Genomic DNA, 71585 nt, shown 5'->3' on the forward strand with positions numbered 1-71585 from the left:
CATTTTTCACCAGCTCTTGCTCTTAATTTTGAAAAGAATATATTGACACAACAGTTGTGTAGCAATGTGTTAGGTGTGTGTGTACGCGTGAACTAATAAGGTCCTACAGTACATATTTTTGGACACAAGTAAAAGGCCCTCCCCTTCTCCCTAGTATAAAAAAAGAAAAATCAAAAAACAAAACAACTCAAAACCCCCAAAACCCTGTGCTATGGCTACATTATGGCTACATTACACTGGTGGTCAGTAAGCACTCACACTCTTCCTCTGTGCGGTACAACTGAGGCTGTGAACCTCTTAGGGCTGTGTAAACCTTAAAGTGGAGTAAGGAAAAAACTGACAAACAAAACAAACCAAGCAAACAAAAAACTCTATTCCCAAAACCAACAGCCAAAAAAAAAAAAAAAAAATCAGAAAAATATAGTTTTCTTCCAAGTGAATAAAAATAGCTCCATCACGTTGACCCATCCTTCCTGACTTTTTGTTGCTGGTTATGCCCCCAACCCTGCCCTGGATCCCTGTTTTGCCTCCATGGGGCAGCCCGCAGGCAAAGCCGGCACAGGGCAGAGCTGCAGAGGAGCCTCCCCACCCGCCCTGGGCTGGGTACAATAAATAAAGACATAAAGACTTTTAGGTGAAAGTGAGCACTGGGGAGACCTTTGGCCTTTTGCTACATGCATTGCTGTTGGTTTTGGGTTGGTATTTTTTTGGATAATGCTTGTGGTGTGTCTGTGTGCGTTGCTGCGTGGCAGCGCTGCGGAGGCAGCCCGGGGGTGCGTGAGCGGCAGCCTGCCCCGGGGCACCCCCATTCCCAGGGCTCCCCGAGCCTGCTGTGGATCCCGGTCAGGCACCCCACCGCTTCCTTGCTCATGGTCCTTCTAGACAACCAGCATGTGCCGTGGTTCAAGGTCATCTGCAAAAGGTGCCGCTGCGGGAGGCAGCCGGCACCGGGCTAGTAGAGGTCAGCGCTGTTCCTGTGGGGTGGCCGGGTTTTGCCTGGCTCCTCACGGGCCGGGGGCCGCCGACCACCGCGGCCGCCCTCGGGTCGGCAGAGCCCGTCCTCGCTGCCGGCAGGCAGGCTGTCCAGTGTGCTCTCCTTACTGCCGGCGGCCTGTGCCTGGCCCCCGCGGCGGCGGCGGGGACAGGCGCCAGGGCAGCGGGCCAGGCAACCAGGGCGAGCTTCAGCTGTGCAGGCGTACATGCCAGCAGGCACGGCCAGCACCATGGCGCAGACGATGACGATGATGTGGATGAGCTTCTCACGCTGCTCCAGCTGGCTGACGTCACTGCCCGTGACAAAGACGACGCACTGGCCCTTGCGGGGTGCCTGGTTGCGCACGGCCACGCAGACCTCGTACTTGGTGGCAGGCAAGAGGTCAGTCACCGAGTAGGTGTTGACACCAGGGCCGATGTAGATGGCATCCTTCTGGGCGGCATCATAGCGTCCCACCAGGAGTGTGTACCAGATCTCACCTGGCTCCGCTGCCGCCGCCGCAAACCACTCTAGGGTGATGCCGTAGACCGTCTGCTTGGCAATGCGCACTTCTACGTGGGCACCCGGCTCAGCAGGCCCAATGGGGGCCCAGCCTGGGTCAGGGGTGGATGCCCAGGGGGCCCCCACCCAGAGGGTGATGGCCACCGAGGTGTTGCCCAAGAAGTTGGCGGCTGTGCAGGTGTAGTTGCCAGCGTCCACTGGCCGCGCTGCTGGGATCAGCAGCTCTGAGCGGACGGTCTCCTCGCTGATGGGCTCCGTGGACACTGTGGGCAGAGGGGAGTTGTGTGAGCAGGTTGGGGGGGGCAAGCAGGCAAGGAGTCTTTGGTGTAGCCCCAAGACCACTTCGGTGTGGGATGGGGGCCAGGCAGGTCCTGCCTTGCCCAGGGAAAGAGGAAGAGGGGCACAGGAGCGTGCCGAATCCCATAGAGCTCATCAGCAAAGGGTTCTCTGGGACAAAAGGCAATAGAAGCACCGGGACACCCAAGCACAGGACAGGGAGTACATCCAGTCATAGGGAGGCTGCTGCAGGCAGAGGCCAAGCCACCCATGTGCTATCTGCCACCAGCGTGCTCAGGTCAGGGCAAGCCACTGAGATGCAGGAGGCATAGCTGCAATTTGGACCCACACTTCATCCTCCATTAGGACTGAGTATGGAAAACTTCAGTCTCAAGAGGCTGGGGCCAAAAAGAGGCGTGTGGAGGCAGGGAGCATTGGGCTGGACACGAGCTGCAGCTTTAAGAACAGTATGAAGCACCCTGTCGCCTGCCCAAATAGGGGTGCATAGCTGTGGTCAGGAAAAGCTTGTACGTAATTAATTCAGCATGTGTTTGTGGGAAGATGCGCAAGTGCTGCTACAATGCTGCAATTAAAGCAAATATCAGTCCAGGATTAAGGGCTAATGCTATCTTATTTGGCTAGCTGGCTTATTAGGAACACACATAACCTGTGTGGTGCCCGTGTGCGTTATTAGCTTACCTGATGAAAATAGCAACTTGCTTTATTGAAGGCTCTTAGTAAAAATAAATGTAATGGAGGGCGTGTAAGAGCTGAGCTGGATGGGGAGGAAGAGGAAAAGGCCTCATATTATGGGACTCTCAATAAAGAATAAAAATAAGCAAGGCTTATGGAGGGCATGGTTGCAGAACATGAATGGACACCGAGAGACAAGAGGGCTGCAGGGTTCTGTGGTGTGTGTGGGTATTTCTTAAGAAAATATATGGGACTAGTGTAGAAACATACAAGTGTGTGTGTGCGTGTGCACGCTCCTACAAACACATGTACATACAAATATAGTGTGCACATATATATACACATACATATAGCATATAATATATATTGTAAATATATATGCATGTCTAGATAAGTACGTGTTTATTATATATGTATGGCTGATGTATTATTAATGGTTCTTATATCATGTGTCATGATGAAAGAGCTACTACTAAAAAGCCACACATAAAATAATTGTGTAAAAATGAGGCCGTGCTCCTTTCATCTTTGACTGATATCCTGCATGAAGCAGCTCCTCTCATGCCATTCAGACGTGCTTAGACACATAGGATGATTAAGATTATTTGGATTATTGCCACCACAATAACTGTGATGATCTAAAGGGGCTGAGAGCTGTTGTAGTGACTGTTTTGGCCTGAAGACCTACATTAGTAGAATAACAGAATGTAATTTTTTTAATAAAAAAAAAAAAGAAGAAAAATCTCTGCTTACCATTAAACGGCCTTAGAAGTTTGAGTGCATAGGTCCACCAGACAGCCGGGGAAGGACTGGCTTGCACAAAGCAGGTCAGGGTGACATTTAGCCCTACTGGGACTGTCAGGTTGGTGTCAAGGGCCGAAGTCAGGGGCTTCATGCAGCTGTTGAGCTCCACTTCATGAAAAAACTTCCCTGCCCTGAATTTCGGGCTTGAGCAAGTTAAATAGGAATTCATCAGAATAATAGGTGGGCCAACCGACTTGATAAACTGGACAAATCCCCGCAGGCGGCAGTCGCAAATCCAGGGGTTGTCATGAAGGGCCAAGACGGCGTTGGAAATAGCTTCTATCTGTCCCTCCGCCCTCTGGCTTCTCTGATAGACGGGCCAGCTATAGAAGACATCCCTGGATATGACAGTAAGCTGATTTGAGGATAGATCTAAATAGGTCAGGTTGGGCAGATAGCGGAGTGCATGTTCTGGAAGGACATCCAACCGGTTGTGCTTCAGATCCAGGATTTTCAGAGCTGGAGTGTCTTGAAATGCTGTCCATGGCACCGAACTTAATTTGTTCCCTTGCAAGCGCAGCTCCTTCAGTGCCGGCAGATATTCCAGGCTCTTGATGTGCATCACCGTGATGTTGTTAAAATTGAGCCAGAGATACTCCAAGGCACTAACGTTCTCAAAAGACCCGCGAGGCAATTCTGTTAGGTGAGAATTTTCTATTCTAATTTTCCGCATGTCCTGAGGGATGTTTGCAGGGATCTGCCTCAGCAGTGCAGACATGCAGAGCAAACTCCTAAGGAGGAAACCAGAAAATTCTCCAGGTCACACACCACATTCGTAATTAACGAACCCGGTCCCTATTCGTGTCTACAAGCACTTGAATAATTATAAGGCATTATATATAGTGCATGCATAAGCCATACATCTATCCTTCAGTTTGGGTTTACACCCGTTTTCCCAAAAGGCTACAATTAAGTCATAAAAATTGCTACATATGCAACTACATATCTCAGAGAAATAAGAGAAATCTCATTCTGTGCTCAAGCTATTACTATTCAAGACTTAGAAGAGGCATACCATGCAGCCATCTGTTTGGTTTTGGTGCTCGCAACATCAGCAAATATATATTGGGAATCTCCGAACTGCTTCGCTGGTGCTACAACTAGTGTAACTAGCATTCTTACCTTCCAAAGCTGTCTTGAGAACAAGAGCATCCTGTGACACAAGATGAAACAGATGGGTTTATCTTGTGGAAGGCTAGAAGAAGAAGAAAAATATGACAAATAGGGTCCATATTCTCCTTTAAGAAAGCACTGTGCAGGGTGTGCACCAAACATGCCAACAGCCTCCAAGAAGCAAATCCTATTAGCTGTAATCTTCCTTGACGCAGAAATAAATCCTGCTGGGGACCCGACCCTAAAGAAGACATGTAGTATGGTTCAGAGTCTGTGTCAAAGTGCTAAAAATCACCCCTGGGACCACTCTTGGCATTTATTCTGTATCTGCGGGGATTTTGACAGACACATTTGTTTGGTTGGCAACATGAAGATGGAGCCAAAAGTACTTCTGTTCCCAAGTCCTTGCAAGTAGTTAACCAGGCTTGGTTACTCTTTTTTTTTTTTTTTTTTTTTTTTTTTTTTAATTTCAAGGGGATCGGTCTTAATCTCCTGTATTTTAATGACATTTATCAAAGCGGAAAACCACAGTAAGGGCCAGACTTCACAGCCATAATCTGGCAGTGCATCTTGCAGGCCCAAAACGTGCCCACAGCTCTGTGCAGGGTGTACAATTGCACATGCTGAGCGAGAAACCTACTCCCCAAACTTAGTTACTCTCTCACAGAAATGTTAAGTATGGTGGTTTTTTTTCCTCTGAAACAACTTCCCCCCACCCCCCCAGCCCCATCTCTATTCTTATGTGCTAGTAATGGAAACAGCAACATAGCTGTAGCCAGTCTGTGGGCTGCTCTGAGAAAAGAATACCTTTCGAGTTAATCTCTATTGTATAAATATAAAATGTCAGTGCAATTTCAATATTTTAAATTCTCTGTCTTACTCTGGAAGACATGGGCTGATTGCCTTTCAGTCAGCTTGAAAAATTCAGCCTAAATAATTCCATGAGAAGGAATTTGGAATAACCAGATTTTAATTTATTTTTTTTTAAATCCAATATAGCAGTTTTCGGTTATGATTTCCAAGCAGTGCTGCGTTCTCCTGGGGCCATCTAGTGTATATGGGCTTCATTACAGCCCACAGAAGGCAGCATGCCGCTAGAAAAGGGCTTAACCTTACCGCCAGTACATGTGAAGCTGGGTCACAAATCAAGATTAGCCTCAACCTACTTAACCTCTAACCTATGGGACCAGGATAGAAAAATATTTATAGTGTGACGGCTTAGAGCTATACATGGGTGCGGGGGCGTGTGCAATAGCATAGCCATTGTAAGCCTACAGAAGATTTAGGATTGATTCTGCATCTTTTAAATCATCATCTGCTTTGATTTCAAGGGGAATTGGCAAAATGAACTGGTGGGGAAACCACTGGGGACTGTTGCAGCACTTCCTGATGGCCTGCCGTGGACAAGCAGCAGGCCATGAGTAGTGGGCCTGTTGGGCTGCTGTTGCTCTCTATGCCCAGCATCTAACCACGACTGTATGAGGTTATTATTTTTTTAAACTGAAATGTACCTTATCTGTCCATGGTGCAGTACTTGATATTTCAACAGCTGCCCTACATTTTAACGTGTCAGTAAGCCGTGAGTGAAGGAGAAAGGCTGCTGGTCTGTAGCACAGCAGATGCAGCAGCTATAGAACCCCCACCTGATCGTGGTGTTGAGCATTAGAAGTGATGGGGCACCTTCCCATGATGGGAGAAATGGTTGAGGTCCACCCAGGTCATTGGCTTGTCCAGTCATGCTGGCCAAGTATTCATGAGGTGATGGAGATGCCCATCAGTGCATGGGGTTCACAAGGGAAATCCACCCAAAAACTGCCCACTTTGTGAGCTGCACACATACCACCAGCGAGGCTGCTAGTTCAGGGGCAGCTCAGTTGTCTCCAGCACCGGGGGGGGTCAGCAGGAGAGATTCAACAAGCCCAACCTTACAAAAACCTCCTTTACCACCTTCACATCCCTCTTCCGTGGCCTGCAGGGTAGGTTTTAAAGTACACGGCAACTATGTCTTCAAAAGTCTTTCATGAAAAGCATCATTTATTAACAAGTTTCTATATAGAGTGAAAACTCTTGGTGGTTCCCCCATGTACATCTTTGGGCACAGTACAGGTGCCTAATAATGCCCAATGTCCTGGGATGCAGCAAGTAAAATTTCATCTAAGCTTCTCTATTAGAAAGAAATACATTAATTTAAATAAATTTGTTGGTTGATTAACAGAAAAAAAAAAAAAGAATTGCAGTTGTTTTCTTTCTCTCATGTGAGGTCTCCTCCCAGTCCTGCCTATCTTCTACAGGACCAGAAAATGGCCTTTTAAAGAGCGGTGTCAGTCAGTACCATGGGCCAATGCTCCGGCTGTTTTCAGGCGGATATTTATTTGCTGTTTGAGAGGCCATTTCTCTAAATATTCCCAAACCCCAACTGTACTCAGAAGATCCTGTATCAACCTGAGAAACTAGCGGTGAATTACTTATCAAAAGTCAGATGAATTAGTAGGCAGAGAGTTTACCCACTTTCTCGGGTGGGGGTGGGAGGGAAGAAAAGAAAGGAAAATAAGGAAAAAAAAAATACCCCAAACAGTGTTAGCTTCAGCCATTATGTTTATGTTTCCTACTGGAGTGGGATTTTGTTGCCTTTTTAATTCAGCCTAGTTTATGCCTGCCTGTAAATTTAATGGTCACTTTTGTGACAGCAGATGTCCACTCAGTTCAGCTGCTCTTTAATGTCATGTGGCATCCTGGCCAAAGCCAAAATGCAGAACAAGCTGTCTAAAACCCAAGCTGTCAAAATAAATCTCCGTAGAGGCATTGTCTGCTAATCTATGGGAAGTGGAGGTTAAGAGACTGTGCTTATTGCCAAAGCAAACGCCGAAAGGACACCCACTGCATGTTTCCAGCAACGGCGAGGGAGTCAAACTCCATCTTGAAACGGACAGGCACACACAGGTCTGTAAGAAATCAAGTCCAGGCTGACGCTTTCCAATTACAGTCCCTCTGCCAGGGCTATCGGCATTAGAAATCCCTGCTGGGGAGGACATACGAGGTGAAGGCTGCAGCTGGGTATTTCAGATACGGTGCATGTAACACCAAATGGTACGGGCTTGAAAAAACAGCTTTGAACGAAGAGGAGGGTGACGTGAAAAGAGGTGATTAAGACTTTGCCTTCACAAGCTTTCAACAACAACAGCAGCTGTACAAACTTGCAGGTCTTTCCTCAATTTTTTTGAGTACCCCAATGCCACTGGCAGGGTCCCCTGGGGCATGGCAGCTCCAGCTCCACCACAGCAAGTCCCACAGAGAGTTGGCAAAGGGGCACCACCTGCCCTCTTTCACCCTTCCAAGGAAAGGAAAGGCTTCGTCTCTTGCTCAGGGCACTTCAGGGCAGGAGCAGAGTCTGTCTCCCACGCCGAAACCAGGGGCCAAGGGCTAACACGCTCCAGTGAGGTGTGACTGCAGCAGCCCCACGTCACCGCCAGCAGCCCCAGCCCTCAGGAAACACGGGCACTGCTCCAAGGCTCGCTGCCACCTCCAAGAAACTCCTGGTCCTGCTCTCTGGGGTGCACACACTTATTTCTCATCAGCTTGAACCTTTACTGGCAATTGCTAAATTATTTCTTTTTAATTTGGATTAACAGGAAAGTAAAATGGGGGTTAATTCTTTTGCTCTGTTTTGGGCAACAATTTGCCTCTTCTATTCATGGACTTTAAAGCTGGCAAAACTCCCACTCAGCCACAGTACTGTAGCACTGACTGTTGATTAAATACGTCCTGAAACTTTTCAGACATTCCCAGAACACTCTGACATTGCGGGACTTTGATGCCAGCTTCTTCAGGAGCTTTTTAACCTTTAGATTTTATTTTACCATTGGAATGCTTTCAAAGTCATTCTTCAATATCCATTCATTTTTGAAAATATCTTGAAAAATCTTTTACTGTCCTTCTTGACATTTTGGGGTTCTTCTTTTTTCCTTCTTTTTTTCACAAATTCATATATATGCACGTGCACATTTTCGTGTCCTACATTTTTTAACCATTTAAAGACATTTTTGTTTATTCTTTCTGAGCACACAGAAACAAATCTGAAAGTTACACTTAGCGCAATTATAGCCTTCCAACATGTTTAAATCACACTGTGGAAATAAGGTGTTTGTCAGCCTGAACATTATTTTTCATTTGTGGAATTTTTATACAAATGTGGCCTTAAAAATATTTCAGAGCCAGCATTAGCCTTTGTCTGGATCTACTCACCAGAGCAGTACACTTTTTAAGACGTTTGGAAAAACACGTTTCAAAGCTTCAACATGTTTTTTACATTTCTTCTTGCACTTCAACTACTTGCAGTACTCCTTTTTAATCACTTGGGGCACATTATTTCATTTATATTCCGCTCACTTCCTTCATTTTGATAGCTGCTTTTCAGCAGATCCTTTTAAGAAAAAGAAATAATAACAATTTTTCAGGGCAGTATTTGGATTGATTTTTAAAACACTATTACCTTCTTTTTGAAACCTTATCCTTAATTTTTCAATTTTACGCTTATCTGATTTCCAAAATAAGTATAAAAAGCTGCTGTGGAAGGAGAAGTTTGACTTTGTTATATATCACATGACGAGCCCATCGAGGAGTGGCTCATACCGCTCTCCCAAGCACTCAGCCCAGGCAGCCAGCGCAACCTCCGGCCTAATGCAAGTGAACAATTATTTTATTGCTAAGTATTAGTGAAGTGATCCAACACTCAGCTGAGAATGAACTTTAAAATGGTTTAATACTAAAGTAGGGAACACTGTACTCCAAGGGATTCCAAAATATATTGTTTGACAGTGCCAAAACATTTGAAATAGACCCCAAAAAGCAACAAATTGGTCAAAACCTGACACAAACAGATTAGTAGCAGTGGAAACGTTTTCCAGGGGAAAAGAAAACCAAGCACAAAAAAGTGTCCAAAAAAATATTTAAAACTCTATTAATGCAGTAATTACAAAAGATATTCAGGTGTTGATTTTGGTTCTTACAGCACATGTTTGTCCAAGGTCTGACTTTAACCAAGTAAGAAATGGCTTCCAGGGATGAATATTCTCCTTGCCTGATCTCTGAGCCAGCTCCATTCACATGTCTTATGACCAGAGAGGGAAGCTTGCCTGAGCTAATCCTGCTGCAACTAGGTGCCTAACACCCCTTCGGTTAAAACAGCAACAACAAAAAAATCCAGTGAGGTATTTATCTGCTTCTTTATATGCCTCATACCACTGAAAATCTGACCCAGAGCCTTGAAAGTCACATTCAGCAGAAAATCAGTTTACTTGTTTCCATCTATTGCCTATCTTGTATGAATCACCACTGCAGGAGAGAGAGGGGCTTGTTTTGGAGCAGCAGCACTGGAGATGGTAAACTGTGATGCCTCACCTATGAGACAGTGAGAAACAGCCATAGGAAATAGAAAAGAAAAAATCATGTTTGTTCTACTTGGGATCACTATTTATTCAAAGTGCAAAAAAATATCCAGTAGAGTCTGTAAAGCTTAACATATCCACAGTGAATGTCACAGGATGACCTCTCCATCCTCCCCTCCCCACAAGCACAGAGCGACAGCGCTGGCCCAGCCGCTGCCTTTTCCATTGCCAACTCACAGACCATGTGTCGAAGCATGCACCCACGGAGCAGGCGAGGGCTGCTCCTCGACAGGGCTGCATGTGGCAAATTACCCAGCTCGTGCCTTCACGCAGCCGAAGGGTAAAATACCTCTCTCTCCTTCCCAGTTAGCTCCTGCAAACCTGACTTACGGGAAAGTCCTTGGGCAGTAGGTCCACTCCGTTCACCACGGGAGAGCTTTAGGACAGCCTTGATTCTTCAGGGATAGCTTATCCATCCAGGGCCATGTCAGGCTGATTTCTGCACGGTGCAGTGATACTGCTGCAGATGTGGGCAGGAATCAGGCTCAACAATACAGCAATCCTTGTAACTCATCCCAAAAACTGCTACTGGAAGAATATTTTTGTTCTACCTTGGAAAGAGACTCTAAAAATCATCCTGGGAAATGCAACTGTATAAATAAGTAATAGATCTATAACATACTACATACTTCATCAATTAACTTGTTGTATTAAAATACATAATTTTGCAAAATGTTATTTGTAAACCTAAAAATCTATGCAGTTCAGTGATAGAAGTAGCATGCCTTCTTTTATACAGGCATTGACAAATTCTCCCAATACTCTTTATCACCAATGTAAGGAATAGAGGGAGTCCTATCAGAAACTATTGTAATGTATACCCTGTTGCTAGAATTTATGTTGAGATCAAATTACTTGCTTTTTCCATCAGGCCAAGTAATCTGACATAACTGAAACCTTCCGTACAAGGAAGACTTGCCAAATCCATACGGGGCTCCATTCGAACTGAATTTTGCTCCAAAAGCAAATTTTGCTAACCCACACTGTATGTACCCGTGCAGAATGTGAGTAGAGATCCTTCCAATGCATTTACAAATACACATTTCAAAACAATTCAGCAAACTTTATCAGTTATCGTTTCAACTTGGCTGGATCCCTCCCATTCAACATTTGGCAGAACATATATAATTTTCTTCATGAAGAATATTTATTACAAAGAGAAAAACATTATATACAGTATTACTACATGAGGGACTGGAGTAGAAAATTACACAGTTGGGAATTGCTTTGTGATAAGCACTCAGATCCAAATTCCAGTGGAGCAGCAGGACTTAAATAACTGATTAGCTCATGCTGGATACGAAAGTACATTTAGATGAATATTAGACAGTTCTTTTCAGGGTTCTTGAACCTGTAAAATGTTTGAAAACCGAAAGTCCGCACTGAGCCTCTGCCACCACTGATGGCATAGTGAAAGTATGGCTGATGTGTGTCTGGCCAGGGGTCTGCCACCACACCACATCCCCCTGCTCTGCGCGGAGCAAGGCATTTTCACAACCAAACCACATGTGCGTGGCTGAGCCTTCTGGTCTTCACCACCAGTTTTGTCAGGAGAGCTGGCAGCAACCGCAGGGCTGGTCTGAGAGATTTTTGCAGAACTGTCTAATGTAGGTTTTTCAGTATGATTACAAAGCACTACAATGCCACATACCATTTGCAGAGTAGGATATTGTATGATTTTTAACTAGCACAGCTGATATAAAACATACTCTACTAATTACAATACAGCTAAAAATTGCCAGCTAGGCCTGATACTGAAAGACCTGAGTGGTACTGTTGTTCAAGAAAATCTTAAGAATAGTGTTTAGGGCCAAAGTGCAATCACAAAACACTCTCTATTATGCATTCTTAGGAGTGGATTGGGTTTTGTCTCTTGATTTCTCTCTCCTTTGCACGTTTCTCTGAATTCAGAGCACAGAGCTGTTATTATGTTGGACATAGTAGAAACGGTTGCTGTACATCTGCGCCTAGTGATCTATTAAGCATCAAGCCGCATGTTTCACGCAAACATGGGGGATGTAAGAGGTGAGACTCAATCTTCACCTTCATAGATATTTATTTAAAATTACTAAACACTCCCCCATTTGTCAACCAAAAGAACATCAAAAGACCTGAGAATAAAATACTTAGCATATTGCAGAGCAGGTACTAAACAACACTGAGCAGAGCATGCTCAGAAATTTTGCTTAATGTCCTCACACTCAGTGTGCACGCTTCATTTTACGAAAATAAAAGTGGTCCAGGAAAATGAGGCAATTATTATAGAAGCTTTTGACTGGGTAAAAAACAGCAAACCCCAGGTGGGATAAGCAACACATTTCTGTAAAGCCTGGGCACCATCTACCCTCTTGCATCCTTCTCCAGAACATGTTGGAGATGGACACATTGACAGGGTGGCCTGCAGTGCTAGAGCACAGTCATTCTTTCCACCATACTTTCCACCCTATGCTTTCCACCTAGCGAGCTGACAATCAGCCTATTTACTATCAGCAAAAGTATTCATTAGGTTGCCCCTCTATCTTTGGTATTGCTTCTGAATCCACACTGGATCGGGCAGACAGCAGCCTGTTCGACTCATCAGGAGTATGTCTAGTCAAGTATTCTCCTTCCACGCCTTTTGCCTTGGCCCCAGGAGACAGGCTTTCAAAGGTGACATAGGACTCCTGAATTTCCTTGGGTTTCCGCACAAAGCATTTTTTGCAGCGCCTTTTCAGTGCTCCGCAGCAGACCACCAGCGTCAGAGGAACAGCAATGACACAGGCCACGCTGATGACAACCACATTGATGAGCTTCTGGGTCCCTCCTGCACTGACAACTTCGTCGGTGGAAAATATGATGCATTGCTCCTTCCTGGGGATCAGCCCTTTCACACAGACACATACGATGTATTTGGTCTTTGGCAGCAGACCATAAATGGTGACCTTTGTCTTCCCTGGCTCCACATTGATCCGACGCATGTCTCTCTCTCCAAAGATGGCATAGAGGACACTGAACACTGTTGTGTTCTTTGCCAGAGGCGCCTTCCAGGCCAGGGTGATACTCTGATCTGTGTCTCCTATCACCCTGACGGACCTCACAATTCGCTCTGGCTCCTGCTGGCCAGTAGGTGGGCTCACCAGCAGGTTTCTGGGGTTGCTATCTTGTGCCACATCTGGGAGAAGGCCCTCTCCGGTGCCCACTCCAGCCTCCAGGGTAGGCACAGTGGAGGTGGTGATAACGTACCTTGCCACTAGCTTGTCATTGTAGGCAGCTGCCTCCATCCCGCTTGCCTTCCCGCTCCATGCACCTTTGGCATTAGAGTTGGGGTCATCCGTGCTTTCTGAGTCCGTGATGATGAGAGATATGAACGCCTCTGTTGCCCCCAGAAAATTCTTTGCTTTGCAGATGTACTCTCCAGAGTCAAGATAAGAGACTACAGGCAGACCCAGAATAGACCAGCTCATCCCATCACTGGAAATCTCTTGGTGAACTGCAAAGAAGGAAAAATGTAAAATAAATAGGCAATAATCAATAGAATTAAGAACATGTTTTGTAAAATATTAAGATTCAATCAACCAAATGTCTGCTTGATACAGTAGAATCATTTCTTTTTGCCACAAAATCAAAGTAAATCCAAGAAAAGGACATTAACTCTAAAATTAAGTTATGTCGGGATTTACACTGCTTCAGACCAAATATATGTGAAGCATTTGATGCTATTTCCTCCCAAGTGATGAACAGTTTGAAAACAAAATAGGAAAGTTTCTTCCATTAAAAAAAAAAAGGCTTAAAAGCTCTCATGTAGGAACAATACTTAAAAGAGTGGAAGGAGGAGGCAGTAACATGACCTAGTTGAACATTAGACACAGTCCTCTGAGCAACAGAAAATACAAACTGGAGATTTTCTTCTAAAAACCACTTATGGACTAGTCTAGAGGATATGAAGAAAAATAGCTGAAAAATAATCTCCCTTTTACTGCTAAATTAGTGCAGGTTTTCATATTGAGCCAAACACAGGGAAGTCTGATAACTTACCACTGAATGGTATGGACACAGCTGAGTGTTGATTTTCTCACTTGGTTTACCAGGAGGCTAAAAGTAGCTCTTTTTTTGGGCTTTTTTCTATTTGTGCAGAAAAAAAGAGCTGAGATCATGCCGAAGGGTAAAGCACCTTCTTCATTGTTTAACCAGCCTCCTTAGGATGAGGACGTACTATCTCTGCCCTCTCCCATTTTAAAGGTCTGAAAGGCAAAGGTAAGACAGGATGCAAACTTCTCCCAAGCCCTCGTGGGGTCAGGATCCAGCCTTGGCAACCAGGGCGTGTTCCAAAGGCAATGAAATACAATGGCAGCAGAAGTTACTTTTTCAGTTTAATTATTTACTGAATGGGTATATTAGAAAACATAAAGCTACCAGTCTTCCTATGGCACTTCCCCATACATACAGACTGTGGGCTGTTTCTCACTCCTTTCAATTCAGAACGCCAACATTTCAAACAGTCGTATTGGCACAGAAGCTGCCATTGCTGAGAAATAATGTATATTTTCAGCCAGCTTTTTATTGAAAGGTGCGAAAGTCTGATTTAATGGGGCAAAAATTTAATCATTCTCAGTTGTAGCTCAAAGTAAATGCAACATATGCTTTCAAGAAAGCATTCTCTCTTCTATTTTTTGTTTTGGTTCTCTTTCAAGTGTAGGAGGGACATTTGCAGCACAACGGGTAGACATTATAATTATGAGGAGCAGCTCTGCTACATCCTGCACATCATGCACAACAGAGCAATGACTTGTACAGATCCCAGAAAAGGATATTTATTACAAGTGGTTCTACTGCTGTGACAGAAAAATGCTCTCCTGTTTCTGTGCACTGAGGAGCGCAGTAACCCTTGGAAGATCAGACTGCACACTTAGCAATTTATCTGCTGAATTTAGACCTTCTGTGAAAGTCAGGGCCAGGCCTGGGAGACAGTAGCGTTCAGGGGAGGTTGGAGGGATGAAAGTTCAGGTCCTGATCTAAAACCTCGAGGGCAAAAAACTAAGCATGACTGCCTTGAGTGCAGCAAAGGTTTCTTCCCTAAATTCCCCAAACATTAAAGGACCAACATTGCAATTTGGCGTCCAATCATTCTTGTGAATGGAAATGAAAACATGATCCGTTACAAAAACAATGGTTGGTTGAAGGCTTCCCCCACAAGAGGGGTGAGCACAGAAGAGGGACTTGGTAAGCGTTTCTCTCACAGAGCATTTTCCCAAGAGACTTTGTCAATCCATCAGAAATGAGCCATTTCTTGGAAGCATTGTCACTGAAGTATTTTATCCTTCAGCAGTTTAGTGGCTCTTTTCTCTTTTAATATATCAGTAATGTTGCATGTTTGCAATCTTTTCTTTCCTTGCCACAGCAGATTCAAATCCCAGTTGAATTCACATCAGACATCTCTCTGCCAGAAATGTTTACTAACTGATTAATAGTACCTTATCATTACTCTCAAAGACCCATAAAATAATTCAGTGGGAAGCCTTTTCAGTGACTGAATAACTAAATAACTAACCTAAAGAAATCTCTTGCTACAGCTGGACATATTTAATTTCTTCAGCTCCAACAGATTTGCAGAAAACCCCTTGGCTCGTCTCACTACCACCACAATTGTTATGAAACAAAGAAAAAACAGCTTTTTACACATGATAGTATACATTTATCTGACGATATTTACATCAACATGTAAGCAATTTTATAGTTTATAGAAAATCACAATGCTATAGTGAATTACACAGTATACTATTGTGAATTACAGTGAATCTCATTTTGCACAACTTTCTTTTTTCGGGTCCTTTATCAGTGATAAGGATCTATTGTCATAGAAGCTTCCATTTGCTGTACAGTCCACAGAAAATAAAGGTGCAGGTCTCCCTCATTCAGTCCCCGTGTACAAGAAAAGCTTAAACCAAACCCACCTGTGCCGTTCAGTTGAGCACCATCAGCCCTTCTCCAGCTGAGCTCAGGAATGGGCACCCCCGTTGTCCCACATCGCAGTAGCACAGTGCTGCCCAGGATGGTCTTTACTTTGGCTACGGATGTATGTACAACAGGGCTTTGACATTTCCTTAGCTCAACTTGGCTGAAGAAGACTCCTGCAAGGCTCCGGGGGGTGAAGCATTTCAGCCTGGGCTCAATGAATGCTATGTTAGGAGACTGGAAATTTAGGAAATGGACCATTTCATAGAGACTGCAGTCACATACCCAGGGATTGTCTTGCAAGCCTGTCAAAATAAATCAGAGCACTAAGTCACTCCAACAGCACCTTTTGTTTCTGCCACTTTTGTTTCTATTTTTCAGCAGAACAAACTGTGATAGGCTCCTAATCTGCTCAGCAAGGATTGCCTGTGCATGGGCAAGGTACGCAGGGGGTGGTGTTTTCCCAACAGACCCTTGCTGCTGTTGGCTGAGCTTGATGGATCCCGTAGTTGCCAGTTAGTAGAAGGGAACAAACATGGCTTGCTAAGGTATCTCAAAATCTAGAGCTGAAATCATATTCTTTAAATTCAAAGCAGGATTATTCATATCATGAAAACATTGCTATTTATGCACGTAAAGAAGCAGAACAAGAAGTTATTATAAGAACATTTGGTTCCAGGATGGAAAAAACAAGTAGCTATGGGGAAGGGTTGTTTTGTTTTGGGATGTGGATTTTTTTGGTATGAAGAGGCTATGCAGTCTCTTTCCTAGACAGGCTAAGAAATTCTTCTCACTGGAGGTTATTAAAATATTAGGCAGATTATCAGGCCAACTGTCAGGCCTGCAATAGGTGAAGATGATCCTACTTGACTGTAAGAGTTCTCTTCCATCCCTGTTATTCTAAGTTTTTTTTCATTATTTTAGTAATCAGTTGTTTATCCTGAAATGCTAATTTATGCTTGATAAGATGAAAGAACGGTGTTAAGGAGTAAATTGAAGAATATACATGTCATGGTATATAAAAGAACATAAATAGACAATAATTATATTAAGAATATACACAGAAAGGGGTATATTGAAGAATGCACTCCTGTTTCAGAGTCCCAGAATGTTTCTCTCTATCTTTTTTCTGTCATCTCAGTGTGTGCTTACTGAATTCAAATTCGGCAAAAATGAGACATTACTCTATTAAAAACAGACCTGTGAAGATGGGACTGAAAAAGCGGAATCGAGCTAGGGCAATGCAGGAACAGAAGTTACTGCATTCTGATTAAATCTGTGTCATCCTACTTACAAATATTCACAATCACCTGTCCTATGGACAGTTCATGGTCTCTAACAACTTCACCCAGCATAATTAGCACTGGGGATATTTATACCACCTAACTCCAGGCATGCACTGAAGCCTAGACCAGGAGCAACAGAAGTCAACAGAAACACGGGTTCAATCAAAAGCCCCTCAGGTCTCAAATAAACTGTTTTAAAGGCTGCTGAAAAATCTCTTTGCTGAGACCATTGCATACCATCCTACCCAGGCTTGGAAGGGGCCTGAAAGTGGTGAACCTTGGTGGGAGGGCATTTCTTACAAATTAATGCATGGAAGTTAAGGGGACTATAAAGAATGAAAGTTCAGAGTTTAGCTTTGTTGTTTTATGGCATTTTTGCTAGCAGATTACTTCTGATTTCATGCACTAGATAAGAATTTATTCCAGATTCCCTGGCAGGTGCCCCAGCCCTAGGTGATGCTGCAGCACCCCTAAAGCCCCAGTGAGCCCTTTTTTCTGCCCTGCATGGCACAGTCCTGTGGGATCACATGGACAATCCTCATGTGCAAAAGCTTGCAGCCTTGGCAGATTATCAGCCAGCAAGCTACTGTTGGAAGTACTTCTTCTTGAAGTAGTCTACAAGCAAGGGCTCTGAAGAGGAGTCGTGATGATGCACTGTAGACAAAGGAAGGGACTGGGCTGATTCTTTATTATTCATGGATTTTTTTTATGCCTCCATGAGAAACAGCCATGGGCAAAGTGAAATGGAAATGTGCAGCTGTGTTCTCCCATTCTGCTCCTGCGAGGGACGTGTGTTTCATATACCTGGTCCCTATGGGTGTCAGCGGGATAGGACCTAGGAGCTGGAGTGCCTATGCATTACTGTATTAATCTTAGCATTATACTCATTTGCCTACATGAATTTTTTAGGATCCTGGCACAAGCAACCTGTGCACAGCTGGCTACGTAAACAGTCAGGTTGGCTACAAGCATCAAGGCATGATCTGTTCTTCTCGACAAAATACTCTCCTAATCTATATTGAATGGAATAACATTTTTACATCTAACGACCCTAGAAATTAAATAAAGAAAAGAGTATGATCTAGGCAGTGTCTTCTCATGCCGCAAATGAAATGGGCAATCCCAAACAGCCAGCTTTGGCTTAAAGAACTTGATACCACATCTGGCAAAACAAGATGACAAAACACCTGCTCCTCTCCTGATGCTAGTGAAACCTTAAACAACATCTGCTAAGGACACTAAAAGCTTTGCAGGTGGTAATTTGAATCTTTTTAAAGTCTTATGTCTTTTTCCACTGCAATCCGGTTTTAAAAACTTTACCACCCTAAATTTATCCGCAGAACAAAGAGCAGCGGGCACTTTCCAGAGCAAGGGAAAACTTGCAATGTCTCTGATGAGATTATCAGCAAGTGCCTGAACTCACATCCATGGCTGTCAAGGCAGTACATGCAGATACACAAAACCCCACAGATCAAACAGTCAGTGGAGCTGGGTCAGCTCATCGCAAGTGAAGACAGCAGATGGCAACAACTCTGAACCATCATCAACCTGCTGTGGATTTGAACCAGTGCACGATGGCTAAAAGGCTGAGTAGTAATCCCCTGAACTAGTAAATGTGCTCGAAACCTCATCTGGGGATACTGCAACTGAGAGGATTCAAGACAGTCATCTGTAATATGCCTTCTGACAACAAAATGGACAAATGCCCAAAAGCCGTACTTCTGAGGAGCCCAGAATTGTCACCAAAATGTGGATTCTTGTAACCTTATAGCTGCCCTTGAAGGCAGCACTATCTTGGTGACTTTGGGGAGACTAGGATTTAACTCTGGGTGAACAGATAAACAAGGCTCTGGAAAAACAAAAACTCGCAGTGCTGACCCAGATTTTATGCTCAGTGATGACTTTATTCCTCTTTAATTTGGACCTAATAAATATCCATCTTTTTCATTTAATGCTGCTTAAAATGGATCAATTCCATAGTAACTGTTATTAGAAAACAGAACATGAATGCTGTGGAGCTCTAATCATATTTATATTTCTGTCAAAAATAGCAGTGTCAATAAATAAAAAGGGCTTGAGAAAGAGTGATTGGTTTTGTGTTAAAAGATTCGAGCAAGTGATGAAGTTTATGGTGTAATAAGCTGGGTGTGGGGAGCCTGAGGTGAGTTTGTTAATATGTAAACAAATTTCCACATTTTATATGGGGTATTAAATTGTACACAGCAGTGTACTTGCTGTGGTAACCACAGTGGGTGAAAATGCTGCAATAAGATGCGGAGCTCTTGACGTTTGTGTCCCCTCTGAAAAATGACAGGAGCTTCTCTTACCTAGGATGATCTTGGAGTTATCGTTGGGGAAGTAAGGGACAGACTGGAGGTTGGCCCAGGTGGCAATAAGAGCCTGAGGAAGAGTCATCAGCTTATTGCTAGACAGGTCCAGGTATGTGATATTCCTGACATAACGAGCAGCATCTGGAGGGATTGAGGTAAGTTCGTTGTTGTGTAAATCCAGAAGCCTTAGCTGTGGCATGTCAGCCAAGGTTTCCCAGGGGAATGATATTAAGTCGTTCCCATCCAGCCTCAGCTCCTGCAAGCGACGGAGGCCCTTGAAGGTGATCCCACTGAGGGTGGCCAGGGAATTATAGGGCATCCAGAGGTACTCCAGGTTGTGGAGGCCATGGAAAGCCTCTCCTGGCACCCTGCGGATGGCTGTCTTTTCTATGCGAAGCTTGGACGTATCTACAGGAATGTTCACAGGAGTGAGGGTCATCTCCGGGTCATTACACAGCACTGTCCTGGGGGGAAACACAAACACAGATGTGACTTTCTTGTATTTTGAAAAGGTTTTGAAACTTTCTTTTAATGCAAGATTTTTATCTGATTTTCTTTTTTCACAAGCTTTCTTGTTGTTTCTTACTTGCTGCTGATCTCTACATCATCACCATAAGTAAGTACATCAATTTGCGGTAACTCATATGTATCTTTTGACTGCAGAGATTGCATCTTGTGCCTCTCCTGGAGTGGTGTGAGTCTGAGTCTGGCCCATACAGTGTTCCTGCTTTTTTTTTCTTTCCGTTTTTTTTAGAGTGCTTATGATAGACAGCAGTGACAATATTCATGCACAACAGAGGATTCTAGTGCATGTTAAAACTAAAGGATCCATAAATTGAACAATAAAAGGCATACGAAAAGAAGCCTTACTGACGTGTGGATGGCAGGAAGTAATATAGACTCAATACGGCACAGGATCTTTCATTCATGAAATGAGGATAAAAAAGTCAGCTAAGAACTCACTGGAAATACACTACAGCAAGCTCTGCTTTACAATGAAATAGTTGGGAAGGTGTGTACAGATGGTAGCAGTCACTGCACCACAGGGACATAGAGTTATGAGAGTGAAAGTGCAGAAAATTAAATCTTTGGAAAATGCTATACTAAAAGCAAGGCAGATTTATGTGTCTTAATCGTTCCTTCCAATTTCTAATCTCTAGAGGTCAAATCATGAAAACCCTATGCTGCATTTTCACAGCCTTCACACAAAAAATTATGACTTTGACTTTGCCAAGATATGGGATAGTAGATAGCCATGAGGAATGAAGGGAGTCAAAATAGGTCTCTGAGACTGGACTTTAATTTGCCTATCAGCAAGGAGAGAAAGGCAAGTTCTTAACAAAATGCAAAGCCACCTTGTAAAAGGTAACAGGTTAGATAGGCATGTCCCACTCCACATGCTAAACAAGATACCGCAAGAAATGTAATGTGATTAGGCAAGTGACATTTTCTTGTCACACTGCCTGGCTGATAAACAGAATATTACACAGCTGCCAAAAGTAGATTGGTTTTGACTGAAAGCAATTGTTCCTCAACCATCAACAAAAACAAATAACATCACTGAACTCTTCATGCAAGTTTCCCGGAGTTACACATTATTTGAGCCTACAGTTAAATTGTTAATTTATAATCAAAGCATAGTACATTACTCTGATCCAGCACTCTTATTGTGGTATTAACTCCTGCACACCCTCATCTGAAAGTTGAGACTTTGAGGAAGAGAAAAATCTATCAAATAAGAAAAATCCAGAAAACCTCTTTCAAGAAAACATTTGTGTGTGTGTGTGTAGGCATGACACAAAATGTTTAATAACAGAGACACTATGGCAGTAAAACAGCGTGCTTCTTATAGTGTCCCTGAACTATGTCAGTGAGCACTAAACATTTAATCTATGGGATAATCTCCTCCTACTACTGACAAATATGAATCATAATGCAGAAAAAAAAGGTGACATTATGCTCCTTAAGGGACTAATGGATAATTGCTTTATTATTTATCTTACCAAAACACACTACAGCTTTTTCCAGTCACTGAGAGGAAATTCCCCTGGGAACTGTGACATTTATGGAGCAATAATTGGCTCTCCCGCTATTGCACTCCCTCTTAACAATTGCAGACTAGTGTCTCTACCACGCTTCTTACCGGGAAAATTTCTGGTATTAAATCTATAGTACCATAAAAGAGATAAGAAAGTAGATCTATTTCATGGGGATCCAAAATACAGGGGACAGCCATTCATTTCAGTACTGTGGTCTTGTCTAGAAAAAAATTCTTCTAAAGGATTTTGCAAATACTGTATCTCTGTCACAAAATCTCCTCTAATGTGAACCAGACCTTATAAAAATGTAGCTTGTATTTCATTAAGTCAGACCATTACTTTGTGATTACCCTTCAGAAAGACTTTTTTATTATGGTCCTCCAGAGAAACGTCTGTACAATGGCATTGCATTTAAAAATGGATGCCCTTCTGATCTTGTCTTCTTTTTTAACTGAAAGTTTCTGGTCTGATAATTATCTTACTTTTATTATTATTATTATTATCTATTTTTGGGGTTCATTTCCACCTGGAGTCTATCGCTTTGCCTAAACTCTCCAACTGAAGGATTTTTTAAGTAAATAGAATTGCAGTTTTTGGTACCGCAACATAAACCACATCTAGTTATACTTCAGAAATAAACCAGTAGAGGAGAATAAAGCTTTTTAAAACTAGCATTTTCAGCATAAAAGTAAAAAAAAAAGAAAATGTTTAAATTTTATTCCCTTTTTGCCATTGCACCACTGGTAATTATGTCCCTTCTGTTCTCACAGAGGAGATGCCCAAACGCTTTCTCTGAAATCAGCTTACCGCGTTTTCAGAAGCTAATCCTCTGCAAATAAAGCTAGAGCACAAAGCAACTGGAAAAATAATGGACAAGAAGTCTGGATGCAATATTTCTCCTCTGAGCATCCTTACAGAGGAGAAGAAATAAAATCCCCAAAATCCAGAGAAAGAGCTGCAACCCCCCTGGGGAGAGTATCGGCATACCTGGCTTTCGTCCCTTCGCTGAGGCTGTGGAAGGCGCAGCTGCACTGTGATGGGCACGAGCCACCCGCCTGTGGCAGTCCTCCGACCGTTAAGCAGCAGAGCAAACTCACCAGGATCCACATGGCTACCTGTGCATGGGAAGGACACCTGGGCACTAGGCAACGTGGAGGTTTTCGCCTATTGTTTTATCCATTGACCGGTCACATCTTGTTAACTCCCTTTCGTTTTCAGCCGCGCTGTGATCTTCCAGCCCTCACTGAGTCCATCAGATAAAAAAGGATAGGCAGGGATTAAGGATGGGGACTTGAGTTATTTTCATGAAGGTGCTTATTGCTTCCTGGAACCGTACTGACAGCATTTCTTCCTTCAGGGAGCCCCATCAAAACACCTTCCTCGTACAATCTGTGGCACCCGTGCAAGAAAAAAGCAAACATACTTTTTGGGGACCTTCATCACAGGCAAGATAACTGTAATCTGACCAGGAATGAGCAATAATTTACTTCCTCATAGGGAACTGGGAATATTTAAAAACAGTTTCTTGTGCTAATGGAACATAAGTATATACACTCCTATATAAGAATACTGAAATATATATAGTGATACTATTAAAAGGTTTCTTTTCTTTTAAAAACTCATAGTTTGATCAAGCAATTATTGAACTGTTGGCAACATGCCTAATTAACAATGAATAAGCCAGTAAATATGCACATATTTCAGTTTATATCAAGGCTAGTACACACCTGCAGGACTGAGCGCTGTGCTCTGACTTGCTGATGCAGCAAAGCCCAGGCCAGGGACCATTTCTGGGAATGCCACCTGATGCAGGGCCATGGGACAGCTTCAGGAATGCAAAGAAAAGCTCATCTCTGTCTTAAGGACAGCTCAGGAGTGAATGTCAAATTATTGTTGTCCAGTCCCCTTGAAGACAGTTGTTTCCCATCTATTAGCAAAGGCAGCCATAATTGCAAAGCTGATGGAGACCACGCATGTTTTCATCAGTCTTCATCCAACTCCAAAGAACACAATATGTGAGAGAAAAGTAGCACCCAAATATGCACAAATATAAAGCTTCAGAAGTAGCTACTTGAGACAGGAGCAAAATTCTATTCATAGCAGCAAGGGCATCTCATGTTTATACAGACTATTATTTTCTGTTGAGTATGAAGGTATATAAATCACTCACACTACAAATGTGCAATGCTCCCTTAAAAGTAAAAAGCTTTGGAGAAAATAATAGATTATTACTTTCAACTTGGTTAGATTGCTACTCCCCCACTTCCCAGCCATACTGCATTATAGCTTTGGCAGAAAAATTGACTCCTGTGTCAGACACAAAACAGAAAACACAAGTTAAAAGTTACCAGAAATGAGGAGTTACTGAATGGAGCTGAACAGCTAGCAATAAAGCACTAACCAGACACTACTCCTTCAGAGATGCTTTAGGAAAACATTTCTCTTTCAGTTCTGGAACTCAGGAAAGCTTCAGTGCCCAGCAGTGTTACAGGGGAGAGTCCCAGATGCCTCACTCCAGTGTAAAACATGAGCAATTCTACTAAAATCCTGCACCCTGTTAACTCAACAGGAACTCTGCCATCTGCTTCACCCAAAGAAATGGGAGTGTGGGATCAAATGTGGCTGATAGAGGCAGAAGACACCTGGCATCCTGTTGGCCTTTCAGTACCGGTCACTTCCCAGCTTCTCTTTTCTTTACTTAAGGTCAGAGAAGGGGAAAGGAATTACAACCCCAAAGATTTCTTTAAAAATTAGGTTTTATTGGACCTTAATTATAGTCATATTGATCATAAAAAGTGCCTTTCACAGTCTCTTCTGTCAGTGCTTGAAGATGCCACAGCTCTTCTACCCACCTCTTTTAGATAACCAGCTAAATTCAGATTTCCCTAGGAGAGAACGACAGCTCTGCACCTTTTTAAAAAGCCTGGTGTATCTACAGCTGCACTTCTTCAGAGATGCATAAAAGAATCAAATAATATGAACTTCCATAAAGCCAAGGAAGAAATATGAACAATCTAGCCCAAAAGACATTTTGGAGGTTAGAAGAAAAGATTTAAAAAAATAAACAAACAAAAAACCCCACCACAGACCATTCACTGTGAAAGCTTCCACCTGAGACAGCTATGAGACAGACATGTTTTGAAGAGCTGCTGTAGCTGTTACTCCTCAAACCCAAATCTCTTCCATGTTTGTGCAGCCACCTCAGATCCCTAACAAAAGACTCATTCAAGGCAGCCGTCAAGACGGACAGGATGTTCCAAAATAAGGGTAACACAGGCAACTTGAGTTGCTTGTTGCTGAAGCTGGCCTCCATTCCTGTAGGCAACAGAGGGAGCCCCGTTCCCCAGCTAAGCTGGATGCAGAAGGCTACATGGTGTAACTACCCTTACGTCTCCACTGCTTCCCCACTGTCCTGCCCTGGCTGATGACCCACCTCTGCGAGGAGGATCCCTATGGTGCAGCAATTACATACCTATTCCTACGTACACGCTACCTGAAGGTTAATGAGTATGTTACAGCAACAATATAAGGCATTGCTCCTAACAAAGATTGCTTACCAGGATTTCTGGTGTATAGCTGTTTTCATGCAGAATTCATCCTGTGTTCTTCAGCAGAATGAAATTACACTGGCAATTTTTCAATAATTCTGGGTAATGAACTCTCAGAGTTTCAAGGTAATCTAGATGTGGTTTGGGGCTAACTATTAAACAGAGATTTTATGGTGCCATAGTTTCACACAAGCTTGTTTCACAAGTAACTCCGATAATTAATTAAGGCTCGTAGAAATCACTTACTGAGAGGATGGCCCAAAGGATTCTTTTTCCCCATGCTATTTTCACATTCTACATTTATTGTTGTTCAAAGAGAAATTCAAGTATCTCATTATTTATTTCTGAGGAGATGAGAACATGATGCAGTGCTGCTCATTAAATATCCATAGTTGTTCACTCATCGACTTCCATTAGGTCCCATTTCTAGATTTAATGATTTCTCAGTTCCCTTAATGATCTCCAAGCTAAGACCAAGTTCACTGGGTTTTTTAGTGCACTCATTGGTCAACTTGCCTTGCTGACCAGTCTCTGCCTCAGCTCAATACTTGCAATATTGACTGAAACATCTCTCTCCCCACTGAAGTTAAATTCTACTTGAAAAAGCAATTCAATATAATTAACCTCTTGCCTCTATTTTTTTCAATGCAGCCGACAAAGTGGTTTCCCTCCATTGGAGCTCTGGAATAATAAACCTGTAGAAAGCAGACAGTAACTGTATGGTAAGATTTGCTTTCATGAACCTCAATTTGCCTCACAAATGAAACATCTAAGTTACAACTAAATGCTGGGAGCAGTAGAAGTAAACTTAATTAATAAAAAACAACAGCAATCAATAAAGCATGCCTTAGCAGCTGCTAATGCTAGTCACTTTGTCAAGAAAGCTGCTATTTAGTTAACATGACAGACTCACTTCTGAACAAGAAAGAGAAACACCTAGTGGTAGGCTGAGAGATTAATAAAACAAGATAAATAAAAACATGTTTCTCACCTTGGAGCGTATCCACAAGTGTATCAGAGACATGTAGAAAAGGGAGGGAAAAGGACCAGTCAACTAATAACCCAGTTCTGTTTTATCAGCACTTATATGTTTGAGGTTTTCCTCCCCATTGGCTATATTCGCTTATAATTCTTCAGTGGTACATCACCACCAAATGATGCAAATGATGGGTTAAGCGTCAAGTCACAGATACACCCATGTTACACTTGATCTGAATGGCCAAGAGAGTGGGACTGGCCTCACCATGAGGAAACATGACAAGAGGTTCATCAAGAGGTGCGGAAACCAGGTCAGGTAGGCTTTGGACATAAGGAGCTGGCGAAGGAGGAAAAGGAGGAGGAGGAAGGCCTTGGTGCACAGGGAGCAGATATGTTCCTCTGGTGCACAGGGGAACAGATGTAACAGAAGAGATTGGTACAACAAAGGCAATGACATGAGATGCCTAAAAACATAAGGGTAGATGCCAGTACTTGTACTTCAGGGACTGCATGATGGGAACTGCAAGCATGCATGAGGGGGCATCGGTGAGTGGGCTGCAAGAAGGTGCTGCTTCTGGTTACATTCATGCTCCCTCCCTAATTCAGTGAGATGGAAGAGATAAAACTGGAAGCAAAATCTGGCTACTGTGTTCAACAGACCATGTATTCACTTTTACACACAGTTCTGGTTTGTCCAGAAGCATTTGTTTGCAGTGCAACAGCTTTCTGTATCTTCATGGTATTTTTAAGGCTTAAGTGTAGTATCTCCTCCCAACTACTGAATAGTTATTCCATATTATGCTACTTAATATAAAAGGAACACTCGTTAGCTAATTTTCTTGTAGGTGCACGTGATATTTATATGAGACTTTTTAAAATCAATATCACCTTTTACAGGTGCCAAAGGTACCACTGTGGAGTAAAAACATTTTTTTCATGACAGCCAATTCTGTTCAATAATAAAACTGGTGGGAGTTACGCCCTTCACTTCCATGGGCACAATTCTGCATTCTACATCACAAAAATAGCGCTCCTTGCTGCTTACTTAGGAAGTAAAGAGTTTCTTCTCTGCATCAAGCTAAAAATATCAGCTGGAGAAAAAAACACACAAAGAAGCAGCAAGCAAGCTTCATTCAGCAGAAGTGTAAGAATTTGTTTTGTGTTCTCTGAGAACAGCTGGATTCCCTCTTTGTATTTTTGGTGTAAGTAAATACAAAGCAAATGTGGTCAAAGTCTACTGGGAGCAAAGTTTAGCCCATGGCAATCTTTCCTAGCTATCCTAAGTAGTGTATAATTTAGAGAAAATGTTTTGTTTTGTTTTTAATAAGCTTAAGTTAGTTACTTGACATTATAGTTTCCATTTTTTCCCCATATAGACTTTTTGAACCCAGAAATGTTTTATCAGCAAATTCTACTCACGAGCTCAAAAGTGAGTGACAAATTCAGTATGCTCCACTAAGTCACTCATTTTTAATATGGCCATTGGACAGAATTCATTTTTATTTGTTTTCCCCATATACTTAGAGAAATATGGCATAAAGCAAATAACCCAGCATATTTTATCATAAATGAAGGCCATAAAATACCTTATTATCATGATTTTGTCTGAAAGGTTTTATTAGCAGGCAACACAGGCCTGCTAAAAGACACTAAATCAATTTCATTAGGTAAATGCATCTCCAAGAAGCTTCTGGCAGGGCACATCTTGTAAAGTGGAAAATCCTTCCCACTGATGCAAGTTGAGAGCACGTTAATGCATTACGTCATTCTAAATTGGATCTTGCACTTAATGCTGATGAAGGCCGCTCCTCCAGACTTACAGGACTGAAGTCATTAATAGACCTCTAGGCGTGCTGAAGAAATGAAAGAAACCCAAACAGCAAATAGTTTTTGTCATGAAGCATTAAAAGTCTACCAGTGGTATTTCTTTTGTGCATACATTTACCCTGGTTGTTATGGCCAGTATGGAGCAGCAGAAGCGAGTACAGACCTCTAACCCAAGGAGGAGATAAATGCATATACCTCCCTTACAAATGCAGCATTTGACCCATTTCCGTCTGCGCAGCAGAAGCTGCTTCACAAGGCCACGTTGCAACCAGCAATCCTCGTGAGGCAAAGTCTAGCTGAAGATGGAAGCATACACCAATCCACCTCATCTCTCCCTCCTCCCTCTGGACTCGTGCACCTAGGCAGTCTCATCATGACTGACACAAATTTAAAGTGCTGGGTGTCCATGACACTATTGTACCCAGGACCTCCAGGTCCAACAGGAGAATGATCCCCTCACTAACCACGAAGGTGAGTTTGGCCCCAGGGTGGAGGAGGTGACACTAACCCTTGCCTCACCTTAAGAGAGGAGTGAGCCAGCCACCACAGCCATGGCTCTTCTACTCTTCTTCTCCAAAGGCCCAGAGGGACATGCAAATGCCACTGGGGTCAGACATGCAGGACCCCAGAGGAAAATTCTCTGGGACAAACTCTCTGTAAACTCCTCTGCAGAGGGAAAACAGCTGATGAACTATCTCTTTCCTAAAAGCCCTCTGCAAAGCTGTCTTTGAGGCTATTAGTCTTGAGCACTAATGAAAGAGTGAACTTGTCTTGCCCACTAGATGGAAGCTGGAAGATGCTTCCACCCACAATAAATGCACAGAAAATATGTATAATTCCATGTCAGTAAATGCTTTACCTACCATAAAACCATCCACCAAGGTAATGCCAAAAAAAAAAATAACATGAACGGGAAAAACACAACTGAGTTGCACAGAGTGAATCTTTTTAAGGATGCTGATCTTTCTGACTAGTTTCGTTAAACACGCATAAAGACCTTTAAAGGGGAGAAAAGAAGGAAAAGAGAAGCATTGCAGCAAATTCTCACTGCTGGAATGTATGGCTTACAAAGTGCTTACTATTTCACATCCATAGTGAAACGATGCTCAGAACCTCTAGTAAGGCGTAGGCACTCTAAAATTTTTTACCAAAGACCAACACCTGTATCTCTAACAGAGCACAGCCAAAGAACACATGACACAAAGATTACAGAAAGAAACACATAAACAAATCCAGTGTATCATTGACTTGTACATATAAATATCTATATATATAAGCATCTCGATTTAAAGCTTAAGTTATCATGAATAGAAAAAATAATACATATGCTCTGCTAGCCATAAGCTCTTGACTGATTTCTGATCAGAACAGTTATTAAAGGGGAATTTTTATAAGTCATCTAAAGAGGGAAATCAAATACACAGTGAGTAAGACTGGAGAAGTATGGAGAAGTATATACTGTCTGTATATACATGCACACACCCATACAGTTACCAAAACATACACCTAGAACAGTATAAATGTAATGTCCAGCAGCATCATTCTCGCAGAAAAAAATACTACTCTTCTCTGAGATGCCACAGCCACATACCAGTTGACTGGAGTCCATTTTGATGACTGGACATACCATAATCATATCTGACATATGTATTTTGAATGGGTAAAACTTTTTTAGGTTTCTATTCCTGGCCCCTCTTCTCTGTTGTACCTTCATTCCCTAAAATCCAGTAAGGTTCCCACAGTTTAACAAAATCTGCTAACTTTGGGCTTAGCATCCTTAGCTGCATGACAGAGGGGGTCATGCAGTAATATTGCTGACTGCAACAACCTTTTCTGATTTGGACCTTAATAGTATTAGTCTAAGCCCTACAGAGTCACCTCTGCTTAGGAAACAGTGCCTGTTTTATTTTGCTTCCTCAGGCATGCAAGAAGATTTAAACTTCCGGCACTGTTTGTGTGGCTCCTGAATGCAGATGGAGCATAATGTTTGACACAGCAACCCTCTGCCCTCTTTCCACTCTGATAATCACTGGCTTTCCTATTCTGATGTACCTGCCTGCAGCCTCAAGACTTTGCAGGCCAAGTACATGCCCTTCTGGCAGTCCTAGTAAACCTCTCGGAATGTGCAAGTCAAGTCTTATACCCAGGGACCAAGAAAAACAGAAAAAAAGAAGACGACAGGAGAAGAGAGAAAAGGTAGGAAGAAAGGGAAAAGGAAAGATTTTGCCCTGGTGTATTTTATTTTCTTAACATTACTTTTCTCACAGTAATGAGCTCTTCTCAATCTATTATCTTCAGTGATGCAATGTATGTATATATATGCATGTGGTGGGATTATAATAGGAGAATTACATTGCCTGTGTAATTATTTTTATTCTGATTGTTCTTGGACTAAATGCTTCATTATATAATTATTTTTTTTCAAATATGATTATTTGTGAAATAAGAGGGGGGAGTCTAGGGAGGTAATAGCAGAAAATCAGGGCATGCCTCACGTAGCCTCTCACTCCCACAACTGTCCTACTGACCCACAGAAAGGCAAAAAGGAAAAGTGCCACACTTTGGTCCTCTGATTTGCTTCATGGCCATCCGTCATTTGTTCAACCCTTGAAGATATATAACTGGCCTAATTTTGATGACCTACCTTTACCAAGATAAGAGTGAGAAAGAAACCTGGGAAGATGAGGGAAACTCATGATGATCAGGAGCTTCCTCTAAGCACTGACTTCCCTGTCCCATCTGCCTGCAGACACAGTAATATTAAACCCATCCAGATCAGTCTTCGGAGAAACTCAGTTTATTTCAGAGGATCTTTGTCAGGGCAAAAGCAGTCCTACAGTCCCACTCAGACCAGAGGAAACATGGGGAAGGCTGATGCTCCAAGGTTAATAGCAGGAGGTAGCACTTGTGCTGCAGCCTGCAAGAAACATATAACGAGATGAAGCTTTGGTGAGGGCATTCCCCAAGGAATTCCCACAGAACTGAAGGGCTGTGCAAGGTCCTTGGAAGGTCTTCTCATCTGGGGAGAGTTTAATCATCTATCATGATGGACATTAAGCTTTTTTACCAATATATTGGGAAAAAATACCAAGCTTCTTTTGTCTTCTTGACAATTCACTCATCAGTGCCTGTATTTTACCCTCAACAACTCTAGGCATTTCTACCTTATTGAGTAAATGTGTCCATTAAAGTTTTAAAATTACCATTTATATTTGCTTCAATGTCTCATGTAAAGTGTTTGGCAGGTTACTTCATTTTGCTGGAGGAGCGTAAGCAAAACCATTTGTTTCCTGGGCATTCTCTCTTATTCCAACTTCGTAGATTACTTGTAAAACACCTATGTAACATACGGTTCATATATTTTGTTTGTCTGAAAAGCAATTTCCTAATCAAGATTTCCACTTCATGGTGAGATTCTGCCTACCAAATATTCTATACAGAAACTGATTGGATTTTTTTCTGTAAAAAGAAAACAATTACCAGGACTAAAGTAATGGAAAGCTGAATAAGAAAGCCTGGAACTATCATTCTGAAATGGCACATTACGAAAACTCCTCTCCTTCATTAGCTAGCTACAAAACAAACAATATTTCAGCAACATTCTCACATTAGAGATGACAACAAAAGCACAACCAAAGGCTCTGCCTTCATCATGATTAATTCAGTCTTGTGAGATAACATAATGTAGTTTTTACAAGTGTCGTTCCACTCTATTATAAAAGGCAACTCAGCTTGAAGAAATTGCTTATTACACTGAGCTCAAAGGATTGGATAACAGAAGCTAAATCAATTAGGCAATCTTTAAAAAACCAGTAACAGTTGCTTTATGGAAATGTACGGGAAAGCACTGGTTAATTCACAGGTATGGTTTATCAATAGTTCTGTTGATTGACCCTAATGTGCACTAAAAAGTGCACTTGGATAACACAAGAGGCCTTGACACATCTGTTGTAAACAGTGTATATTTGGTTGGGTTTCCACAGGAGCCTTCAGGAGAAGAAAGAAGCCTAAAGAAGTGAGGACCGGGCATTGATTGTAGTTACCCTCAAGCTTCAGAAGAACCAGGACAAAGCGGAAAGCCCCAAATCTGTTATGTTCTGGTACAAATGATTGGACTGCTCCTTAATATAGCCACCTGAAAGGTAGGCATCAATGCGTAGCAACCCCTGGGCTCTCCCAACAGTCAGTGAAGAGGAAGAGGTGTCTCCAGAGCACAATTTGTCCTATCCTAAGATGGGCGATGCTTAGGAGCTGCCCATTCCCTCCAGTAACAGTAGAGAAAGTCTAGCTTAGATGGAATAAATAGCACATTTGGTTTCTCTATGGAAAAATTTACATGTGATGAATCACTCTCAGTGTAAACACAGATCTTATACTGAAGTCAAGGAAAGCTCTGCAGAATTCAGGCTTAAGTAACGTTTGTGAGGGAAGAATCAGCAGAAAGTTGGGGGGAAACCCTACAGAGAGACACTGGTAGAGGACTACTAAGAGGAGCAAAATATACGGTATCACAGTGACAGGGAAAATTAGGTGCTTTGGTCATACATGGCCTAGAAGTTCCTTTACATACGTGGTCAGTAGCACAGATACATTGAGGAATGGTTCAGAGAGAGTCCTATTGCTTCTCTACAAGAGCAATAGTAAACAGAAGGAGAGCTGGTGTGCAAATCCTCTCTTAATAGAATTAAAGCCCCTCTTGAAACCAGAGTTTGCTTTGAGAACTGGATACTGATCTTTGAACTGTAATTCCTGAAAGAGTTATTGTTCTGCATGCTGTGGGAAGGCTTGAATCCCACAGGACAAACTAAAGAAACAGTGTCAGGTATATCCTATATTCTGTAGGACTGCCTCCTCCTTTAAAGAAATATGCCACCATTCAGCAGAGATAGCATATTTCATTATATTGTGAATAGGTATATGACCCTAAAATCAGTAGGCTAACCAAAAGCAAAACATATTATTTAAAGGTGTCTAAAATCCATTTTGAGAGACAGGTAACAGATCAAGGCAAGAACTATATATATTTGATCACGATCATGATTGGTATATCCAGCAAAGCCTAAGAAGTCTAGGAAGCAATTAATGTTCTAGTAACTTTATTAATTTTCTAGCCTGAGTGGATATACATATATTTATCAACTATGTATTCAATTTACTATCAATTAAGCTACCTGTCTCTAGAGGGGCAACTCAAGCATAGGAAGAAAAGGCAATGCTTCTCCACTCAACAGCAAGTTTCATCTCTCTAGGTGCCTGAAGTGCAGTGGTGTTCAGGGAAGCCAGCCCCAGCAGCCATGCGGTGTGGAGACCAGGCCACAGGACGGGTGTGAATGACTGTCTGCACCCAGGTGGTGCTCCATCCTTGTGTAGACAAGCAACAGGGTCAACGTATGACATTTCGGGAGGAGAGGAGGGAGCTGCATCCTTCTTTGAAGGGATTTTCGCATGGCATCACTCTGGCTCTGACTCTGAAGATGCCCTCCTGCTTTCTTACTTCCCTTACTTCTCTTACTCCCCCTTACTTCTTCTTACTGAATTTGCAGCTCCTTCACTTTGGCTGAGCATGGTCAAGGAGCCTTCCCTGGATACATCCCTGATCTTGGCTCTCTGCACTTGCAAGCAAGCCCCTTCCTCTCCCTTCCTCTGCACAGGCAGCACCTCCCACCCCCGGTCCCCATCCTGGCCAAGGAGATCACAAACCCTGCCCTGGAGACCCTCACATCCTCCCCACTGGCCCCAGGGCTGCCATGCTCACCCCCTAAAAGCATGACCACTGGCTCCTGCCTCCCCGAAGCCTCCTTGGCCATCCCTGGGGCTTCACGACTACTTCTACCTCCAAATAGGTCTGGGGGAAGCTGCAGAGAACATCAGATTGAGGAGTGTGTGAAACTGCCAGGCTATTGAGGAGAACAGTTACTATGGGGCTGCAGCTTGTTCAAAGGGCTGACGTCTGTCCACATGCTGCTCTGCAGGCTTGTCCCCTGCATCGTCCCTCCTGTGGCCAATGCCAGGCACCTGTTTACGGTTTGGGGCATATTCCCAGTCACTGCTTCCAAAACAAAACAAATTTACACAACTGCAACCAGAAGGTCTCCAGACAATACACTTTCTGATTTCCTTTCCTTGATAAGAAGCATTTCCCATGGGGACCAAGATTACTATTCATCTCTGCGATAACAAACCAGAGTCCTGTGTGGCTGTATTCCCAGCTCGCTTCTGCTGAAATGCTGCAGTTTGTCATTTAAGGGTGTTTTTGAATAAAAAGTCAAAGATAATTTGACTAAACCTGAATCAGAAGAAAGGATTAGGAAGGCAGAGGAATAATAATATGTCAATTTAGCAAAGTTCTTGCTGTGAGTATAAAAAAGTATGTCAGTAATCTGCATTGATTGCTTGGAGAAAATTTAGAGTGCATGAGTGCTCTGTTATCTTTGCACTGCACCTTTTTTTTGTTGTGCTTGTACAAATGTACAATGCACATTTTACAAAGATTAATATGCTCCCACCAAATCCATACAGTCTTATGACATCCATGGGGACAGCCGGCAACAACATATCAGATCTTTTTTCTGTGTGTTCCTTGCAAACAAATTAGTAACCAGTGAAATATTCTTAAGTGAGAGGGTAAAATGATATGGATGTTTTATTGATGCAGAGAGGAGATCAGTGGGAATTTAAAATATGAAGTTGCAAGATAATGTCAGGTTGACTGAAAGACCTTTTCCCCTGAATTTGGAAATAGCAAGTAGCTATCGAAAGAGGGCATCAAGTAGAAAGGGATCACTAAAAACTTCATAATTTCAGGATTTAATAAGTATCTTTGGCAAACTTGTTATCCTTTGCATGTTTTCACTGACTTCACAGGAATATGAGGTTGCGTCTTACATAAAAAGGAGGGAAAGGAAATGAATGCAGCTTTGTTTTACCAACTGGGAAAAGAACTATCATTAGTAGTTTCTATCAAACTCAATAATTTATTCCCCATTTACACCTCCTCTTGGCTTGAAGAAAACCCTTTATAACTAAATTTAGCAGCCATATTGGACACACATCATCCCATACTATCCCAATGGACTATTAGAAAGTCAGTTTAACACAGCATCAAAAATAGATATTAAGAGCCTAGTACATAAAGTTTCTATTGATACCAATTACACTCGAGTCAGACGATAAACCACCCTAAAAAGTGACTGACTTGTGTTGTTAGACTTAGCACTGACAAAGTAAATAAGGTTTAGACGTGGGAATTTTTTAAGACACTTGAATAAAAGCAACCAACAAGTTCACAATATTCATTCTAATAAAGTTCTTCTAAATCCAAAGGGGCTGGGGTAAACTTTCATGGAAAAAATAGTTCTGGAATGAGCAAAGTCTGCACCACAGACTTTAATGCACACCACAAAAAATACCAGCTGTGTAACACATTTGGGAGGTTTGCTTGGGAGTGAGAGAGAAGTACAGTGGCAGGCAACCAAAAGTGCCTCATGAGGGCAGTTCAGACAATATCCATGTCTTTTATCCGTAGTCTAGAAAGGCTGTGCAGCTTTATGTTGACAAGCATTACAACGAGCCATCTATTGTCAAAACAATCACACTAAAAAGAAATACAGCACATTTACAAGATCTAGCACTAATTTTTTGCAAGAACACACAATGGATCACTATTAAAACACAGGCTTAGATCAGTCATTTACCCTGCTAGGAGGCAGGGCTGTCATCTTCTTTGTCATCAAGACATGTAGGTGAGTGAAAGGCGAACATAACGATGGATTTATGAGGTGCAATGTAATTTTGCTCTGCTTAAACCAAACATCTATATAGCCTAACAAATATCATGCCTTCCTGAATCCTACTTCAAAATCCAAGAGCATATCCATCAAGGCAATTACCTACATCAAAAACAGCCGTAAATTGAATGCCAGAAATCACAAAACACAGCAAGATGGTTTCATGACAGCCTTGAAGCTCCGATCAGTTCTCCTGGGCATCACAGCTTGTAAGCACGGATTCCAGGAAAACTGCAAAAAATCCACCACTGTCTTCCATCAAGACCCCTGACTGTAAACGCACCTGCACTGTGTAGTCAGGAGAACCATGAACAAGATCTGGCTGCGTCTGGAGCAAATTCACTCTGCAGGAGTGAATCAAACAAGCAGGAGCCAGGTCAGCACAGTGTGGGGCCTGAGCTGGGGGAAGACAATATCCCTTGTGCTTCAGCTCCCTTTTTGCTCCCATTTTGCAGTAGGATTAGAGGGTGAAGAAAATCATGTGTCAAAGTAGCAACTGTCACGCTAGTGGCACCTTGTTGTTAAGGCAATGAATAGGTCTGTGGAAAAGTAGTATGGAATGAGAAGTGAAAAAAAAGGAAACAAATACACTAAAAAAGGCGGAATAAAGCACCATTAAAAGAAAACAAGCCTATCTAGTAGTTATCATAACTACTGCTACTCTAAATGTAGGTTAAAAACTAAGTAGTATGGCCAAGTTGCTTACTTTTAATCCATTCTGCAGGATCCAGGCATTCAAATTCCCAAAGAGTCAGTTAATTAGTAGTACAAGTAATGAAAATGGTTGACCCTGCTGGGAAACAACAAGGGCTCATGCACATCTCGAATCCATCATGTGGTGGGAAGTCAGCCGGCAGTTAAGGATCTGGAGGCTGGACAAGCTACACGTTGCACACACTCCAGAGCCACACTACAGCAAGACCCCAGTCCTCAAACGTCTCCAAAAGGACAGTAAGGTAATTCCTGTGAGCGCTCACCACTAGGCAGCTTGCATACATCCTGGTACTTCCAGGGCCCAAAATCAGTAATTTGTAAGTGTTTGCCTTTAATCAGGCTGTGCCAGTGTGCACCTTAATTTAAGCCTCAGTTATGAAGAGGAAATATATTAATATACAGAATAGTCTTTGCCAGAAAAATACACTGGCCAGTCACTAAGAAAGTGGTGAGAGTATGCTGCAGAAATTATTGGTTCATACTTTTCCCCTAATTACCAACTCAATGAGTGCCCCTTTGTTTTTCAGGTCACTCCCCAATTATATATTACGTGTTTCCTTCGTTCCACAACCTTTAATTCTTTTCCAGTGTTGCAGAATTAACTGGACAGGGTTCTTAATCTTGTCTCTACAAAGAACTTGTTGTAATTGCAGTGAATGCTTTCATTTTGCTGGTGTCTGAAATACGATTTGCAGGAAAAGGGGGAGTGCGGGTTGATGCTAGTCCCATCATTAATAACATTCTTGCAGGGATTGTAGCAATGGGAGTAAAAACCCCAAAGCTTTTATATAATAATGAGCATGTGTCTGCACGTGAGCTGCTCCTTTAAGAAGCCTTGAGCTAGTGGGAGAAGGGGGATCCAGAGAAAAGGCAGCCCTACAGCTATAACAGAGGGCAGAGGTTAAATCTGTTGGCATTTTTATCGCAAGTATGGTCACTGCATACCCGCTCCCTGAAGGCTTCACTGAATTAGAGGTGTTTGCCATCGGCACTGCCCTGCTGGTAGAAGGTAAGCTCAGTGCGGAACCTCAGCAGCAATAACATTTTTGCCCCTATTATTCCTGGTGGGAGGGGGAAGGAAAACTGAAGCAAACGGCATTTGTGGTACGCTGACCCAGACGTATGGTGGTTACTGTGGCTACAAGACCAGTACTTCTGGTGAGTAAGTCAGGGTGAGCTGCAAGCCACTTGCAGTGAAGATCTGTTCCGTATATGTAGCTGCCCTATGGCAGGGAAGTACTTGCTACTTAGCTTTCTTATCAAGAATTTGGGATGTAAGACTTTGTTGTTGACTTTTAAAGGCAATTTTATCTTTGTCAGAGGAAGGACGTTGAAATGACTTATGATCTCTCAATAAAATTGGGCTGCTCGTTTTGTAGGCTGTGATGGCCGTCATATAATCAAAGATGATAGGTCCAAAATAGCCTGTTAACTTTTAGCATACATCCAGATTCCATTGGTAGCGCCGCAATTAATGGCTGCTGGGTAAAAGTAATACACAGAAATATACTTGCATGAGATCCAAAAGCTCTCACAGAGTTAAGAAGCAAAACTGAAGGTAGGAGACCGTATTCATTTAATTTAGCTTTTCTTAAGGTTTGAGACACTGCAATAAAACTAAGAATTTGTATCTACCTGGCAGCTAGTGAAGGAGAGGCTTGTAGTTAGGATTATTTTGGTGTCAGTCACTGGCATCTCTTCTGAGCTACATCCCGGTCAGGGCCTGGGATCCCATCTCCGCATAGTGCTGCTCAGCTGGGGATGCAGGTATCGTGCGGCCCAACAGCAGAGGAGAAGCTGTAAGCACCATCAGAATGATATAAATATTCATCAGCTCACCCCGCAATCGTGGAGCACTGGAGAAAGGAGGAGGCTTGCCCTCTCCTTGAAGGCTAGCTCAGCTGGAAAGCAGCATCATATCTGCCTGCAAATGAAAGCTGGAAGACCTGTGTCAGAAACACTTTCTTGGATGAAAGAGAGAGAGAAGAAAAAGCTTCTGCTACTGGCCCAGGGGCAAGCTGCTGCCTAAACAGGGCTAAACCTGGCCAACAGCCATTAAGCCATCTGCAGGGCCGGGCAGGTCCTGGCATGAATGTGCACTTCGTTACTGAGGGGTGAGACATCGCAGGAGGACAGGGACACTGCCAGGTGTTGGCAGAGCCTGACAGCGGGGTCCTGCTGGAAAAGGGATGGTTGTGGTACAACAGCCCTGCCGGCCCCCACCTTCCCACCTATCCACCTGTGCCTGGGGCTGTAGCCTGTGGGGACCTGCCATTGCTGAAGCCCAAGCAAAGTACCTGCTGGTAACCTTCCCTTAAAACTAAATGTGGTCTAACACATTTATGTTTTACTAAACACAAGTATTTTCTACAGGGTTTTAGGCAGAATGTGCCCAGCAGATCGGCAATAATACCTTATTGTCTGACTTAGAAGATCAAACTAAATAATCAAAGATTAATTCACTTTCTCAGAGACTCTGAGAGAAATGCAATGAAGACCTCCTTTTTTGCTGCAGCTTCTAAGTACAGTTTGCAAAAAAGTGCTGGGGAAGAGGAAAACCTTTTATTCACTTTATTAACTGGACATATTTGCTCTTCTAAAAATGGAAACTCAAAGCTATTTTTTTTTAATTTAGTAAATTCTCTATTTGTACACTCATGCTGGCCTTCAAGAAATTCTTTACTGTGAGGGTGGTGAGACACTGGCACAGGTTGCCCAGAGAAGCTGTGGATGCCCCATCCCTGGAAGTGTTCAAGACCAGGCTGGATGGGGCTTTGAGCAACCTGGTCTAGTGGGAGGTGTCCCTGTCCAGGGCAGGGGGGTTGAACTAGATGATCCAACCCAAACCATTCTGATTCTATGATTCAAGAAAGCAGAGTGGGGTGAAGCCTGGAGCTTCCAAAAACAGGGGAAAGATAGAAAAAAGTCGATACAGTAGTAACTCCTCAGCTCTACTCTAAATATGGCCACAACATACCTCTCCTAAAGGCTTGATTGCATTTGGGAGAGTTGGCAGCAGTTTTACCCTGTGGGTGGGAGGTGAGCTGGCAGGGAGGAAATAGGAACAGCAGATTTCAAATGGCTCCAAATACTTCTCCTGGAAATATTTTGTTATATGTTGTGTAATGAAAGACGCACATCAGCTGTTACTATGATTATGCCATCAGCCATTAATGCAATTAAGGTAGAAGCAGGATTTCTGACTAGACAAAATCATCCATCTTATGTAACTGCAGAATTAAGACAATAAGCATAAGTAACTACACTACTTTACAGAATTAGGGGATATGGATTTTTTTCTGTGCTACATCATTTCTGTTTCCAAGAAGAACACAAAGAAAAAGACATACTGCTTCTCATCTAACTGAGACTTAGAGGTGGGATATTGAGTCAGAGCCTCACCAGAGCTAGAATAATTCAGGTCATCTTGAAAAGGACATTAAAGGACAAAACTTGAGTTTAAACCAGTGAAGAATGGGTTTCAGGGTGGCACAGCCCTGTGCTGCGTGAATAGCTGGGGTTGCTTAGATGCTCCCCTTTGAAAACCAACATTAACTTATTTTTTTAAATCTATGAGTGACTGCTTTTTATAATTAGATTATTCCTTTCCATGTATAGTCCATTGACGAAGGACAGTAATAAGATTGAGCCGGTGTGATTCAAGCACTGTCTAGGTTAACCTTAGACAGGAGCCCAAAGGGAGGCAGGCTGACTGAAACACTGCTGAGGGATTTCTATGCTTAGACACAAAAGAATGTTACAATTGATATTAAACACAACCCATTTCTGTACCAAAGACAGGCCTGGAGACAGGTCCAACAGCAGCATGTGCTGACTGTCAGCCACTCTGAAGCTGCCTCCTCTCAATCTCCCTCTCTCTGACCCACATTTCCCTGGATGGAGCCTGGCAATCAGGTTTCTCTATTCAAAACAAAAGGTAGAATTACAAATAAGATTAAACCATTTCTGCTCCGCATGACTGGCCTTATCCCTGATATAGTCTGGGGCATTGGCTTCAGCTGTCACCCATGACTTCTCTCCTGAAAGTTTTTGTAACTTGGGTGCAGACTGTGACCACGTCAGATATATTCCCTGTGCATGTTTCGTCAGTAATTATTGTTCTCTCATTAAAAAAACACAGCAGTATCACTGTAGATATTTTCCATTTCCAGTTGAATCACCCCAAACAATTCTGTATTTCAGCCCTGCTTGGTTTCTGTCTGAATGGCTTGACAATTATTTCTTTCCGAAAAATCAAAGAAATCCGAACACCCAGCAATCTGCTGGTTCTCAGCATTGCACTAGCCGACTGCGGGATCTGCATCAACGCATTCATCGCTGCCTTTTCCAGCTTCCTAAGGTATATCTTCTTTTTCCTAAAAGATGTTCAGAAGAACCACATGAAAACCAGCCGCTTACATTCTAAGAGGTCAAATTAATTAAATGACTCTCTTTCTAGCACACCACCTAACCAACCTTCTCATTCTCTCAATCTGAAACAGCAAACTGAAACTCTATATAGTTCTACCAGGCAAGTAAAAAAGCAGACTTTACTGCGTATAATCACTGACAGATTATAAGACTGACTATAGAAGACATTTAACTGGACAGCTTTACCAGTGGTTATAGTAAAAGCTACTTGAATATCAAAATAGTAGTATGTTTTCATTTGACTAAACCTCTAGATTGACCCCAAATTTATCTGCAAGTCTTTCGCTATGTACCTTTCCATTAAAGCACTTACTTGAGGAGTTTGTGAAAAATGGAAATGCAGATCCGTTAGCACGGAGTTCACATCAGTTATGACACATTTGATTTTCCATGTTTTCACACTTGTCAGTCATTTAATTGGAACAGAGGACAGAAACAATATCGAGCATTTCAGCGCATAATTACAACAAACAAATCACAAGCAAACCATACTCAAAAAAAAAGCCAACTACCACATGAATAATTCCACCTAAGTAGCCTAATTTTAAACCCTGGAAATACCTTTAATAGAGAACAAAAATACATTTCAAGCCAGAATGTGACTATTTTATCCTCTGTTAGTGGATATAAAAAAATACTTGCAAATTAGCAAGTCAATAATAAGCTCCAATGAGGCCTTATTCAACACTATTTTACCTCCTCTATAGCCCACTTTTGTTTCAGACACTTAAGTCTCGCTGAAGTCAATAAAGATGCCTTAACTGAACTGAAGCTGAAAAGCTAAAGTCAATACATCAAAATGAGCTTAGTTTTAGTAATTGCAGGACATTTTCCTTTAAATGGGAGCAGAAGTTTCCCAGCCTCCCAAGAAGTCAGCTATCTGCCGTTCAAAGGGACTTGCAGGGGTAGTCTCCTAAGGAATTAAACTTGTGTTCTGTAAATACATAAGAAAGGAGATTGCTGAAGATTTCCACCTCACAGCCAGCTTTATGAGCGTAAGAGTCAGGTTAGATGAATACAGAGAGAAAAAAAGCCACGGCTCCTTGCTATGGGTCACCAGGACATTGAAGGCACATGTCAGCAGATGTCTGCTACATCAGATCATCTCATGGTTCTTTTCATTCTATGCCTGCAAAGAATTGGTCTTGCAAAGACCAAGGTCTTGCTGAGACTAAGGCCTCGGTCTTGTTATCAGGAGTATTTTTGTTTGTTGAAAGCTTTTGTACTCTGTTACACAGTGAACACTGATTTTCCAAAAGGTTATTACACATTTTTTACTTTCACATGTTGACAAATTAGCTGGTCCCAGTGGGTGCAAATTTTGAAGATACGAATAATTGGATGAAATATAGATTTCAAATAAAAAAAAACAACTTTCCATCACATAAATGCAGGTTATATTTTCTTCTCCATATTAAGAGTAAAAATAGCTGTTGTACTGTATCAGACACCACAGCAAGATAAATACTAGGAAATACCTAAAGGCAACCACAGCTTTCTCAATGTTTCTCAGACGTAGAAAGCATGTGCACAGGCTATCATTTTGCCTTCTACATTAATGCAATTTCCAAACATATCTTCACTTCTTTCTATCATTTTCTTAACATATTTCTTTTTTGTTGACAGATACTGGCCCTATGGCTCTGATGGCTGTCAAATTCATGGATTCCAGGGCTTCTGGACAGCACTAGCCAGCATAAGTTCCAGTGCTGCGGTCGCTTGGGACCGGTATCATCACTACTGTACAAGTAAGGGCTAAAATTTACCTAGAAACCTTTCCCAGATCCTGCGATAAAGCAGCTTGTTTAGATTTCAGAGAATCAAAGCAAACACATATTTATTATCTGCATATCTCATATGTAAGCTTATTTATCTTACACACTAGAGACAGAGCAAATATAAACAATCTCTCCAAAGGACCTGCTCCCATACAGGGGGCACTAACCAACCACCTTCAGGAGGTATTTCCTCTTCCAGATCACATCCAAGGCCTGACCCTCTTGCCATGCTTTCACCTTCTCCATAAGTAAACTTCAGTGTCCCTAACAAAATCCAGCTCCTCATGTTAAAGAAAAATCTATACACCTTGGGCTTCCATCCAACACCCTGCTGTGTACCAAACAGATCTCCATGCCCATGCAGAGTTTACTAATTACAGATAAATTTCGTGTAGCTAGAGAGCTGTCTCTGCAGGTACGGCAGCTGGAACAGAGCCCACAGCAAAGCACTTCTGCAGACGCAGGATCAGGCAGACAGAGCTCAGCAGCTGCGCTGTGTGACACACAGGCACTTTGGAGCACAAGAGACATTCGCAGGGTTTGTGCTATGTTCCAGGCCCCCTCATGAAGACTGGAACTCGGTACATTTGTACCCAAGCAAGAAACAAATTATCTGGAAGTTTCAATAAAAGCAGCAGAGCTATTTTTAAGCTGAAAAGAGGAGTAATATGGTCTTTTTCATCTCTTACTGAGGCCACTTTTTGTTTTTTCTTGCAATTCAGTTTTTAACTATCTCACACCTTAGCTGGATTTAATGGAAATCTAATATTAGACAGGGAGATCAACCGAGGAAAAAAAAATTTCCTCTTTTGTGGACTTATGAAAGCATATTTTTGATTTAGGTGAGAAAGAGAGATTGACAGGATTGTCAAATTTATGGATTTATAGAGACAGAGACACTCTGTCTTTTATCACAGAACTACTCCCCAAACTTTGGTGGTACTAGATTTGTGCATTTATGTAACATGAGTAGAAATTTCTGCTGAATTAGGGTGCTGAGTTGGATTTGGTGTCTGTGGAGACTGCTAGGATGTGTGCTGAGCCTCCAGGTGCGCTCCAGCCACCGCCGCAGATGAGAGAACAGGGGAATAACTGTATTCTCTTAGCACAGAAGTCAGGACGCACAGCAAGGGGCATTACCATCTGCTGTAAAACAAACTAGCAGCCTTGTGAGCACTGGAACGAGCAAAACCTGCTTTCTTGTGAATAGGGCACACAGGGATGATATTTGCTTTTGTCTTTCGTGGATATTTTCGTGGGGCCTAATCTCCCCCCAAACACCAACTTTCATAGTAAATACAGCAATTTAGTATCTGTCAGTCCCATTTCCCTCTCCAGTTTACTTCTAAGTAGCTAACGTTTTTAAAAGTTATTAGGAATGAACTCAGTGAGGAACGCAGGGCGTACAATCTCATGGCCCTCACTAGGAAAAGGGAAAGAGACATGATATGAAATACAAACTTGCTCTGAAAGGACATTTTAGCACTCCGTAATGCTAGGAATGCCCTAATCTGCACTGTTTAGCCATTTTGGCAGTTGTGTTGCAGCTCCGCCACCTGGGAGAAATGGATGAGGTCTTCCCATGCAGATCTGTAGCTTTTGTGTTTCCTGCTAAAGCCAGGCCCTTTCCAGAAAACTAAGGAGTCCAGAGCACCCCACGTGACTGCACCATTCCCAAAAAAATTGTGTTCCTTTGGCAATGTTGACAGATAAACGCAGCACTCCTTTTCTTGTGCTAAAGCACAGGTTGCTCAGACCACTTCACAAAATATTTTCTAAATGAAAGTGTAAAGTTGGCTGGGGAAGAAACCGCTGAGCTGCAGTGCTTCAATCCCCTCCACCATTAGCATCCACACAGCCTTTCAGGCACAGCCTCTGTATGATTAAAGCAGCAAGTGGTAAAACACACCCAGAACCCACAGCAAACATGTTCAATCTGATGATCCGGTTGAGGGTGGAAAGGTTGCTAACGTTTTGTTCTTCAACTTTTGTCAAGAATTCAGCTCAGGCAAGGAAATGTTGGAGTTTTTTTTCATGTCCAGACAAAGGCCCCAAACAATGCAGGCTGTAAGCTAAATCCATTCCAACACCCTTTGGACACTGAAATGCGTTTGGAGCTAGAAGAGTAGCATCTGTATTTTACAAGAGAGACAGCCTGAAAATAAGCATGTCTGTGGAAAGACCTTTTACTCTGCAACATTGACTTTAATGCTTTCTTGTCATGCACATCTCCAGTCAAGAGCATACCACATTAAGAGCAAAGGCAGAGAGACCCTAAGGGCACGAGCTTCTTTACTTTGCTCAAATTGTTACTTACTGACAGCCAAACATTGCTGCTATTACTGAACATTTTGAACAACAAAACAAAAGCAAAAACCCAGAAGGTTTTAAAAGCTCATGCTCTGGGTCTACTCCAGTAAAACCAGGCACTTCTAGTTTCATCCTTCACATGCTGACTGCCAGGAAGATTAAGTCGTATTTCATAGATCTGATATATCAAGCCTACAGGCTATACTGTGTTCTCAATCCATACATTAAACTGCTGTTGACACTGGTGCGAGTTGCATGCCTGTACAGAAAGTACAAAATACCTTTGCCTAAAAACCAAAGCGAACAACCCTTTATCTTCAGAGAGCAGCTCAGCTGAAAGAGACCTAGGTGTCCTGGTGGACAACAGGATGACCATGAGCCAGCAATGTACCCTTGTGGCCAAAAAAGCCAATGGCATCCTGGGGTGCATCAAGAAGAGTGTGGCCAGCAGGTCGAGGGAGGTCATCCTCCCTCTCTACTCTGCCTTGGTGAGGCCGCACCTGGAGTACTGTGCCCAGTTCTGGGCTCCCCGGTTCAAGAAGGACAGGGAACTGCTGGAGAGGGTGCAGCAAAGGGCTACCAAGATGATTAGGGGACTCAAACACCTCTCTTATGAAGAAAGACTGAGGGATTTGGGTCTCTTCAATCTGGAAAAAAGACAGCTGAAGGGGGATCTTATCAACACTTATAAATACTTAAAGGGTGGGTGTCAGGAGGATGGGGCCAGGCTCTTTTCAGTGGTGCCCAGCGACAGGACAAGAGGTAATGGGCACAAACTTGAGCATAGGAAGTTCCACCTAAACATGAGGGGGAACCTCTTTACTTTGAGGGTGGCAGAGCCCTGGCACAGGCTGCCCAGAGAGGTGGTGGAGTCTCCAACTCTGGAGACATTCAAAACCTGCCTGGATGTGTTGCTGTGTAACCTGCTCTAGGTGACCCTGCTCTGGCAGGGGGGTTGGACTAGATGATCTCCAGAGGTCCCTTCCAACCCTATGATTCTATGATTCTATGATTCATTCCCCGGGAACTGGTACTCCTTCCAGACTCAGTTGCATCATCCCCAATATTTTTGTTATGTCCTAACAGTTTCCGAGAAAGTGTTTGTTGTGGCATTCCTCAGCTTGACATTTGATTACCCACTATCCATATTTCCAAGGAAGAAGGAACTGATGAGAATGTGAGAGATTGCTATGATAATGAGAAAAAATGGGACTTTTCAGGCATTCTGGATGCTAATAACACAAATATGTTCACCAATATCCTGAAAATTAACCAAGTTTTTAAATTTGGAAGTCTTTGCAACCCTCAGTGACAAAGTACTAGCCTTTAAAGCATATTGATAACTAGACATGTCATGCATGAGAAAACAGGTTGCTATTGATTGGCACATGGATGAAAACGGTATGACCACCACATGTGAGAGAGAAGCAAGAGTTTAAAGAGATTTTACTCTTCCTCCTCTTTCTTTCTTCCTCCCAGGCAACCATGCTGAGCAACTCTCTTTTCATCCCCTAATGTGGTTTTGGGGCCTATGAGGTGCTACTTTCCCAGCAAGGAGGAGACAACTACAGAAATCTGTAGTCTAAAAGTATGCAATAAGAGGAGAAAAGGCATGAGAGTCTGAAAGGTTTGAATGTCAATGACTAGCAAGATAGGAAGATTATTGTATTTCAAAATTTGATCATTAGGGGGAAAAGGCGAAAAAAAGACGCAGTTTAATCTTAGTGCCTGACAGTGAAGGAGGAAAGGGCAAACTCTGAGGAAGCTGTCTATCAATAGCCAAGCATTCAGGACAGAGGATGACATTTTATGTCAAGGCAGACATTGTTAGTTCTCCCTCCCTGGCCATAGAAATGAGGAAACCATCCTGAATTATGTTCCTAACCTAGCAAGGGAGGAAAGAAGTAGCAGCCTAGGAGGTCTCACTGGAGCTGGGATCAGGCAGGCAGAGGGCAGCCAGTGGACAGCCCAGGGGCTCAGCAATCTGAAAGCAGGCAGCCACCTACTGCAGAGATGTCTGTGCTGAAGGCATTTCAATGTAACACATGGTTCATTTTGGCAAGAGGGTAGCACGCTGCCATCAGCAGGTTATCGAGAGGGGAAGGATTCTGGTCAATTTTTTCCTTTCATAACCATGGCATACAGATATAATTTTAAAAGAAAAGAAACATATCTAGAAGATTTTACACTTGCATTTCAGAATTAGGGGGAAATGGAAAGTCTGAAGTGATTTATGTCAGCACTTTTCTCATTATTATGAGAGAAAAGATGGAACAAAATCATCAGGGATTTCGCAGCAGCATTCAATTTCAAGAAGTAGAATTGCAGCGAGTTTTATCTAATCCTTAACATTCAAGGAAATCTAGGTTGTTATATCAGTATTCAAAGATTAGCAAACTACCATTTGCTCCAATTGCAGCTGTCCGCTCTGTCAAATTAGGAGCATGTCCTTACCTTCTCTCACAGTTACTGCAGCCACCCTGCCACACTTCCTTGCACCTGCATCAGTTTTCCCAGACAAAATGCCAGTGTTTGTACAGATCTTGCATTTTCACTGAAGCAGGAGGTAATCGCCAAGACAGCTTTATGATCATGGAGAACCGTAGCAAAAAATTAATGGAGTAAAAAAATCCCTTTATTAGGTTATTTTAAAGAGCTTTTTCTAATGATATGGACAAAATAAGCTATTACACAGTGCAGCTTTCTTATTCCTACAAAAAAATGACTACTCATGAGCACCAGTGACTCAGTGCTTTTTGCACTGCAGATGAAGTAGGTACCAACACCTCTTTTACTTACGCCTTGATACATATTTTCCCTTATAAGACTTTCAGATATTTTTGTCTGTGTCAAACTTTGCCAGTTTTAAGTGATGTATGCCATGAAGTCTGGTACAAGCCATGTTTATTGTTCTGGAACGTATCAGCTATTATAACTTAACCATTTGCAAGAATGAGGAAACATTTTCCCTCCATCCTAGAAAATCCTCTTGACCTTTTGTTTGAGAAATTCCTTATGAACACCAGCCTGAAATCTAGTTGAAAGGTAGCCACTGTGTCAGAGATGTATTTTTCGCTGTCTGTGAAAATGATCTAAATGTTTGACCGATTTATAAATCTTCAAAAAATCTAAATCCATAAATGTCCCCAAAGACTAAAGATGGAGAAATAGTTTATGATTATGTCACTAAAAACTGGCCAGCATAATCAAAAGGATTGTTCCATGCTCTATCTAGAACTTCTTAAAATTTAAGCTTTTGATATCACGATTTTAGTAATCTTTAAATGATGGGGGGGGTTTTGTTTTTAAGAGTGACCTCTTTTGGTTCCAAAGTGATTACAGAAGCCATTTAAAATCGCCTATATTAATATTTCACTGTATGGAAAAGAGGTGCTTCTGTCTTGTTTTTCAGGGTGAGAAAGCCAGAGCATAAGAGTGATTGGACTTATAGGACCAAATTGCCAGCGCTGGGCTATAATTAGCAATTATATCCTTAAGCATATGCTGAACTCCATACACACACATTTAACTGAATTAGGACATACATGGCTATTATATTAAATTTTATCAGGCCAAAAAAGATATTTAAGGTAAAGGAATGGCCTGCTCTACAGAAAAACAACTGAATTGCTCTCTTGCTGTTGGACCTCTCAGAGAAGGGCATTTTTGCCATGCAAACGAAGCATGATTCTTTCACTATTCTTGTACTGAAAGTATTTTTTCTGGCTAAAACTAAAATAATATCAAGTTTCTTTAATTTTACATTCATACATTTTTAGCTACTTACGATGTTTCCTGGAGGGTCAACAGGCAGCTGATTTCACTAGGACTATTTCACCATTACTCTCATTTTGCAAAAGGCCAAATCCAGAAGGAAATAATTAGTTTTGTAAGTTCTCATTCTCTCCTTTTCTAGTGTCCAAAATGGGACTCCTTAAATGTGAGAAGAGAGAACATATGAACTCAGCCCCAGAGATGAGCTTTCCAAATGCAGGTTGTCGAGACACGCCTGGTGCCAGACTCCATTATCGCATGGTCCTTTTATTCTACTTCTAATAAGAAAATGAGTTTTCCTAACACCCATGGAAAAGGAAATAAAATAAACTTTTTCTTATAGTTTTTCATAGAAGAGGCACAAACGTTAAAGCAAAAGGATTGGGAAAATAAAGGGAAAAAAAAAAAAAGCAAGCTAATGGAAATTGAGAGACCTTCCCAGCTGCAGCAGGGGGGAACCGAGGCAGGGCACTGCCAGCCAAAGGCACAGGGAGTTTTCCCCTAGAGAGTCCTATAGGCTGGACTTTTCCTGTTAAAAATTTAAACATAGAAATCTTCATTAAAGCCATTCTTCATAGAAAATATTTAAAAGCCATTTAGTGGGAAGCCTCACAACTTGTTGCCTGCATGCACCCCAGCTGGTAGCACATGGGGATGGAGGAAAGACATGGCACCAAAAGACTGGGCGCCCTGAAAGACCCCAGAGATGGTGGGAGCCAGTGGAGCAAGAGCTTCCCCTGCTTCTCTGTGCAAGGCGACAGCAGGAAAGGTGAGACTTCCAACAACCCTTTGCCAAAAGCATGCAGGCAGCTGGATCAGCTGCCTCCTGTCGGTGCAGGCACCCACAGGCTGCCTTCAGCATGCCACCAGCACTGTCCCAGCAGCTGAGGGCACGTTTTGTCAATGCAAGGATCTTTTCCTTGCATGCAAAGACCCATAAGGTGCCAGTGTGTGTCTAGGATGCAGTGACTCTAGAGTGCCTCAGTCATGGCCCATCGCATTTTGAGACCTTCAAGATATTGCAGTAGTCCATGAAGTGGAAGGATGGGGGTGGAAAGAGAGCAAAGTTTCTGCCACAAGCTACCATGAGAAATAATTGGTATTAACTATCTTACAGGACTTGCTGAGGCACCGAAAAAAAAAAAAAAAAGAAAAGAAAAAGAAACCCCAAGATTTAGTTTGTTTTTTCAGAATATCGGGAGGGCTTACCACTTACAAAATTGTATTCCCAAAGCAATAAAGCTACTTTTGGCATGAGCTTGGTTTAAAAGAAACAAAATTCAGAGCCAGGTTTCAGTGCAGCTGATTTTACTAATGTTTACTAATGCTTTTAAGGAATTGCTAGAATATGTAAAACACAAAACAAACCTGACAGCTTGTGTAATAAGCTTCGTCCAGATTGAATTTCAAGTTACAGTTGTGTAAAGCCAAGCTACAAGAACCACTATGTAGAACACAAATGGAAGTGGAAACCTTGGATGAGTAACAACTCTAACATGCTTATTTGAGCATATACCTAAATAGGATTCAGTTCTGAAAGATCCAACTTAGGCTACAATGCTTCTTTGGACTGGGAGGTTAAGAATAATTACAAGTTACTAGAAAGTTGGACTCGTATTTCTAGTCCCCTGAATCAGAAACTATTCCTTTATTTTCATCTATGTCATTCTAGAGTCATGTTATATCAGTACTACAAAGAAATATTTGAGCCTTTGCAGATAAAGTGTATCTTCTATGTAGGAATCATAGAAAAGACAGATATTAGTCATTATTAATCATTCTTCATTAGTAATTATTAAAAAATAATGTTTTCAATTACTAAAAAATCAATACATTTTTTCGTAACCACCATATTAAAATGTGGAGTAGGTAATTCTTTATTTTTTCCTTGCCATTTAAATTGCAATATGTACACCTGTGTTTTCCCATAACTAATTTTTGAACACATGTACCAAACAATTTTTCCAAGTTGATTTTTAATGCAATTCAAATTCTAATTCTTTTCCCTGAAGAACCTCTGGAAGATAAGAAAAAAGACAGAGGTAGAATCAGAGTTCCTGTAAAAGGGCAATTTCATTAACACACCTACTTTATTATCCGTCTTTAAAATAAACAGGGACAGCACAACACAAAATAGCTACTGTAGAGTTTGCAGTCCTTCCCGGGGCTGCTGCCTTATAGGGATCTCCAGCCTGTGCGGACCCCACATGCTCTCCACCCACCAGTCAGCCACCTCTGGTCCCATGGCAGAACCTCGACTCCAGTCCTTCACCTCTCTGAGAAAGGTCAGAATTGGCCTGAATCCTCCTGGCCTGCTGTCATGATGCTGCTGTTATGGGCAGATGAAAAAATTGCTTCCCAACCTCAGTGAAAATTACAACATTACTTCTCCCTAACGGCAGATTTGATTAGAAAGGAGTAGTGGGCAAAGTCACTGTGCTCCTCACTGGTGCAGCTGGCGCCATGGGCTATTCAGCATGGGCATGATGATGGAGGTTAGCCTCGATAACAAAATTATACAGGCCTTTTACATGCAAGCAGCAAGGCTAACACAATGATGTCCTACAGCAGTGGGGAAGCCTGCCTGCCTTCTCCATGGAGAAATACTTCCCATGTCTTCTGAAGTTTCCAATCTTTCATTTCATTTATTAACCTATTCCAATGGTATTTTACGGAACTGGATGAGATAGGCACAAGTGATAATTTTTATTATAAAATTAGAAAAAAATTACTAATGCTGAGCGTCACATTTCCTGTTCCAGGCTAAGCAATGACCTTAAGGGCAGAATAATTGGACCAGCAGTATTTTCAGAACAAGATCTGTTGTCAGGTTGTATATATATATTCCCATAGATATTGATGAGCAGTGATTTTAAACCAGGGTATATTTAATATCCACATGTGCCCTGCACTCCCAGCAGGGCAAAAGGGAGTAGGCAGGGGCTGGGTGGTGCCCGCATAGCCACATTTCTGATCTGGCCCACACCCTGCAGCTAGGCTCTAGTTCTTCAGACACTATTTACTGCCTCACCCTGTGCCGCCTTCTCTCTGCCTCATCTGAGCCTCTAAACACATTCCCAAAACCCAAGAATATGATGTTTGTAAGAGCAGATGTATCTCCAATGTGGTACAAGGCTGAGCAGCAATGCAGCACTTGTGTAAGTAAAGCACACGAAAGGAAAGTACAATTTGCGGTTTCCTAAAGACTAAAAGCTTCCTTCAAATTTTACACAAGGTTGATTCCTCTAGACTCAAGTCAGATGCAGGCTACAAAGCACAGACAACTGCTTGTTTCTGCCTGAGGCCCAGAGGCCGGGGCACTCAGCTTTGGCCCCACAGAGCCCAACAGCTTTGCCCACCAGTTTCGTTCTGGGCACAGAGATCCGCTTTTCTCTTCCCACAGGGAGCAAGCTGCAGTGGAGCACGGCCATCTCCATGATGGTGTTCGCCTGGCTGTTTGCTGCCTTTTGGTCCGTGATGCCCTTGCTGGGGTGGGGGGAATATGACTACGAACCCCTCCGAACCTGCTGCACCCTAGACTACAGCAAAGGGGACAGGTGAGGGCTGGGGCCAGCTTGCACGGAAGAAGGGGGGGAGGCCGCCGTCCCCTGGGGTGGCCTCGGCAGCACACCAAAACCCCCATCTGTCTCCATCATTGTTGCTGGGGCACGAGCCGGGGTATGTGGGAACAGCTAAGGTCAGCTTCCTCTGGGGTGGAGGCTGACGCTCAGGTTTCTGCGACTCCCTTATTCCTTGGTCGTCTATAAGCTGCATCTTTTCTGAGTTTAGGACTTGACACTTTTATTCTGAATGGTTTTGGTTTTATACAGTCCAGCACTAATGTCTGAGTAGGGATGCTTGTGTTTAGAAACAAAACATCTGTTGTGATTTTCTGCAATACCGTCCATCCCACACAACTTAACTGGCCTTTGGCAAATGCTGCACCTAAAGCATGTTGACAAAACTGGTTTTGGCAATTTTAAAAATACAAGTTAATGAATATTTACAGTAAGTTTACAGAGATGCCCTAGAGAGGAATTAACAACGTCTTTTTTTTTTTTTTTCCCTTCCTCACCCTTTCCAGAAACTATATCACGTTTCTTTTTGCTCTGTCCATTTTCAATTTCATGATCCCGGGCTTCATCATGCTGACGGCCTATCAGTCCATACACCAGAAGTTCAAGAAAAGTGGGCACTATAAGGTAAGAAAGCTTCCTTAGCCCCTGTAACTGTCTTGCCAAAATAGGGCTGCATCCAATAGAGACAAAGTCCTCAAAAAGCCATTTTCTTTCATAGAGGCTTTGGCTCAGCTCCTTCTGTGCTAACTCCCCATTGTTACTTGAGTAAATAAACTTAGAAAGTTCACGGAAAGCCCATCCTTAGAGATGTCGAGATTTGACCAGCCAGCCACATCTGCCCTGAACTAGCGCTGTAAACACAGGGTTTGGACTAGTGACCCTGAGGATACCCCTCCACCACCACTGGTCCAACTCTAGTCACAAAACAAACACGCAGCATGCAGAATATTTGCTAATAGCATATCAATATTTCTCCAGAGAACCTTTGTTGAGGAAGGATCATTATTTCCTGCTTTGCTACAGGCTCTTAGCTTATCACTGAGGAAGTCAGCCAGAACTGCAGCACTGCAAGAAAACATGCAGGCACCCCGTAGCGGGAGAAGGGCCTTCCTAAACATGCAGTGTTTCCACTTGGCTGAGGAAATTCAGAAATCTTTATGAGCTGGAAACAAAGGAACAGCTCTGGCGTGGCAGGTTTATGGGAATGTAATGTGGTGATTATATGAGTTGTTTCCTTAGGTGCAGGCTATACAGTCTGGGGCACTACGCGTGGCTGGCAGGCACAGCCCAACCCCTGCACTCAGTAAAGACAGTCACTTCTCAAGGGGGATGTTATACCAGCAAAGAGACAGTCAGGCAGACTGGCTTGTAGCTGTCTGGAATATATATATATGTGCCCTCTACATATTTCTTGAACAAATCTCAGCGTTTGTTATTGTCTATTACCTTTTTTTTCAGTGAGTTTATGCAATAGCATGTGATTTCTTTCTTAGGATATTCTCTAGCTATGCAGACTAGTTAAGGATGAAATTATCACTTCCCTATCATTAATATTTACGAGATACTTGGGAACAGCTGGCCATGAACACCATAGACAAGGCCCTAGCATGAAGGACACAGGAATCCTACTACCACAACGCAGATGCCACTGCAGCCGTTTGTTGCACTGCCATGGTAATGGCATCACACAGTTTATTTGTCTGCAAGAGTCTCTAAGAAGGCACATCCTGCTGGCTGATCATCTCCTGCTACTGAACACAAACCACAGTCTCACAGGATCTGGCCCATCTGCTTGTTGCAGTGAGTGGTTGTGAAACACAAAGGAATTTATTGCTCTTGTTTTTCAGTTTAATACTGGTTTACCATTGAAGACACTGGTCATTTGCTGGGGTCCCTATTGCCTTTTATGCTTCTACGCAGCAGTTGAAAATGTGATGTTCATTTCACCAAAATACCGCATGGTACGTCTATGCTGCCGTAATCAAACGGCAGGGAATTCAAACAATTATATTCTCCTTACTCTCCTCTCTCCATTCCTATGGAACAATGCCAATTTACTCACAATTGGGTTTACTTGTTATAACATATATATAACATATAAACAAAATGTTTTGAGGAAACAATATACTTGTTATAACATACATAACAAGTAGATCATTTCCTCAAAGCATTCTGTTCATCTGCCACTTTTAAGGCAAACCAGCTAAGCACTGTGATATAAAAGGCATTGTATTACTGCTTTGATCAAGCAACAGTTTAGGAAGCCAGGGGGTGTTTTTCTTCATCAGTCAGTTAGGGGTCTGTAGCCTGTACTGCTTCATGGTTTGTAGCAGACTTTTGTATCCTTCCCACAGTCAAGTACCAGCTAAAAATGTTCAGTTTTGAAGAGACTATTTGTCTCATTCATTTTTCTAATACTTCCTGCTCCTCAGGGAACCTGCAATTGATCACTCTTAAGGTCATGCTGCCTCCTTTTTTCCCTTTTATCTATGAGTCTTGGCTCCAAGACTGCCTCTGGAACTCAGTAATACCACATCAAACCTTTCAACTTTTATTCAGTCTCTGAAAAATCAGCCTAGTTTCAGGTCAGCAAATGCAGTACTGTACTTAGGTATTCAGTATCCCACATAAAATGTGTTAGGAATATTAGCCCACTTATCTACCAAAAGGTGTCCCACAGCCACCATTCACTCCTCCTAAGTGTATTCACTCTCAACTGAAATATCCCAGTTTCAGGCAATGCTGATCTAAATAAATTCTTTCTCCTGGAGACTATAATTTCCTCAGCAAGGGCCTCCCACTGACCAAATTGCTTTTACCTCTCGTCTCTCTGGAGGTAGCAAGCTACTGCCATCGGAGACAGGCATTTGTTCAGTAAAGGGAAACTGAGCCTCTGCTGAAATCAGCCCATTGGCTCCTTGATGCATTTTTCTGTTCATAAAATTGTGTCTCACAACAGATTCCCGCCGTTATTGCCAAGACTGTGCCAACTGTGGACGCCTTTGTATATGCCCTGGGGAATGAGAACTACAGAGGAGGAATATGGCAGTTCCTCACAGGACAGAAGATTGAGAAAGCAGAGGTCGATAACAAAGCTAAATAACCCACTAAGGCATTAAGCCAATTTAATGCAGGTACATCACTGAAAGCAAAATGGTAGAGGAAACTGTGTGCGTTCTCTGATATGTACGTACAGAGGTGGTTCCACATTGGAAAGGCCGTGCATTGGCTACAAGCAATGAAGAACTGAAAGAAAGCCTTCCAGATAACTGTCCAAACCATCACGAGCTGCTTGTCAAACAAGCTGCCTTAAACCTGTGTTGATTGTCATCAGTCTCATTTTATATGTCACTGCAAATAAACTATGTGCTGGAAAGCATTTTTTTTTTCCTGATACACTAACATAAAAGCTCAGCAAATTAACTGAAGTAGGGTATTCGTTTATCCAGTGAGGCCTCCTCAAATCAATCTGTGCAGTTTGTCCATATGGTAACGTCTGGATTACTGAAAGATTAAAGGAGTATCCAGTATTACACCACATGTCTGTATAAATAGCTTGTTCGTCTGCACAACGCATTTTCAATGCGCCCAAAATGGGAGTTTCCAAATTTCAATGATGAATCCACCATCCTAATTCCATAAAAACACTTCAGTGGGCGTTTTACCCCAATAAGGAATATTAGCTTGGCTCCTATTCAAATGAATTAGTGTGTGACATTCAGCTTTCTCACATACTAAACTGAATGAGATTTTGCAGCTGCTGCTTACCAAGACAATCAACAAGCTTATAGTCCATCACAAAAACATTCATCTTTTTATTGAAAACTTAGCAAAAACTAAAGGGAGGTATGGGTCAGATTCTGTTCTGAAAATGTCGTAAGAATAAAAATTAACTTCACATCTGCCATTCAATTCCCCTATGCTCTATATGAGTGAAAACAATCACTGAATTGGTTGTGATTAAAGAGTCTAAGCAAATAAAAAGCCACTTATTTAACAGTTATCAGAATTTGTAAACTATTAAAAATGTCCACTTTAAACATTTGTATTTGCTCACATCGCCTACAGGATGAAAAATAGCTAGTTGATGTTGCCTGTTACTGCAAGATGGGTCATTTGCAAAAAAAATATGTGCATAACACACAGAATACAAAAGATTGTGCATATGAAAAGCCAAACCTAATTGATTCATACAGGGATCATATGATTCATTTCAACACATTGACAGCAAAAGAGCTTTTGAAGCTAACCAAAGAAAAAGCTGATCCATCCCTGTGGTGCTTCCCAACATATTAGAAGGGAAAACAGTTGTGTATAGGTTATAAAAGGCTAAGGAAAAATGGTTTCATATGGGTTATAAAAGGGTAGGTGGTGCAATCCTGGAAGCTAAACAATCAGTGGGTAGAAGGGACATTTTTCCTCCTGGCTAGAGATAGGAAATAAATGTCATTTTGTTGCAAGTTAACCAGAAGGATCCCACTCAGAGATGTGCTTTGGGACTCGTGAGGCTCAATCTAGTCACAAACTACCTGACAGAGCAGTGAATAATGCCGTGACAAAATTATTCAGAATAATCACATCTAAAGCTGACAGCTAAGACTTACATCTTTGGTACACATAGTATTAACTGAGCAGATGACAAAATGTTTGCACTGATAAGTGCCAAATAATGTGTATGGGCACAAAATTACCTTTAAGTATATATCTACAGTGACAGGCTCTGAATCTGTAATTATCTCTTTCTCAGGAAAGAGTCCTGGGCAGGTCTTGAAATCATCAGTTCACTTGTCAGCAGGGTCATACTGACAAATCCCAGCAGAATGCTAAAAAACACTAAAAAAGGAATAGGAAACAAAAGAGAACACATGGTCACACCACTTGAAAAGCCACTGTGCACAGACTTATTGAATAGGGCGCATAGTTTGGATCATTCCAGCTCACAGAGGATATAGATAAGCTGGAAAAGGACCACAGGGATGATCAAACATAAGGAGAAGCTTGAACACGGCAGGGATGAAGCGAAGGAGAATGATGGCTCAGAAGAGGTAGGTGGTGAGAAGACCAGAGGCAGCCTCACTGAACCAGGGGTTCAGGGACTGAGAAGATGGAATGACCATTTGCTGCTTCCAAAAGCACAAGAACAATGGGGCACACAGTAAAATTAAATTTAGCTGTGTATTTTCTGAAATTTGTAGTTTGAGGAGTTCTTCATGTTTGCCTACACAAACACATTATGGCTTACATAACAATACTGTAATAATGTAATAAATAACAGCTTAAGACATTTGGTTAGGATCTGAGTCTCCTTTGCCTTAAAGGAAACGTACCTCAGTTAGTAACTCATCTCAGGCTTTGGCTCTTAGTCCATTTTCAGATTGATTTTTGACTTGCTTTTACTGTTAACCTTTTGTCATCGTAGTAGAAAGCAGCAGAGCTGTTTCTTCATTCTGTTGGACAGCTACAAATTTTAATATGCCTCTGTTTAGGTTTGTGTATTCTTTTTCATAATTGATTACTGAAAGCTAGTTATGGGTAAAGCTGAGTATTATTAGTTAGCGAGCGTAAAGTTGCTTAGTGGCCTCTGTCCTGAGCAGCAACCATAGTTGTCCTCTACAGCCACACTGAAGAAATACAAGGTAACAAAGACCTAGGGATGGTGCAAAACTTACAGACATGTAACTTACAGCATGTCCCAGAACACGGGACATGCTCAGTTTACAGCATGTAGTGCTGTAAACTGAGACCACAGCCAAGGCAGTACAGTACCTTACAGTGACACAAGAACAGGCTGTTCCACCCAAGAGGAGCCTCCCACAGCTATCCAGGGTGAGACCTCACTTCAGATGGTTCCCTGTGCCATAGCGTGTTGCACTGAGTAGGTTTGAGCTCCCATTGTTCACATTTGCTCAGAAATCCCACTGGGTTTCACTCTGCACCTCCAAACTTAAGGATGTATGTAAAACTTGAATAATTTCTCCTGTCATTCATACCTTAAACAAGTGCTTCTCAACCAGTCAGGCCCATAACAGTCCTAACCTAGCAGCTCATTCATACAAGAAGTTACAAAGGCTCTCGACTGAATGGAGAGGCACACAAAGCATTTCAACAGACTGGGTGGATTAAACACCTCAGTTCTGGTCCATAATGCCTCAGCTGCTGACTTCCTACCAAAGAGTAGAGGAAATGAGGTTGCTCTTGGCTCATTTATTGGATCATGGATAATCTCATGCTCTCTGGAAAAAAAAAAAAAAAATAAAAAAAGTGAAGCAAACCAAAAAGAGACTGAAATAAACATAAAAGTTTCCAGGAACTGGTCACCAAGGAAAAAATCCTCTTCTAACTATAACTAATTCATCCACATTTAGAACTGGCTGATGACTACTAACAAGCATATGAACAAGTGTGCCGTGTTTCTTTCAGAAAAATGTCTGAAAGCAAACTGCAGTGCAACAAGATGCCCAACACATGCTTCCAGTTAATTACACAGTTTATCCTTAGCACAGTTGGCCTTCACCCCTACAGCGCTGGCCCAGTGCCCTCTGGGACTGCTGGTTGTCCAGAACTTCCCAATGAATATCTGCTACCATCCTGATAAAGCCTGTCACTACAAGGTCCTTGTAGTAGGTTGGGCTAAGGCATACAAAATCTCATCATGTTTTCACACTCTGGAGAATCCCAGATAGCTAAAACAGGATTTATATTACCCTAACCAAAGTACAGCCCAGGGGGTTATACAGGGGATACAAAACACTCCCATACAGATAGTATCACACTTACTATAAAAAAAAAAAAAAACCACACAAAACAAAAAACCCACACACACCAAAAAAACAAAACACACCACCAACAAAACACAACAACAACAAACCCAAAAGAACAAAACAGGAGAGAAGTGTAACCTTCTCTCAGGTTAAGCTGGAACAGCCAGGCTACACATCAGTGATCAATACCTGTCCTGTCACTAAGGATGAGAGTGTCTACAACCTACCCACTTTTAAAAATAATTAGATGGCACTTCAGGCTACTTCAGATTAGCTATTGCAGCCCTTTGTTGGGAAGGATTTGGACAATTATTCATGATCAATATAGAAGAGGAAAGTGTGCCTCTCCGTAGGGTTCAATTACTTGATTCAGTATCCAACCACTCTTAACACACAGTGATCTGCAGTATTATGCCCAATATTACCAAAACACCCTACTATCCCTCTTACTGGCAGTCTAATTCTACTCATTTGTGTCAGAGTGAAAATTTTGACATGTTGATGAAGGGCAGACTTCTGAAGAAGAAATAGAAGGCAATTTGTCCTCCTTATCCCTAGGCACAAACAGGGTAATTTCTTCAGGTCTTCTTTCAGCAGACGGAAATGCCTCACACCTTAAATAGCATCCCTTGCAGTCCTATTTTCAAGGCTATTAAACACCCACAACTCCAAATGAAGTTACTGTGTCCTCAATAACACTGCAAATCACGGTCTTGCTGACTCAGCTTTCCTGCACTGCCCACACATACAAAAACCCTACAGTTCAATAAAAGGGAGTTGAGTTTTTCTGCAGTGCACATTCTTCATGTGCTCCATACACTTTCTGATGTATTTTTCCTAGCACCTCTTGTATATCTGATTGGGGCATTACAAACCGTTTCAGGAACAGGGTCGGGGGAAGAATTTGTATGGTTCCTAATCTGTCACCACACTACATTGAATTGCGTTACTGTAAAACAGTGAAGTGAGTTGGTTTTGTCACCACAGGGAAAAAAGGATTGCCAGATTCCTAAATATAGGCCAAAATGCTAATTATTTGTTTGGTTCAACACATTGGGATACAGGGACTAGAAGTGTAATGTAAAATCCTTATAATATCTTAAGGGTTCCATCCAACCTAGATGATTCTATGATGATGGCAAGTGTTAGTCACAAGTACTTATCCTTCCTGTTATGTCTCACTTAAATTTCTGTTTTGTGTTTCACCTGTGAGGATGGCTAAGTGGACACTCACACCTTAGACTATGATATTGAGCGTTTGCATTTGGGGGTTATGACGCAAAACCATTTGGTACCATCTGCCTTGTATACATATAAAAGGATTACAATCAATGGTCTGTATGAGCTACCCTAGACAGGCTAACACAGTAAATACTCAGTGTTATGAAAACAGGCATTCCACTTTCTGCAGAGAAGGGAAGATGGACCTGTTGCATTAAGGTTATGTAAAATAATAAGAATTTTTAAGTGGTGAACAGACATGGTGACACATCTATTTCAGGTGTTGTTTGGAAATCATGTAAGGTGATCTCTTGTGTATCATTAAAAGGACAAAAGGATCCAATAATAACAGCAATGGAAAGCACAAAAATTCTAAGAACATCTCAATGAGATGCAAGTTTGAATCATTATGAATACAATTAAAATTGCACATGCAAGACTTCAGAATTCTATTTTTAACACTTTAAGACCCTTGGATTTCCACAGCCAGGATTTTTTCCTGTGTAACCCACATATGAAATTTTTCAAAGCAGGTTTTGTTCAGAACACAACATCAGAACATAGAACTATCAGAAGAGAGCTGTAGCTGAGTGAAGGCGCTGTGCCAGGACAGAGATGCACACTGGTTAGAGACGACTCCCCTCAAAAATGCCAGAGAGATGAGGCAAAGGGAGCTGAAGTGAGTTGCTGCCTCCTTTGAGACCCTGGCCCACACAGATTGTCAATACAACTAAGAATTGTACTGAATCATGATTTCATGTTGAGAAATATTTCAAATGCAGATTCATTTACCTGCTTAAAAGGAATCTAACTTTAGTTAACCTAAGTTTTAAATTAATGTAACACTGTTTAGAAATATGCTTCAGAGAACAATACTTAATTCAGTAGGTCTCTAATGGTAGAAAATATGTTTCCTTTTAATAACAATTTGTTCTTGGGAATCTGAAAAATAATTGTGTAGTTATAAAGCAAGGTCTAATAACCTAATACAGTACTACCATAAGTTTTAAAACCAATTGTTTCATGTAGAAGCAATTAGAAGGTAGTACAAGAATGTGACCAGAGGGAGACAAATATTTGTGGCCTACAAACACATATACCTTATTTTTTAAGAAAGGACTGAAATGGTGAAAGCAATAGTTCACTTACATATGAAAAGCAGAAAAGAAAATTATATAATTGGAAGCAGAGAGCAAACTTTCAAATTCTATCAGCAAGAATGCTAAGTTTTTAACATGCTTTAGATCTTGACAGTGAAAACAAACTGCATTTTGGCAGACAACAGTTGGAGGCTCTAACTGCTGGAGACGTCACTGTTTGAACTTTCTTGATGAACACTGAGATAACAGATTTTTTCCCCTCATGGCGTGCAGTGATTTGCATCCGCTGCCCCAAGATTTGTTTCACTGAACTACACAGGAGGTTCTATAGCAGCATTCTTGATTTCTCTCTCCATAAGCTTATCTATCATTTGAATACAGGCAGTTTTTGCAAGTAAATTATATCAAACTAGATGAGAGATCATTGTGCTGAAAAGCAGCTGTACAAGCAGAAGCTGAAGGATGCTATTAACTACAGATGGGGCAGGAAAAATGCCATTAAACAAATCAAGGGAAGACAAAACCAATGCTTTGATGGTAATATTTGTCAGTTCTTTCCCTACTGAACCAGAGTCAGTTCAAACCTCAAAGCCAACTGGAGCTCCACAGTTATGCTTCTGGCCCAGCAACCACTGAGTGGCAGCATGTCCTAGATACTACACCAAATGGCACCTCTGATATATAGATCAAATGTTGTATTTCCCAGAGGGCTCTGCCTTTCCTTCACTAGGAAGGTTTCAACTTTCTTGAAATAGCTAAGAAATATCTTAATGGAGACATGACAGTGGACTCATTTATGGAGTTAGCCCTTTATCTACAAAGGGGCTACATATTGAGATACTTGGCACAGACGTGCAACATCTGGCTCCTGATGGATAGTCCCCAAGCCTAAGTTTGGTACATAAGCTCTCCCCCAGAAGTGGGATCCACACAAAAGGTAAGGAAAGCCATCTTAAACAGACTATAAATCTGAAAAGGTTTTTTTTTGTTTCATATCCTGCCTGCTTGGCCTCTGGCATCACATTGAGCCACTTCCCTGGAGCCTGTTTTCAGCAAGGATTCAAAACCTGGGACTAGGCAACTTGAAGTCTGTCTTGTCATATAAGGAACAAGAAGTCACTGTCATGGCCGAAAGAGATGCTTTTATGGAATAGCACTCATCTGGGAGTGGAGGGGTTCAAATCCATTTGTTCTTAACCTGATGGCAGTCAAACACACATCTTCTCTCATCCAGAAGAGCCACCAGGCTGTTGCAAAACTCTCCTATTTCCCTACTGACACCTTCTCTACTTCCCCTTTGCAGAAAAAAAATACAAGGTTTAGCCAACTGAAGGGGTAGAAAATGAGAACAAACAATTTGGGATTGATTTAACTTAACTAGAAGGGAAGAAATCTGGATCATGATGTTTGCTTCCAGGACAAAAATGGAAAGGCTCATGTGTTGCTAATGAACATTTGAATTTCTCCAAGATACTTGTGAGAATGAGTAAAATACGACAAATTACGCCTCCTATGGAATTAGCACATAACATATTATATGGACTAAAAACTACACCACTGACAGATTGTAAAATACAGTTGGTAGGCAGCTACCACTGAACAAGAACGTTGTTAAGCCAGAGAGACTTTTTCTTGATCCAAGTTTTTTTGCTTCTCTATGCTATAGTCACATATTTAGGTGACATAAAAATTTGTGGAATAGTAAACTAAGAGATAGATGGGTTATCATTACAGGATTACCTGAGCCACCAGGGTAAATGGTTGTACCCTGACAAAATGTATTTTGGTAGGACCAAGTGTTTGAGATACAAGAATGGCAGTCACTTATATTTACATGATGGAAGACTCTGCTTTGAAAAACAGAGCTCAGGAAAGGATTTAAGGGTCATTATAGATAATCGCCTCAATATAAGCTGTCTGGGCAATGCTGTAGCAAAAAGGACTAATGAGATTCTTGAATACAGGGAGGGAAGAAAAAAAAAAATAGTATGAAGCAGAAATAATGAAGGATTCCAGCATCTCTGGGCAGCACTGCCAAGACCCCTACTAGGTTACTGAATCCTGTCCTGGTGTCTGCATTTTAAAGAGGATTTGAAGACGTTGGACAGAGTTCAAGTGAGTGTCACAAATGAATTCTCTGGCTTTAACAAAACAGCCCAAGCCTTCTGACATGACAGGTAAGGAGCTCAACATATTCAGCTCACTGAAGAGAAAGCATAGACGTACCTTCATCACACTATGTAGGTAATTGCACTTGGGGAAGATATACGTGAGGAGCTTTCCAATCTGGATGACAAGGATCCAATGAATAAAAGTTGAAGCTAAATTCAACCTTGAAATAAGGGAAAAACTTCCCAGCAGTAATGAAAGACAGGAACAGCTTATCAGGGCAACTAGTGAAACCACCATCACTTGCAGCCTTTTAGACAGAGACAGATAGCTCTGAAGATACACTTTTAGCCTAGTTTCAGACTAGATGATTATGGTTGTCCTTCCTAGCTCTTCAAGCTATGCACCCTTAGTTCCCCTATGCATACCTTTATTTAGTGAAACAGGATTGCCTACACTGTACTCAACGTGCATGCCATGTTTCTGTGATGGCTTGAATGATGCTACAGGGTTTACAACTGGCAAGGACGCAGAGTTAGTGTTGTGGGGCCACGCTGGCCTCATGGTCAGAGAGAAGGGTTGATAGAGGGAAAATGTTTCTGACTCTGACATGAGAGGGGCATCAGGTGGATGAACCATTGCTCCTTCTCAACAAGAAAAAAACCAAAAACCTCTTTTTCTCTACATCTTGCTTGTTCTAACAGATGCATTTATGTTGCAGTCCCAGAAACAGCTATGTGTAGCGACAGACATATCACAGGAACTTTAAAGAAATTAGGCTGCCATACATGGGAGGTCCCTGAAGCATTTCCTTTTGCTTGTATTACCCCAAGTATGTTTTCTCTTCCTTTCATGGGTGATGGGAGCAGAAGGGTGGGAACAGGTAAGCGAGAGAGGGAAGAAGAAGTACTCACTTGAAATGAGATTTTAACTTGGTCGCCCCTGGGAGTAACTGAGTGAATGCAGTGGCTTCCAGGCTACATGAAGGTAAGCAAGAGAAGATGAAACCCCGTTGATTGAGCAAAATTACTTCTCTGTGAACTCCAGCTTTCTCCCACTTCTATGTCCTGTTCTGATGCAGTCAGGCAGTCCTGACAATCAGCTAGGATTTTGATATCAGGTGTTTGAGAGATCATGATCCATTCCTAAGGTAGGAAAGAGCAATTGCCACAGCAGCAGGATGGCCATTAGCAACTCTATTTTGGCAGATAAGCGAAAAAAAAAAATTGCAATATAATATATGTGGGATAGAACTTAAACAAAAAAGCATAGAGTGTAAAATTTTGATCTTGAATAGCAGTGGAGAGTGCTCAACCCTTGTGAAACAAAGAAAGCTTTCATTTACATGCACCCCCAAGCTATTTTGAAATGTTCCACTGCTTTCTTCAAACTCACCCACAGAGCAGTTAGAAAGTGGAGCACACCACAGACGTGGTCAGATCCGATCCCAGTGTGGCTGCTAAAGGGAGCCACACTAACCAACTTCACTTGTCTAAGAATTTAGGAGGCACGAGGTCTTTTCTGGTCACTCCGCTCACTCAGAGACAGGGTCCTCCAGAGGACTGCTCAGCCTACCCTCAGATGAACACATAAGGCAGTGCAACAATACACCCTCCAAGAAGGCTACTGCCATGGCCCTATTTCCACCCAGCCACTGTGGCCTGCATTAGCTACACCGCAGGCTGTGGCAAGCACACAAGCAGACTGCACACTGGAGGGCATTGCAGACACGCAGACACACTCCACTCTCCCCATCTGTCTATCCCACGGCAGGCACCAGTATCTCCACCACTATCACCTAAAGATGGCATTTGAAATTATATAGCAGCCATACTCTTAAATGTAACACATGAAGCAGCAATGAGTTGAGACCAGAAACATCAGTGGGAAACCCCAACGTTTTTGACCCCAGTGAAAACCCACCCGGCAGCTGAAATTGAAACATTAATCCCATGGCATAGCCCGTAATTAAAGGCCCCAGCTACCAGCAAACAGCTGTGTAACTGCTGATGGCTGAATCTCAGTGCTTTGAAACGGGATTAGGATGAAACAAAAGGAAAAACAAGTATCACAAGCATTGGTAGGACAAGAAATACCTTAATGTGTCTTGCATTGACCTATTGACCAAAGGTTTATTGGTGTCCTTTTGCAGTTCTTTCTGAGAATTCATTACGAGCAGAAATGAGAGTATGGCAAACAAAACAAAGGAATTTGTGACTAGACGCATGTCAGCATCCTATTACCCAATAGCCTATGCTTAGATCCTACATCGAACGTTTATTAACTTATTTTTGTTATAACATTTCAGGGGCCTGAGCTTGCCACTGAAGTCTATTCCTTTGACTTACCACCACAAGAGATCACTATGCCTCAGACAGGATATACAAATAAAGAACCATCCAAAGAGATGGAGATCTCTCCTTGGATGTCTTTAAATGGTGCATGTTGTTTTTCTGGCTGAAAACTACTTGTAGATATGGACAATTGACAGAATAGCAACAAGAAAGAGTCATCCTGTGAGGAAGGTGCCATATGGTACACAAATCCCATTAAGAGGGTTTAATTGTTATTTTAAAGTCTACATACAAGGAGAAGTAAAAGGGAACCCAGTTCAGATACTCTCCAGATGCCAATTTTGCTTATGTTTTGGACACACCAAGAATGCAAGATCCATCCGTCCTCCTGCTGGCAGCCATTAAATATGACTGAAAGAAGGTGGAATAACTCCCAGTTGCTGTAAGGAAACACTAGTGAGCCAGTGCTGTGCATTATCTCTCACCAAGTCACCAGGCTCCTGTAGTGTTTACATGCTAGCAGCCAGTTCTTTCTCAGTTGCACTGACAACTTAACTCAGAGAAGCCGATTCACCTACAATGCATTGATGGGATTTTCCCAGTTTGAAATTTGTTTGCTTCTCTTTTCAGAAGTAACCCACCCTCCTGACAGAGCTGTAAGGCCAGGTCTGCAAATGGTATTACTAGTCACACATCTATTTCTTCTTTTTTAATTTTTTTTTTCTCCAGGCGATGGAAAAGAAATTAACTGGAAGGTCTTTTCAGGCAAGGTAACTGTAGGGTAGTACTGGAGCTGCAGAGCTGCAGTCTTTATTGGTTCCTCACAGCCCAGGCTGGGCTTTCTTGTCACTGTCGTTTTGGAAGTAACACAGAAAAGGAGCTGGTTAAGTACAGGCTCTGCAATCAAAAATAATGTCATGGAGGTGGCTTGTCAAACTTCAAGCAGCGGAAAAAAAAATTACCTCTGAAAATGCATCCTGGCTGTTCCACTAAGCATATAACTGAAGTGTCTAGTTTGATTTTACTAAATTGGTGTATGGAAATAGTACATAATTTAGAATCACAGGGTTTGGTTAAAACTCTGATAGCAAGGTTTTAAGCAGGTCTGAGGCCCAATTAAAAAAATAAATCCACAAAATTTAATCCATCTTTACTTTTTTGCTTCAATGTGACTCTCATTAGCTCCCTAAAATTAGATTTTTAATCTCAGATTGGCACCCCATTCTCTGCCACTCAAGTATCACAAACAGTGAGAAGATTATGGCCACTTATGTAGTATCTATTTTCCTATAATCCTTTTAGCACCATAAATGCTAAATATAGTGTCCAGTTTAAATTAGCTTTAACCTAAAGTCGACTCCAGTTAACTACGCAGGAACAGCTATTTAAAAAAAAAAAAAACCCACACACAAAAAGCTAGAAATATTCCCACACTTTAAAAAAAAAATGGCATTAAGGCGGTCAGCGCACATAAACAGATCGCCTCAACAGTGGCAAGTTCTGTAACAGCTTCTTGGAAACCTAGGACTTGTGAGCTATTAGCCTGCCACACGTGGCTAGACTGGCTGCAGCACTCACCCTTACAGCCATCCATCCCAAAAAGCACAAGAAGAAACTGGAGTTGCTCATGCAGCTCCTTTATCCTGGCTATATTTGCAAATGGCTAACACTGAACATCAAAGCATTATTGTGAATCGAACTCCCAGTAGGTTTTGCAGGACAGCCCTTTGTAAGTCCCATAAGACCTTCACAAGGAAAACTGATGTATCCCTTAATTAGGGGAGGACCATCAGTAGACCATCATAAGTCACTAAGTAAAAATAGCTAAAACAAGCTCAATTCTAGACTAGGAATGACTTCAGTAAAACAAGTGCAGGAAACCCTGCCTTTCACTTGGCAACTGCTTCAGGAAGAAATACGTCCTCAACATCAAAGCAGGGGTTTCAGAAAGGCTGCCAGAGAGCAGAAGTCTCCCACATTCAGACAGGGATGCCCATAACCGGGCCCAGAGAGTCAGTGCCAGCTCCTGCTGACTGCAGACAGCTTTACAGCTGGGGTACACGCAGGCTGCCAGAGCTTAGTTTGTGGATTTTAACTTAAACTTTTATAGGTTACATATTACTTGTTAACTTATATGTTCTATTTCTGCCTCTGCAACGTCACTTATTCTGGACCAACTATGTCTTTTCATCAGCCAGTTTGCCTGAGGAGCATAACAGCAAATGAGTCCCAATAACCCAATCATCCTGAAGTAAACAACCACCAGGTGCAACACCCCTAAAGTTACAGGTTCATCTCACAACTTAGTGCTGGATTTAATACAGCTGCAAGTTTTTCCATGTCTTACCTTTGCCCTTTTCAGGCACCACATGGAGAGAAGGGAAGTCCACCCTCAGCAAGCTTGGCATTTTCTCATACTCCAGGGGGAGAATGACTGCCAAACCCTACCTTGGCATGGGAAATGTCATAGAAATGCAAATTAAAGTATATCTGATTGTGTCTGTCTGTCCATTTCGCTTCAGCTTGTTAGGAACAATTAAACAGATGCCTAAAGCTGAGCAGTAAAATGAGTACCCAGGAGCTCTTCCCACAGAGTTTGCCTCCTTCACTTGGAGGACTGCCACACACACAGATTGTGATATTCTCAAATGTTCGTTACTGAGATACACTCATCTGTTAAATACAGATTGGAAGGAGAGGATAGATAGAGCTAGTCAAAGGAGAAATAATGAATCAGAAAATGTTCTTGTGAACTGCTGTGACCACTACCAAGACATTTTGTGAGCTTCTGTTTAAAAGGCTATGAAATCCCAGCAAAATAAACAAACACATTGAAAAAAAATGGTATTAGGGTTCTACATCGAAAGCAGAATCAAACTGGCTGTAAGCATGAAATCCAGAGCCCATAGTAACAGACACAACCCTCATGCTGCTTCCAGAATGTTTTTTCTTAAGAAGCACCAAATTTCTTTTGTTTTCTGGACAAGTTGTATAGTAGAAGAGTAAACAAACTGCTTCTAAGTACTCCTGGATACAAAACCAAGGAGCAGTAAGATAGTAATCAATACAGGAAATACAAGCTCCAGGTATTTATTTTGAGCCTCCTGAAGCTAGACTGAGCACCTCATGGACCCCAGCAAGAGTATCGCTGCCTGAGGGGCACTCAGTCTCACTGAGACACCAGGAAAGAAGCAGCACCACAGACAGGAGGGGGGATACAAAGAGGAAGGACAAGGACACAGTGGTAGAATCACGTATTTAGAGGAGAAATTTCTCCAGTTTCCCTATATTTCAATTTGCAAACATATTCAACTTGACTTCAACAACCTCTTTGACTTGGATCAAATCGCCTGCAGTAGATGGTGGACAAACATCCCAAGCAGGTTAAGCGCTTTAGAAAAAGAAGTCATTTGAGTTTCATAAACTAGGCCCTTTGGAGTAAAGTGTTTCTGTTGACTTTCATTCTGCAGAATTTTTAAAACTTGCTCACTGATACTTTTAAAGAGGTTAACAAGTTAAGCAATTATCTATGCTCTCATTTCCTCATGAAATACAGGTTAGTTTAATCTTCTTAGGCTTTGCAATGATACTGTAGAGCATAGCTATAGCATGAAATAGCACGTCACTCCAGATAAAAGAGGCTGCAAAGGTTTGGCTCTCCTCTAAAAACAAAAAAAAACAAACCAAACCAAAATAAACCAAACCAAACCAACAAAAAAAACCCCCACACAACAACAAAAAAAATCACTCTTCATCATAACTAAAGTTTCTGTAATTTGCTTAAGGGACATCTAAAGGCAATTCCACTCACAAAAAAAAAAAAAAAAAAGGAAAGAAAGCCCAATCTTTGAAAGAGGAGGAAAGAGATTAATGTTATTATGCAAGTGGGGACACTCCCTGTAATAGTGAAGACACAGCACGTATGTTTCCAGGTTAAGAAAAAAATACAGCCACGATGTGTGTGACAGGGAGAGGAACCGCTTGCTGTGGCAAGAGAGCCAGTGAGGTAATGGGTTGCAGAGAGCAGTTGTGATGACCAAGATGCAGCAGTGACATCCCATAATCTATGTCCCTGTCTACCCAGGGGAAGGCCCCAGGCTGTGCCAGTGTAATGGTACGCACTGCTCCATGATGGCTCCCTACTGTATTTCCTTGATATTGCAGCCTCTGAGGAAAACGACTCATTACTACTTTATCACAGTTCACTACCTGCACGACTATTTGTGGGGGACATGGAAATAATTAACACTGACCTGAACTGGTGTGCAAATGAAAACTTTTCTCCCTCCCAACTCAAATTCTCTTTAACCAGACCTGTGTTACCATTACCAGAGAACACTGAAATGGCAAACTTCCACCACAGGGACAAAATAAGTCCTCTTGTGCCATGTCACCACATCCTATGCCCACAGCCAGGATAGCTGCACAGCTGGCACACACCTGAGGTTGCTCTGTGGTATTTCCCATCACTGGAGCAGCCTTAGTGGGCCCCAAGAAAACCTCCATCAACCATATTTTTTTTCTTAGATAGTTCCTGACATAAAAAGTCGTCAAGAAGAGGAGTGCAATGAGAAAGATATTTCTTTAATACTGCTTTAAAATTTTAGGCTTAGCCAACGCCCAGGCACTTCCTAACATCCTCAGCACTGCTAGTCGCCTGATCAGAGCACTGGACTTTCTTTTCTTTTTTACCATGGGACGAATGGGAACAGACCAATTTCACACTAGTTTTCTCCTCGTTCTCCCTTCAAGACAGCACTGAAATCAAACTGATAGCACATTGCTTTTATTTGTAATGAAACGACACATCTACGCCTTGAGGAGTATGTAACTTGTCTAATTTCTGCAGGGAGCTGCTGGGTCGCACTGGTGGCTCACAGCCTCATGCCTCTTCAGGCTGTCTTTCCCAGAGCCCTGGGGGTAGCTGCCGGGAGGGACAGGGAGGCACATTCCTGCTACGACCAACCATGAAGAGCACAAATAATCTGGATAAATCATGTGCATGTTAATCTTGTTGAACCCAATCTACTACCCCATAAGTCCTGCTGAACGAACAATCAGTGACAGGAGCTTATGTGGCAGGTGCCTAAGGATGTGCAGCCAGCCATGAGATCTGCTCAGCCTGATCAATGGCAGTGCTGTGCCAATGTCACAGCTGGGGTGGGGGGAGTTGGGGGGAATCACTTGGCAGCACTTGGTTTTGGTTTTTCTGCAAAGTCAACATTCCTACCATATTCTTGTTTCTCTCTTGTTACAGTAAGGAGACTCACAGAGCCCAAAACCCCTGTTCATCCGGCACATACATAGAGCACTCCAGGGTGCATATTCAGATGTAACTTGCCAGAGATATCAGCAAGGCCTTTTCCACAGCCCACCAGGACAGGTTTACAACACCCCAGTGAAAGGATTTGGGACTAGTATCCACACGCCACAGCAGAGACAGACACTTCTCCCAGGGACTGCAGGGCACCCAATTGCCCATGCTGCTGTTAGTGATCATCGCTGTTTATTTAATACAACCAACTGAGCAGCATTGGCCAAGTACACAAAGAGAAAAGCCCTTCTCTCCTACCACTGCATCTCTGGAGGGAAAAAGCACTGACAGCTTCTCCTGCTGTTAGTTTTCCAGGCTGTGCCTCACTCCAGAAGCACACCCATGTAGGGACGTGAGCCAAAGACAGGGAGCTCTACCCACCCAGCTATTCCCAACTCCCAGGGTACCTTCCTTTCCTAGAAGCAAGCACCATCCACCCAGTCCTGGAGATAAAGAGGTCTCTAGTAGATTAACTTAACCAGGGGAACCGTTTCCAAATAATAATAAAATAAAATCATTTCCCCGGCAGACTGTTCCTAGTAAGAGCAAAGTGCTGGAGAGAGGACAGCCCCTGCATCACTTGCTGAGGGGAAGGATCTGGTCCTGAGCACCCAGTAAGTCCATTTAATACAGTGACCTGTCTCCATTTA

The 71585-nt window shown here is 42.2% G+C and overlaps 3 protein-coding genes across 6 annotated transcripts; 1 reads left to right on the forward strand and 2 right to left on the reverse strand.

Moving 5' to 3' along the window:
• Positions 1-725: 725 nt before the first annotated feature.
• LRIT2 (leucine rich repeat, Ig-like and transmembrane domains 2) lies at positions 726-4500 on the reverse strand. The gene is made up of 3 exons (XM_063339933.1): positions 4391-4500; positions 3218-3999; positions 726-1758 (listed from the first exon to the last, which is right to left on the reverse strand). Exons 1-3 carry the CDS (start codon positions 4498-4500, stop codon positions 953-955), a joined length of 1698 nt encoding a protein of 565 aa, XP_063196003.1. The 3' UTR covers positions 726-952.
• Positions 4501-10933: 6433 nt separating this feature from the next.
• On the reverse strand, positions 10934-25034 carry LRIT1 (leucine rich repeat, Ig-like and transmembrane domains 1). Of its 4 annotated transcripts, none has more exons than XM_063338541.1 (6): positions 24969-25034; positions 23139-23408; positions 22399-22654; positions 19370-19836; positions 15756-16061; positions 10934-13294 (listed from the first exon to the last, which is right to left on the reverse strand). In XM_063338541.1, the coding sequence occupies exons 3-6, from the start codon at positions 22518-22520 to the stop codon at positions 12312-12314; spliced, it is 1878 nt and encodes a 625-aa protein (XP_063194611.1). In that variant the 5' UTR covers positions 22521-22654; positions 23139-23408; positions 24969-25034; the 3' UTR covers positions 10934-12311. The 4 variants fall into 4 exon arrangements, with proteins under 4 accessions (XP_063194611.1, XP_063194610.1, XP_063194612.1 ...); XM_063338540.1 differs by having other exon boundaries at positions 22399-22800; XM_063338542.1 differs by having other exon boundaries at positions 22399-22800; positions 23139-23338; positions 24969-25020.
• Positions 25035-37195: 12161 nt separating this feature from the next.
• RGR (retinal G protein coupled receptor) lies at positions 37196-55239 on the forward strand. The gene is made up of 7 exons (XM_063339566.1): positions 37196-37274; positions 40469-40625; positions 42323-42444; positions 51962-52115; positions 52643-52760; positions 53984-54097; positions 55096-55239. The coding sequence occupies exons 1-7, from the start codon at positions 37196-37198 to the stop codon at positions 55237-55239; spliced, it is 888 nt and encodes a 295-aa protein (XP_063195636.1).
• The last annotated feature ends 16346 nt before the right edge of the window (positions 55240-71585 follow it).

Source organism: Chroicocephalus ridibundus, chromosome 6, assembly GCF_963924245.1.
Source record: "Chroicocephalus ridibundus chromosome 6, bChrRid1.1, whole genome shotgun sequence".
Lineage (NCBI taxonomy): Eukaryota > Metazoa > Chordata > Aves > Charadriiformes > Laridae > Chroicocephalus > Chroicocephalus ridibundus.

Excerpts from the sequence above, each read along its gene's own strand:
- LRIT2 (XM_063339933.1), bottom strand. The coding sequence starts at position 4,500 with ATGGACCCTATTTGTCATATTTTTCTTCTTCTTCTAGCCTTCCACAAG. Across the intron at positions 4,000-4,390 it reads TCTCAAGACAGCTTTGGAAG|GAGTTTGCTCTGCATGTCTG; the intron begins GTAAGAATGCTA and ends TTTCCTCCTTAG. Across the intron at positions 1,759-3,217 it reads ACTTCTAAGGCCGTTTAATG|TGTCCACGGAGCCCATCAGC; the intron begins GTAAGCAGAGAT and ends CTCTGCCCACAG.
- RGR (XM_063339566.1), top strand. The coding sequence starts at position 37,196 with ATGGTCACTGCATACCCGCTCCCTGAAGGCTTCACTGAATTAGAGGTG. Across the intron at positions 52,116-52,642 it reads GACTACAGCAAAGGGGACAG|AAACTATATCACGTTTCTTT; the intron begins GTGAGGGCTGGG and ends CACCCTTTCCAG. Across the intron at positions 54,098-55,095 it reads TTTCACCAAAATACCGCATG|ATTCCCGCCGTTATTGCCAA; the intron begins GTACGTCTATGC and ends GTCTCACAACAG.
- LRIT1 (XM_063338541.1), bottom strand. The coding sequence starts at position 22,520 with ATGTGGATCCTGGTGAGTTTGCTCTGCTGCTTAACGGTCGGAGGACTG. Across the intron at positions 19,837-22,398 it reads AGCGAAGGGACGAAAGCCAG|GACAGTGCTGTGTAATGACC; the intron begins GTATGCCGATAC and ends GTTTCCCCCCAG. Across the intron at positions 13,295-15,755 it reads TGCTCAACTGAACGGCACAG|TTCACCAAGAGATTTCCAGT; the intron begins GTGGGTTTGGTT and ends CCTTCTTTGCAG.